Source organism: Kogia breviceps, chromosome 1, assembly GCF_026419965.1.
Source record: "Kogia breviceps isolate mKogBre1 chromosome 1, mKogBre1 haplotype 1, whole genome shotgun sequence".
NCBI classification, from domain to species: domain Eukaryota; kingdom Metazoa; phylum Chordata; class Mammalia; order Artiodactyla; family Physeteridae; genus Kogia; species Kogia breviceps.
Genome location: NC_081310.1, coordinates 124,218,432 through 124,290,520, shown reverse-complemented (window position 1 = coordinate 124,290,520; position 72,089 = coordinate 124,218,432).

Here is a 72,089-nt window from a genome sequence, read left to right as displayed (position 1 = left end):
ATTCTCAGCCTGTTCATATTGAAAAAAAACTGAGAAATTGTGTTCAGAAAAGAACACCAAAGGTGTAGCTGGACTATCACTTGATAGAGAGTTTATGGTATTATAAGAGCAGAAGCACTACCAATTTGAACTGAAGGGGATGGAGACAGGATGAAAGGAAGAGAGATGTTGGACTTCTTAGATCCTGCAGGACAGGGCCATAGACCTATTCATCTGCATGCGTGCACTATCCTTCAAGTAAAGAGAAGTACTTCAAAAGCAATTTAGAAATTATTAGAGCCACTACCTCAGTTTCAATAGGCCAGACAGCCTCTGACCACAGCCTTGGAGTTGAGACCATCCTGTGGAGCCAGGGACTGGGACTCTCACCTAGAGCCAGAGGAGTGGTGTTTCTGCTCCAGTGGGTAGAGCTTTGAAAGCAGAACATCAAAGCAAAGAGGATTATTCTCAAGCCTTAATATCTGATGGAATTTGCCTTGCTAGGCTTTGAACTTGCTCTAGATCCATCACCTGTTCCTTCTTTCCTATAACTCCTTTTTAGAATGGGAATGTCTATCTTTTTTATTTTTAATAGATCTTTATTGGAGTATAATTGTTTCACAGTACTGTGTTAGTTTCTGTTGTACAACAAAGTGAATCAGCCATATGCATACATATGTCCCCATATCCCCTCCCTCTTGAGCCTCCCTCCCACCGTTCCTATCCTACCCCTCTAGGTCATGACAAAGCACCAAGCTGATCTCCCTGTGTTATGCTGCCGCTTCCCACTAGGTAAATATTTTACATTCAGTAGTGTGTATATGTTGATGCTACTCTCAATTCGCCCCAGCTTCCTCCTCCCATCCCATGTCCTCAAGTCCATTCCATTGTCTACATCTTTATTCCTGCCCTGCAAAAAAAAAAAAAAAAAAGAAACGGGAATGTCTATCTTATGACTGCCCATCATTGTATTTTGGAAGCACATAACTTGTATAGTTTCACAGGTTCAGAGCTGGAGGGGAATTTTGCCTCCAGATGAATTGTACCTCATGGCTCACTCATAGCCGATTTAGACGATATTGAGATGAAACTTTTGGACTTTAGAGTTAATGCTAAAACAAGTTAAGACTTTGGCGTTGTTGGTATGGAATGCATATATTTTTCACTCAATAAGAACATTAATTTTAGACGCCCAGGGGTGGAATATTATGGACTGAATGCTTGTCGCCTAAATTCATATGTTGAAGCTCTCACCCAAACATGATGGTATTTGGAGATGGGGCCTTTGAAAGGTAATTAGGGTCAATTAGGTCATAAGGGTGGGGCCCTCATGATAGTATTAGTGCTCTTATAAGGCATCAGAGAGAATTATGGTTTGCACTCTCTCAGCATGCATGTCCTCAGGAAAGGCCATCTGAGAACATAGTTAGAAAGAAGCCATCTGCAAGCCATGAGGAGAGCCCCCAACAAACCTGATTATGCTGGCACCCTGATCTGGGATTTCTAGTCCCCAGAACTGTAAGAAAATTAATTTCTGTTGTTTAAGTCACCCAGTCTAAAACTTTGTTATGGAAGCCCAAGTAGACGAAGACATATTTTTTAAGGTAAAAGTTGAATTTTCCAGTTGCTGAGTATGTCTATTTCAATTATTCATTTCAGAACTGAGGAAATAACCACAAAATGGGTTTGTGTCTTAGCCCATTCAGGATGCTATAACAAAAATACCACAACCTGAATTGATTATAAACAATAAAAATGTATTTCTCACAGTTCTGGAGGTTGGGAAGTCCAAGATCAAGGCTCTGACAGATCCAGTGACTGGTGAGAACCCACTTTCTGGCTCACAGATGGCACCTGCTCACTGTGTCCTCACATGGTAGAAGGGGCTAAGGAGCTCTGGAGGAACTCTTTTATAAGGGCACTAATCTTCTTAACGAGGGCTCCATCCTCATCTAAGGCCCCCTCCTAATACCAACACATTGGACATTAGGTTTCAATATATAAATTTTGGGAAGACAGTCCATAGCCATTCAAGAATCCACTAAATCGACTGTGAGATAGAGTTGGGGTAAAATTTCATCAATCACCTGAATTCCTTAAGCTTAAACTCTGACTGGTAGACCACAGTGACACTTTTGGTCTCCTGGAATTAATTTCATTTCAGAGGCAATGCCTAAAAATGAAAATGTGATTCTCTCTTTTTTTTCAGTGCATAGTAAGCTTGTTAAAAGGTCATAGATGCCTTTGAGGAGGCTGGGAGAAAGGTTAGCAGTATAAATTTTGGCATTGTAGGAAGGTTTGTCCTTAAGGAGACCTGACCTCCCTTTCATTCATGGGGTTCTTGGTCTGTAAACTGGCTCAAGTCTGGGAATTTATTAAGGGGTCATGACTGTTTTAATGATTCCAGTTAGACTTCTATTCACTTGACCGAGAACTCTCCCACTTATACAGATTAAGTAAGAATTTAGTAGACTTCCCATCTATGTCACTGCTAGGGACACCATGATCAATTAGCCAAGGCCATAGGTCTGCTCAGGTCAAGATTATTCTGAATACTGTTTTGACTCTGTTGTCCATTATGGTAAACACACCCACCTTGTGACATGACCCAGTCACTGTGAGATTCAGTTATCCACGTTGCATTTAGTTGTCCAATTCAGCGGCAGCACTTCCCACTATAATTTCTGACCCACAAAGAAAAGTGATCACAGACTCTTCAAGGATTCTGGGGCTCTCCTCACCAATTTATTCCTTACAGTGGTGGTGAAAGGTGTGTCCTCTGGCCCATCCTGGGGTAGATGACAAGGGCTTACATGATAAATCCATTTTAACATGCCAGAGTTGAATGCATGGGTGTGTGAGAGCATATGACCCAGAGGGGAGGGAGCAGGGGACAGTATTTAGAAATTAAAATAAAACAGAACTCTTAGGCAGAGATTTAATAACAAAGTGTTTATTCCTTGCAGTGCTAATTCTATCAAACCACAATCTCTGAAGCAAGGACTTGGCTTTTCCTTTTGGTTGAATATAGTCTTCCAAAGTTCAGGACAATTCACTACCCTTCACACTAATTTCCCTTATCTTCCAAAGATAGTGACATAACTTTTTTGTCTGCTTCCAAGCAAGAGTAAGTACCTACAAATATAAATGAGCCACAGCTTGCAGATGAAGGGCTTGACTGTCATTTTAGACACTGACATGAATTAAAGCCAAAAGGGGAGGAAAGCATTGCCAGTCCAGCATGATTCTATCAACAAAACTTGAAGAAAATTTAATTCTGTTTTTAAAATGCTATTAACTATGAAAATAATCTGTCATGAAAAAAACCAAAAAAACAAATTCTAAAAGTTTTACCCAATACCCATTTTAATAGTTTAGCCTTGCTACTTCAGTATACAGAGCAATACGGAGCTGAAGCTGTTTTTTTTAAATTAAACCTACATACCTTCAAATAAAAAATCATCTACGAAAGTGATTTGCATATTATACAGTTTAAGTGCAAAGACTACAAAGGGTTAGTTCCTAGGCTAGTGCATTTGAGATGTAAACATTTTATATTTATTTTAGTGAATACTGTTTATATCTGCATTCTGATCATGTATAAGGCTATTTTTTTTAGAACATCTCAGAAACATTGGTTTTACATAATAAAAAAAAGAAATCAAAGATTTTTTTTCTGTTCTTTCACCTGTGTGTACCTTTTAGGTTCATGAATATGGGTATCAGTGAGACACTGTTTCATTCAAGGAATGAAACAACCAAAAACACCTGGAAAGTTTGAATTGTAACTATCAAACATTGTTTATTAATTCCAACTGATATCTATGATTACATATACCATATTATTTTAATTATTTATATATTTATGTTTCTGTCTGCCCTAGTAGACTGTGAGCTTTTTGAAGACAGATTCTGTCTTACTCCATTTTTCACATCCAGTAGCTAGCACCATTTCTGGCATGAATCTCTATTGGCAGAGTGTTTTCAACCTAAGCACCCCACCCCATGAGAAGGTTTCTTCAGCCCTAATGATTGGATAGAATGCAGCAATTCAGTAGAGTATAATTCACGTGAAAAACTGGCTGTGACACAATCTATCTAGCAGGTTGGTGGCTCCCTTGTCTACAACTACTGCAACCACTATTAGCATTATGAAATAATACCTTGTAACAAATTGAATCCGAAAAAATCTCTATTTCCATTCAATAGAGAGCTCAATGTAGCAGTCTGGGAGCAGAACTTCTGGGAACCCTCCTACTGCCTCCGAGACCTAAGCTGTCATCCCCATCCCCATATTCTTACTATTTTTAATGTGTGTAGAATTTAGTTACCACACACACCAGTTTATGACACACTGCTGTCATCTGTATTAAAAAACCACATATTTTATCTTATTTTCACCCACTATATTTGATATATTTTTCCTTAAACATACAATTTTCCTTGAAAAGTAGAGTGTTTTATAGTTTATATGAACTGAGAGTGTAAGTTTATTGTATATATATATTAATATGTAATTACTAATCACTAATAATCACATGCTGTTTCCTATATGTTCACTAAACATTATGTTTTTGAGTTCTGTTCATTTTGCCAGACATAAATAAAATTCATGACTTCTGACTTCTGCATCCCATCATATCCATGTACCACAGTTTACTTATCCACCTTGTTAATACCTCTTAATCCTTGCTACCACAAATAATCCTGTAGTAGATATCCTCACACATTTCCACTTGTGGACCTTATCTCCATGCTCCATTTCACTGAGCACTGCCAGATTTCCCTCCAAGGTAGCTGTACTAGTTTATATTTCTATCCACAGTTCTTAGAAATTCTCACTTGCCCACATCCCTGCCAACACTTGGTATTATGTATTTTCTAACCTTTGCCAATTTAATGGGTATAAAATTATATCTCATAGTTATAATATAGGTTGAACATCATTTCGTATACTTGTTGGTCATTTTTTATTTCTCCTTCTTTGAATTGTTGTTTATACTCTATTTTTCCTTTTGGGTGTGATGTTTGTGATATTCATTTGCAGGAGTTTCTTATATATTCCAGATTTCTTTGTTGGTTTTAGGTATTCAAAAACTCCTCCCAATCTGTGACTGTCTCCTTATTCAATAAGTATTGATACTTACTGTGTAAGAGTCACTGTCCTAGAATCTGCAGATAGAACAGTGAACAAAACAGAAAAAATCTCTGCACTTAAAGATCTTATAGTAGGAAAATAAAACCCAGAAAATAAGCAATATAAGTAAGTTACACAGTAATATGCTCTAGACCAAGATGCTGAACTACTACAACTTCTGGATCCCTCCCCAAGACCACCCCCACTTAAAAAATATCAAGATATTGAGAAAACTTTGAGAAAACTCCTGGAGCATTGCTGAAAAAGGTTTGAACTAACTGGCGTATGTGGAGTAGTAGCATTGGCTTGAGTCCAAAAGGGAGAGGATACCACCTTTGGGGATCTGCTCTTGTATCCCCTTCCCCTTGGCTCCTCCCATCCCCACCACTCCTATACCTGCATAACTCACATTTCTGGTCCAGGTGTTCTCAAAGGTTAAATCAAAACAAGACAAAGTCCTCTGCTTGGGAGCTGCTGAGAGAAACAGGGGAGAAGTAACTAACCTCAGATGAGAAGCATCTCACCCTTATCCTTCCAAGCACCCAGGGCTGGTGAATTATAATCTATGTATGTCTCATCCTACAGCTGTTTCTCCTTGGGCCTTGGGGTGCAAAGTATGAGGATCTGATCTAAGGAATTATTTAGTAGGCTATGGTTTTCTGGTACCTGGTCTCTTCACATGAGGTGTCTCTCTCTTACACACACACACACACACGCACACACAAACTCCAAAACATACACACTAAAATCTTTGGAGCTGACCCTAACAAGGGTCTGGCCTTCCTCTATTTGTATTACCTAACAGCATCGGTGAGACTCCCAGAGGAAAATGAACTCACAGGCCCGGATGGCAAGACAGTTAAGGAACACAGCTATTTCAATATAGATATCATTAGGAGAAATATTAGAACAGACACACCAAGATTTCAAAATTGAAAAACATGTTGAAAGAAAGATATTAGCATATGGAGCAAAAACATTAAAAAGAAGGCAAGTAATGAAGGGCTGAAAATTTCAAATAAGGTATTCAGGGATGACTTCACTAGAAAGGTAACATTTAAATAAAGACCAAAAGAAAAGGAGGGAGTTTGTCACATGAATACCTGGGAGAACAGCAAAGCAATCCAGGATGATGAAAGTCAAGTGTTGAGCTGGAGCCAAGAGAGAGGAGGAAGAGTGGCAGGAAATGAAGCCAAGAGGAAATAAGGCAGACTATAGGTGTTGTATACACCATTGTTTGGGGGGTGTTTTTGTTTTGTTTTGTTTTTTTGGCCATGCAGCATGCAGGATCGTAGCAACCAGGGATTGAACCCATGTCCCCAGCAGTGAAAGCACGGAGTCTTAACCACTGGACCACCAGGGAAGTCCCTGGATACCCTTGTTAAATCTTGCTTTTACCCAGATGGAGTCAGGAAAGCCACTGGAGGGTTTTGAGCTAAGGAATGACACGACCTATCTTATGCTTTAACAGAATTACTCTGTTAAAATAGACTACAGGAGTGCAAAAAAAAACAAAAAAATTGACAACAGGAATACCAGCCAGTAGGCTATTCCAGGTGAAATGATGGCAACTAGGACTCGGGTGGTACATGCTGAGAAATGGTCAGCTTCTGGATGGAATGAAGGGAAGAAGTGTCCATTTACTGAGTTGGGGAAAACAGAGAGGAGCAGGTTTTGGAAGAAATATCAACACAGTTTTGTCTGTGTTCATTTTGAGAATGCTTAAAGAACATTCAAATGAAATGTTAATTATGCAAGCAGATATAGAAAGTCTCTATGTCAGAGGAAACATCTGAGCTAGACATAAAAGTCCTGGAAGTCATATAATATTAAAGAACTAAAAGTTCTTCATTGTGATGAATTAAGTGCGTGGAAGTTCTGATTTTTGAACAATCATATCATTCCTGGGATAAAAAGTACTCAATCATGACATATTAGTTTTAATACAATCTAGGATTCAAGTAGCCAATATTTTATATGCATAGATTTTTGTACCTGTGTCCATGAGTGATATTGGCCTATAAGTCTTTTTCCTTGACGATAATTTTCCAACACTTATACCTCAAGTGTTGGTAACAGGTTTTACCTACTTCATAAAATGACTTTGGCAACTTTTCCTCTTTTGATATTTTCTAGAACAGCTTGTATAAGATAGAGTATATGCTTTATAGGCAAGGAAAAAGATTTGGGGGTTTATTCCAAGTGTGATAGGAAAGCATTGGAGGATTTTGACCAAGAGGATTACAAAATTTAATTAATATTTTAAAGAGATTAATTTAACTGCGAGGTAGAGAGGAATTATAGGGGGCTATTGCAGTAATCCAGGTGAGAGATCCTTATACCAGGATCATAGCAGTGGAGATGGAAGAAAATGAACAGATTCACAATATATTTTGGAGAATCTGGTCAGTGACTATGTGTATATTTGAGTTTCTGAAAGAGGAAGTGGTGACCATTGTGATGATGATGATTTCTTAAAGGTCAAAAAAATCATATGTAAGCAGGACAATAGTCATAACATACACATGACATCTTTATCCCTAACCCAAATGCAAGTTAAATGTACAAATTATATTAAAATTGGTATTAAAATAGGTCAGGTTAATCTCAAATCTCTCAATAATATGCTTCACATTTTTGAGGAGACACTTTTAAGTGCATTTTGCATTGCTGCCAGGTGTTCATAACTATTTCAAAAAACCCTAGACTGGGATTTTTTAAATCAAAAACTAGGTTTCATTTTTGTGGAACAGGAAGATCCAGCTACCAGTCTCTGGTGAAGATTCTTACTGTGTAGAGGATGCCAAAGAGTGTAACAATGCCAACCACCAGAAGTAGGATCCCACACAGCTTGGCCCATTGCATCTTCTATGGGTTCAGAGTTGTTGAGAAGAACTCAACACACAAGACCCTGGTTGGAACAACGCTTAACTCACAAAAAGGAGAAGAGATGCAGCAATATCATCATCTCTAGTGTGCTCCAGTCTCCCATGGCCAACGGGTCTCTCCAGAGAGCTGTCTCGGGGCAATGAACTGCACATACCCCTCTCAGGATGCAGAAGAGAGGAAGAGAGTGGGACTGGCCAGGTGCCATATGACACACATGCTTAAGCAATATAAGAAGTTCTCTGCACACCCAGGACAAGGAAAGATTTCTCCTAATAAGTAAGAAGAATCTAGGGTCAAGCAATAGCTTGGAACCTGGCCTCCACATAAGGGAAAGCTTCAGACCCAGAGCACTAATTGGGCAGTCCCAGGACAGGCAACAGGTCATGTGATGACTGCTTTCCCAACAATTTTTATAGGCAACTGCTATTTATTCTAAATTTTCCATTCTCAAGTACATTTTTACATCCACAGGGGAAGGGATACTGATAGGAAATCATAAAACACTATTCATAGAAAGCTACCCAAGTGTTGTATGATGACTTCAAATTTTCTAATCCATCCTTCTTCTCCTATACATGTTGTTTATTAAGAAAAATTGTTGACTTAGGAAATAGTAAAATATAACTAAATTATACTGATTTGTAGTGCCTCAAAAATAAGTATACCACAGAGTCAAGGAGGAAATGCTCACAACAAAAATTTCATTGAAAACAAAAGTATCTGCAAAAAAAAAAAAAAAAAAAAAAAAATATATATATATATATATATATATATATTTTCAACCTTTCAAAAGCAGCAGGTGGGTTATGGAATTCTACCAGCTCAAGTAATTTTAGTTCCTGTTTGGAGATGAAATTGCTTAAATCTTTACTGCCATAGTGCTTTCTTGCAAGACATATTTGAATCAGAGCAGCCTTGATATCTGCTAAAAATCTTCTCTCAAACTTAAGAGCTTATTGTCACTGGTTCCCCAGAGGACTGTTCATTTACATGCGATTATGCCTTATTTAATAGACTCTATCTATTTAAGAGCATCAACAAAACTTGTATCAAACTGCAGACTGGCAAAAAACTTAATATGCTACCAGTGAGAGGATCCATGGAAATAGAAGGAAAAGGTCAAAAATAATTTATTACAGGCTTTTTAAAATTGTTGAGTGGAAAGCTGTCTATCTGTTCCTGAGAAAGAAGATGGGGACTAATTCCCAAGTATATAGAGCTAACATACTATGGTTTCTGAAAATGTATGAAAAAGAACACTACCCAGACTTCAAAAAGGAAAAATATACTGATCCTAAAATATAAAAGCCACACTATCTGAACTTGTCACCCAATTTGGAAATGTAATCTTGTGTTTACTGGTAAAATATTTTGGTAAACCATGCTACTATGATGTTTTATTTTTCAACTACACTCTTGCCACATTTGTGGCTATATATATATTTCTCTCACTTTAAAGTGAAAGGTTGCTTAGGGCAGGGAATCTGGTGTAATGGAAATAAGATGGATGCCAAAGTTGGAAGACTTGAGTTTGAATCTCATGTATGACACCTTTTATGTACTGAAACTTAGGCAAGTCACTGGGCCTCAATTTTCTCTTTAAAAAAAAAAAATTTTTTTTTATTTTTATTTATTTATTTTTGTTTGTGTTGGGTCTTCGTTTCTGTGTGAGGGCTTTCTCTAGTTGCGGAGAGCAGGGGCCACTCTTCATCGCTGTGCGCAGGCCTCTCACTGTCGCGGCCTTTCTTGTTGCAGAGCACAGGCTCCAGACGCGCAGGCTCAGTAGTTGTGGCTCACGGGCCTAGTTGCTCCGCAGCATGTGGGATCTTCCCAGACCAGGGCTCAAACCCATGTCCCCTGTGTTGGCAGGCAGATTCTCAACCACTGTGCCACCAGGGAAGCCCAATTTTCTCTTTTTTAAATGGGGATAGCCATAATAGATTCTTCTCAAGGTTTTTAATGATAAGATGTCTGATAAATGTGTAAATTATAGAGCACTATACAAATATTGATGACTATTACTGTATATCTGTGTATGCTGCAGGGTGCAGCACAGTGTTTTGAACATTCAGAGCACTCAATACCTTCTTGCTGAATGGAACACACTCAATTTGAAATAGTGAATTAATCTTATGTTATAAGAATTGGGAGGTTTCTTCTTCATGAGACACATTACAAATTTGTGAAGTAAGTCTAGTTTTCCCTAAAACCCAAAGCCTGTTCAATGATCTCAAGCTGTCCCTGTGGCATCCAAGAGCTTATTACCTGATTTAACCCAAAGCCCTCTCCTGTCTTTAGTTGTCTCTTTCTCAAGAATATTATTTCTGTAAAACTCAAAAGTGTCAGCTGGCCAAGTGGGTAAACAAAGCTTTGCAAATAAGGAAAAGAGAAGTAGAGGAAGAAGAATTATCTCAGTGTTTCCCATTCTGTGTGTATCAAATTTTCATAAATTTTTCATAAACACTGGTCCCACTCTGAGCAATATTAAAAGTCTGCTTTTAAACATTTAAAAAATATATTCAGATTTTTTATTTAACTAATGTTGCTGTAGTCTTGCAAATTCCTGTAATTTTTGTGTGAACCCTAGGTTCTACCTGGGGAAGCTCAAGCTTCCACCAGTAGTATACTGACCACCAGTTGAGAACCACTGACCTAACAAATGAACATTAATGCCTGATAAACACTTAGGCTAAAGGAGGATATATTCTTCAGATTTATTTTCTGCAGGTAGATCTTCAGAGGTTTTGTGTCAGAGGAATTTTCAAAAGTCTCACAAATACAGTAAAATTATATTATATGATATTCCTGATATTCAGAGTGCTCCATGTCAAATCAACAAACCATAATTAAGAATAGGGATTATGGACTCAACCAATGAAAATTTGAATATATATTACCATTAGTTATGTGATCCTGGACAAGTTGCTTTTAGTTACCTCTAGCCCCACTACAAACTCATTGTGACATTTAGAAAAAGCTACTCCTTCCTCAAAGTACTTTATTGTCTGCCAGAAATTTTTCATTTTATATATATATATATATATATAAAATAACTGTATGCATACAGTTGACCCTTGAGCAACACAGGGATTTAGGGGTGCTGACCCTCTACACAGTGGAAAAATCCATGTATAATCATGTATAAATTATAGCTGGCTCTCCACATCTGCAGATTCAACCAACTACAGCTCATATAGTGCTGTAGTATTTACTATTGAAAAATATTTGGATATAAGTGGACCCATGCAGTTGAAATCCATGTTGTTCAAGGGTCAACTGTACATGTATATATACAAATCTACAGTGACCACCAATATGAATGATAATTCTTACAGTTTATGCAGTGCACAACCATGAGGTGATGATCCCTTCCTCCTAAGTAAATGAGATTTTACTTTGCCGTTTAAAGCATTTAGGACAATTTCAGTAAATGTCTATTATTAATATTACATATAATAATGCCCAACCTATATGTCTATTGATACAAAAAGCCTAGAATATTGATATTGTCGTTCCCAAACAATAACACAGCATCACTGTAACAAAGTACCACTCACTGTACAAGTGTTTTATACTTCAAAATGAGAAGGACAAACAGTAAAAGCATTAAAACCATTTTCAAAACACTTTTCAATATTTTGGAGTCAGTAAAGTTTCTAGTCAGTCCAAAATGTTTGCATTGACTAACGTATACTTTCCAATGCCACTCAAGTTTTTCTTTTTTCTGTTCATCTCTTCTCATATATCTTACATTAACAGAAAATAAGCACATAACAACAAAATTATGTTTGTAGTTCAAATCTGGACTCAGATCCCCAGGAAAAGCAAGCACAGAAGAAATATCAAGGGGAAACAAAACATATTTAAATTACATTAGGTTCCCCCTGTTGAAATAAAATTAGAATTTATTTGGAAAGTTAAAATTTGCTTGTTTGTTCTCTTTGGTTTGGTTTTGTTGATTTTATTTGGTTTTAGAGTAGAGGAGGGTAGTTAAGGATTTGGAACAGGAGACAAGAACTTTCATTTTTAAACAGATTAAATTTATAGATTGATATTTATATACAGAAATGTTAAAGAAATCTTAGCTCAGCCTTTAAGCTGAACTCCAATCTCACAGCCACACTCTAGTCTAGAAGCAGCTATTCATTCACATTAAATGCAAAGGAAAAGAACATGTTTATACATGGAAAAAAATAGTTTATAATTAAGCAGAGCTGAATGCTCTAACAGACAATATGCAAGGAATAAAAATGAAAAACATTTCAGTCCTTCTTTTGCTTTCTTGGTCTAACACATCTCTCCTTGATGAGCTGGTCTGACCACAGCTGGGCTTTACATTTCTGTAATTAGCACAGCAGAAGCCCAAGCGAGGGCGAGGGCGCAGTTTTTCCTCTTCTATTGTTTGCAAATTGGGGGGCAGGATTCTAAATGTCAGATGCTTCTTCCTATTACAAAGTGGGCCTACTAGCTCCTCAAAACCAGTTTGAAAACCTCTCAAGAATTATTGAATCGGGCCCCATATCTCACATTAGATAGGGATTCTAGCAGCAGGGACTTCCAGAGGGCTTGGCAGTTTTCTTAGGAAAAAATAAGAATAGAAATAAATGAGCTTTTATGTTGCCTTGTGGAAAGCTCTGGTGTAAATTCTGAGGTACAGGACCCTGCCCCTTGATTTCATTTTCACTTCATTCCATTGAAGGAGAGATGCTTTCTTTTAAGTCAGAGGAAAAAGCTGGAGGAAAAGCCAAATCGTGACTTCTGTTTGAAAGTTTTATAATTCCTAGGCAATCATTTTCATACCTACTTACTGACAGCTAGATCTCCTAAGTCAGTAAATAACCTAAGAAAAAAGAGTTTGGATCTCGTTTCCCTGACAGTTACATAATATGTAGGCCCTGTAAAACACTAGGCACTGCTTTTATATCACGAGAAAACTGCCGGCTATCCAGACACCTAAAAGTTTTATATAGTCCTAATTACTGCAGTGTAGGGTGGCAAGGAACTAAATCAACCATCCCATTTTTCCCCCTGTGAGTTTCCAATTCCTGGAAATAAAACTGAGGATTAACTTAAATGGGGATGAAACCCTATGTTGCTTAGGTTATTTGAAAAGTCCATGTAACTTGGACACACACAATTTCATCTACTTGGCTATTTTTCTAAATTAGATGAAACCCTAAAGACCATTATGCAAAACAGAAAAGTAATCATTATTCTGGGCGTTGTACAGGTCAGCCTTGTCTAAGAATCTGTGGCCCATTAGCAAGTAACACAGTATAAAATTCCACTCAGCAAAGCTGTGTATATCACCACAAAACCAAAGAGCAAGATCAGATTCGTAAATGAAGGGCAAGAATCAGGGTGATGGTGGCAAGGAAGATGGAGAATATGAGAATCATGTAGGCTAATTTTTCCCACCTGGTAGGTCAATGCTCCCACTCCAGACTTGAAAACCACTACACTCAACAAAATTTTCTACACCTTCCTCTCTTCTTCTACCTGAAAAGGGAGGAATTTGGTGCCACCACTGCCAGGACAGCCCTGATGGAAAGGAGGAATCATATCCAGAAGATAGAAATCACTCGACTGATGAAGGACAATTTCATTCTCATATATCAGTAGGCTCATTAAGCAGCCAAGTGCTTAATGGGTTCGTTTTTAGTTTTTAGAAAACAAAATGAGTTAGATGGTTTAAGGAGAGAAAAAGAATAATTAGAAAGAAGCGGTGCACCTGTAGTTACTTAGGTCTGGTTCATCCTTAACTTTACTTTCTACTGATAATTCTCACGACTCTCCCATGAACTTCCATAATTTCTCTTCAAACCAACACATCATTTAGCCAATAGTAGAATAAATATTGTGGAGAGTCACAACACAAGTCATTTATTTGGATCCATTACATTTCCCTCCCTTTACATATGTGTATATATGTATTCATCTATATATACGTGTGAGCATTAATGCATGTACTCAGGTGGGTGTATGTGCCTCTACAAGCATTAGTTCTCAACAGCACAGCTCAGAGCTGTCCATTAGAACTTTCTGTTATGGTGGAAATAGTCTATATCTGCACTGTCCAATATGATAGCCACTAGCCACATGTGGCTATTGAGTACTTGAAATGTGGCTAATGTGACTGAGAAATCAAAATTTTAGTAAAGTTAAATAGCCACATGTGGCTAGCGGTTACCATACTGGACAGAGCAGGTATAGAGTATTAATGTCTTTATTAGATATAATATTGGCACATGTTGGCACAAATAAATATTCTAGTTGTTCACAGATCGATCTCAAATACACAGAACAGTAGACTGTATATACTATATATAATATGCATATATTATCATATGAATGGATGAGTCTTAATTAGCTAATCTGTCAAGAACAAGCTATGCAGTTGTTCAGAAATTCAGGATTCCAGTGGCTTCCAAGGTTGTCCTAGGGATTGCCATTCCATTTGACTAGAATCAAAACTACTCCAGTAGTTTTTTGACTAGAGCATAGAGGAGGATATGTCAGAGGTTTTAATATCCCAGGCCTGGAAATAAGATACTTCCAGTTATGTTCCATTGACTAGAATTCAGTCACATGTGCATCTATCAGCAAAGAAGGACAGAAATACAGCTGTGTAAATTCAAGAAGAAGGGAAACATACTTTGGTAACCAACTAATAGTATATGCCACTACCAATCATCTTACTTTTCTTTCTACATTTCTCTATTTTGAACATTTTCTATAAAAGTACACGCTTTCCCAAAACCAGAGAAAGCCAAAGTACTTATTTTTTGAAAGAGTACCACATCTTTCCTTATGAACATAGGATAACTAATATTTAAGGTTGAAATATACATTTCAGGCCCTTGAAAAGAATTAATCTGGAAACAAAAGCTTTATTTATAGAACATATAGGAAATTAGAGCTGAAACAAACATTTGACAACATCTAGTCATTTGTCAGATGTCAGTGTTTCTCAATCTTTTTTTCATCGTCTCCCTCAAAAACTTTTATAAACATTTTATTTCTAATAACCTCCACTGCAAAATTTGAATACCACAGATATGCTATATGCCTGTTTATGTTATATAGTTGACCCTGAACAATGCGGGGATTAATCCATGTATAATCTAGAGTCAGCCTTCCATATCTGTGATTCCTCCAGATCTACAGTTCAACCAACTATGGACTGTGTAGTACTGCAGTATTTATTATTGAAAAATATCCATGAACCCCTGCAATTGAAACCCTCATTGTTCAAGAGTTTTTTACATATATATATATATATATACATATATATACACATATATATATACATATATATATACATATATATATAATATGAAGAGAGAGAGAGTAAGATTTTTCACCTTGGAGGGTCACAAAACTAATTAGTTAATCAACCAGAAATGATACTCAAGTGTCTTGACCACCAATCCAGTGCTGTGTCACTATACTGTAGTGAATCCTCACATTAGTTAACCCACATATTAGCATCACAATTGTCCAGTGTATAGAGAAAGAGAACAAAATGAATAATATCTTATAAGATAAGATACAGTTGCTGGTTGGGTTGGTTTTGTTTGCTTCTTATTTGGCTTGTTTATTTTATGTTTGTTTAGGGTGGTTTTTTTTTTCTGTGTGGTAAATAACTCAGACAGAGGTATACCTAGAGTTTCAATAACCATAATTTGTAAAAATGATGTGCAAGAGGAAATGACAATCAAATCAAAGTAAAACTGATACCTAGTCATCTATCTACTGACCAGATGATATATTCAGGTCACAATATGTTTCCTCTCTTAACACTTTTTTCAGTGATAAAGAATGGTGAGTGTCAGGACGGGTGGTCTATGCCTTCCAAGTATTAATCCAAAACTTGTTAAAAAAAAGGGGGGGGTCTCACTGTTGCCAGTACCAAAGGGATCAGGATGGCTGAATTTTCTAAGGAAGTAGCATTGCCACTGTTTCCAACCAAGCACTAGCTAATGGAAAAAAATAATAAAAAACAACTACCACATCTCCCAAACACCTATCTGGAACATGCTCTATGATCAGAGCAAAAAACAAGGAACAGATGTGTGTTACACCAGAAATGGCTTTCCAAATCTATGAAAGTAATTTTTAGAGCTACTTTAAAATATTTTTAATATAGGACAGATGATGGCACTGCTATAGACATCAGAATAATTTGACAAGAACAAAGTTGGTGGTCCTGATGTTGCATCAGATCGATAATGATGACAATTTTATCAGATTTTATTATAGAATACTGTGCCTTTATTTGAGAGTAAGAAGAAACTGAAAAGTTACAGAATTATTTTAAATTCTTTTAAAGTACCTGCAAAATAAGCATAATCCAAGTTTTCTTTCTAGTAACTGCTTAATCTTATATGGTAAGGAAAGTTATATTCTTTCCTTTTAGTATGACAGGTAAAATTGTTACTTTAGAACATCAAGCCATTAAATTTGTTTTTTAAAAAGATCATCTTTTAGATTCCATAACTCTAGCATTCCAGATAATTTTCTACTATCTTTAAAATTTAAAAAAAATTCTGGCTAAAATTGCAGTATCTGACCTTTGCATTAATAGTCTTGCCTCTTGCTTGTCAAGCTAATAAAGAGTTTGGGGAATCATAAGGACTCATCTGGAAAAGATAGAATTTCTGCCTTTGTCTTTCTTCCCTGGACACTAATGGCTTTTTGTCAGTCGTCTTCACTCCGTGTATGACACATGAAGCCATTTCATTTTAGTTGTCCATTAACTTCAAGCATTATGACAAGAACAAAGAAACCCCCCAAAGAAACTGAACTCTCTCATATTAAATTTCTCCAATTCCTCAGCTTATAAGGTGCTGTTTTCAATTGTCAATAATGTTCATAAGAGTAAGCTATATCCATTACTAATTAAAACAAGCTGTTTAAACAAACACAAAAGGTCACCAAGCCTGTAGATCAACATATTCATGCTATTGTTTGGTTTCCTGGTACATTACCATCTGATGATTTGTTTCTATCTTCTAGTCACCTATTTTTCTAAGTAACAAATATAGAGAATAAACACGCAGAAAGCAACCTTCCCCAATAGGTGCCATGAGGCCCAGAGCTCCAATGTGACATTGGATATTGTTTCCTTAAGATCAGTAATGTGCATCATATCACTGCAAATGAAAGCAAAGAAATTTTCATTTATTTTTCCTGATTTCTACGGATCAAAGTCATAAACTACACAGAAAATGCAGTTTTTATTAGGAAAAGTGACACCTGTAGTTTTCTGCACGATTTTTAAACAAGCTTTTATCTATATGGATGTGCTAGTAAGGCACAAATAAAATGTAATACCATGTCTGACATGCTGAACAATGGGTTATTTTAAAAGTTTTCCTTATTTTCGTGGCACTAAATTCCCTATAAAATGTTTTGAAACTGTACACAATCTTGGCTTGAGCTCTGACATTTGATACTGACTTTTCTTTTAAAACTGTATTACTTAACAGTTTATTAATTACACAGAGGATATGATCTCTGAATTAATATCAAATCAACTGAGTAAGCTGGTATAAGGAGACAGAAAGACTTTTTAAGCTATGTAATATTAAGTTGTATGATTCAATAATTATAATTAATTTAAATTATCAACAGAAATAGAAGGGAGGAATAACTTAAATTAACAAAACTCAAAGATAATTCCCAAACCTCAATTTAGCCAATAGTATCAACATTCTCCTCCAAAACGTTTCCCCAAAAGTTTTATGCAGATTAATTTACAGGTTTTTAATTCATTTTATTTAATTTTTTAACTTAAAGATTTGTAATTCATCTTGATTTTTTCTGCCCTAAACTATTCAGATATATAAATGAAGCTTGAAGGAAGGAAGAATGGAAAATAATCTTTGTTGCTCATCTACTACATTCCTGTCTTAGCAATAAACCCTTTACATACATCATCTCATACCACTTTTTTGCCATTCTGTGAGGCTGGTAGTATTATCCACAATTTGCAAATAAGGATACTAAAGCTCAAAGAGTTTACATAACTTATCCAAAGTCATCCAACCAGCAATGAGTAGAATCCATGCTAAGACTTCAATTATATAATCAAGTCCAGCAGCCTGAGGAGTTGACTAAAGTCAATGTGATTCTTTGACATTAGCTAACCACAAGGCATACTGAGTTTGAAAATTTTAAATGGTGTTTATTTGCAGTAAATAATGGAGTTGCCTTTTCATTCTGACCTTGTGTTTATACATATTGTGACTTTGCTTCCAGCTTTTACAGCATTGTAGTTCTGTGGTGCAGGGAAGTACTTCATTAGTTACTATACAGTGAAAACAATGCAAGTTGGATAGTAATGTTGACTTTGCCAGTCAATGCAAAAAACAAAAACAAAAACAAAAAAAAAAAAAAAAAAACTTCAGACATTTGTATATAGAAAGCTACAATGTTTAGACATTTGAAAATTGTGATTCTTGTCATATTCTGAGTTTCTGCCAACTTATAAACACCATTTGAACTCCACTTAAGCATATTCTCATTTCAATGCCTGTAAAATTTAAAAGCAAGCACATTTTGGGGTAGGTATAACACTGTGAAAAATAAGCAACCTTCAAAGCAGAATCTATAGAATAGTGCATTGAAAGCTAAATCTGGTACTTTTCCAGGTCATCTAAGCAGTTTCTAGTTAAAAAGCTATCGTACCAAGTCTAAACTAAGCCAAAATGAACATGTTTTGCCAACTTCAGAACCCACTTAGAAATCATTATTTTGTTTTGGCAAATTCAGTTTAAAACATTTTGAATGACTAACTAAAAGCATAAGAAATTGTGACTTGTTTCTTAGAAAAAATTAAGCTTCACAGATATTCAAAATAATATAAAAATAGAATGTTTGATTCAAGAGTGAATAAATCAGAATACTGCATTAAATGTTCTTTAATAACCTCTGTTTCTAAAGTATAAGCGATGTTCCCATTTTCTTTTTAACTTTCTGAAACACTAAACATCGTAAAAGAAACATGAGGATACTTTTGATGACAAGCAAACAGAAGGTTATCCAACTTACTACTTCCATGAAGACCCTCCATTGTCCTTCATTTTTTTCTCTTCCTTCCCACTTTCCTGGGCATCAACATATTCACCAGAGCCTTATTAGGAAAAATCAAAGGACTTGAAATTCAAATCCATTGATTCTTGCTATCTCTTAACTACTCTCATAAAAGGTTTGGTGGAGAAAATGGTTTAAACTGCAAAGTAAAGTGTACCATTTGGTGACATGTAAGATTAAATTTCTCCAGGCAATTGAGATCTGTCTATAGACTGTTTTACCCCAAGTGATATTAGGAAGAAAGTAACTCCATTGTGACATAGAACATATTTTGTATAATATACAGTTAGTTGTTCATTAAACCTTAGAAAAAATAAAGACTTCATTAAAATAAAGACTGAATGTCAGTCCTTATAACATACTAGAAAATACATAGAACTTAAAAGAAGGCCTCTAGATTCAAATCCCAACTCTCCTACTTTTTAGTTATATGATCCTAGGATAGTCCTTTAGGATTTCCAAAACTCAGTTTCTTCACCCATAAAGTTAATAATACATTAATTTGTTGCAAGAATTAAATGAGATAACACACAAAGTACTCAGCACATTATCTGGAACCTAAAAGATATTCAGTAAGTGTCAAAGAGAATTCCAATAATGCAATTATACCAGTAAAGTGACATGTTAGTGAAAATGATCAATGACTTCATTTTTATCCATCTTCACGTCCCATAATAAATAATTTTTTAATCCCACCACACGCAATTGCAGAGTACAGGAGACCAAAGGAAATGAAGAGGAATCAGATAGGCTACAGTAAAAACTCTTAACGTTTCTGCCATATGTCATGTGCACATTCAGGGACTCATGATCAAGGCAAGGGGAAAGTAGGGTAAGAATATTTGACTCAATTTTTAATGAAAACTCAAATGGCCACTTTATTTTGCAAAAGATCTTCAGTGGCAAGGCTTACAGACTTGGTGGTTAGTTATAAATTTAACAGTGCATCGTAGATTAGAGACCTCTAAGCCATAAAATAATGTAACATAGGAGCACATATTATGGGGGAAGGGGTAATAGTGAGTGACTCTTGTGATTGGGGGATGGATTGAAAAATACAAGATCAACTAAATATTGAATATAGGTTATTTAAATGGTATTAAGGAGAAGTTCAAATATAACATTGGAAATCTGCATTTCATAGCAGAGGAGGGTGCAGTGAGAAAAAGAAAACAGAAGGAAAGCTTTTATGACTAGTGATTTCAAGGCAGTAAAAATGTATAAGTATGTTATGCACTGTCATTTTATTTGTCAGCAAGATGTAATATGGAACTTTAATAAGACATTGCATTAGAGATCAAAATTAAGTTCAGCTGATAACTAGACATTAGCAGGTACAGTTAATATGGAATGTCACAGCACAAATATTGTAAATATGATAATATATTATATATACTCACAAAAATCACTCTCAAGATGACCCTCAATGATCTCTGCAACAAAATTTTCTCACTCTGCAGTAGTTAGGGAGTCCAAAGGCCTTTTTTGTTTTGAATTCTCCCTGTCCTTTTTAGACCAAGCTGGCAGTGGTTCCAACAGTATAATTCTCTTAAAAATTTTGTGGATCTTCTACAAATCTTATTAAGGTTTACTCATTAGATAAAAGCCACACCTACAAAATTTGTTTCAATAAGTCCTTGTTTAAGTTTCCTATAATGCTGCTATAGAAAAACATCCTAAAGATTCTTAGAAGCTCTGTTGTAAAAATGAAAAGTTTTGTGGAAAATGCTCTTAAAAGCTGTATAGGGACTTTTTTCTGTTAGATGCACTACCTTAAATCTTTCTGAGTTTTTCCACAAAGGGTTCCACCTTCATACTCAGACTAGGTCTCGCTAACAGTGCCTGGATTTGATATTTACTCAGATGCCTTTTCTGATTTTCAGCATTGTTTGCTGTCTGGAGAGCCTGGGCTTGAGAAACAATGTTTTTTAAACTCAGCTCCTTAGTACTTAATGAAACTTTTTTGAACTTATCTTGCTCCTCTTGCATTTTATTCTAAACAAAAGAAATGATGAGGTGGCAATTTCAACACTCTGCCTGGAAATATCCTTAGCCAGATCATGCAATTTATTAAGTACATTTTCCACTTTTAATGTAACCACAAATGATGGTGTTGAATTTTCCATAGATATATAACAATAATGCCCCTTTCTCCAGCTTACTATATAACGTGTTTCTCAATCTCTTTAAGCCCTGAGGAAAAACCTCCTCAAGGGCTTCCACTAACAGTCTCTTCAAAGCCTAACTTACACTCACCACCCAGTCCCAAATCAACTGACACATATATTGTTTTCTGTTTCAACAACACCCCACTTCCGGTACCAAAATCTGTATCGGCTATTATGGTTGCATGACAAATTTTCCCAAAACACAGTGGCTTAGCACCACAATAATCATTTATTATCTCTTGTGATTTCTGTGGATCATGAATTTCAGAAAAGTCTCAGCTAGGAAGTTTTCACTTGGGGTCTCTCATGTGATTTCAGTCAGTTGTTTGCTAGAGATTCAGTCATCTGGAGACCACATTTTTTAATTGAAAAGGAAAGATAATTCAAGAGGTGGAACCCAGAGTGCAAGAGGCCAAAGGGAGTCATTCGCAGGCAGTAAAACTGAGCCTTAGTCAAAGGACTGTCAACATGTACCTGCCTGGGCTCCAGAATACTCTGGAGCAGTGACTTTTGTGTGCCTCTCATTTTTCCCAGTTTGGAATAGGAGAGTCTACAATGGTTATTCTTGCCTGAACACCATTGCATGTTGGTTGGATGGGGAATCAGATAATATATTGCTTCAGTTCAAAGGCCTTTAAATCGAGAACTATACTCAAAGTGTGTTAGTTGGCAAAGCTTACTCACAGCTAGACCTGAGTTAGATGACAAGATCCTGAACCTAGAGCTTGAGCCAATACTGTAATAGATGAGAACTTTTGGAGCCTTGAGAGGGAGAGGTATATTTTACACTTGGGAGGAATGTGAATTATGAGGGACTGGACAGAGCACTGTGATAGTCAGCCTCTAAGATCCTTGCCTCCTAGGGTTTATGTCCTGTGTATTACTCTCACATTGAATTAAAGTTGGCCTAGATGATCAATAGAATATGACAGAAGTGATGGAATTTGACTTCCAAGCCTAAGCCGTAAAATGTATTTTGGTTTCTGCCTTAGCCTCTTGAATCTCTCACTCTGGATAAAGCCAGTCGCCATTTTATGAGGACACACAAGCAGCACTGTGGAGAGTCCCAGATGCAGACAACTAAGGCTTGTGGCCAACTGTCAGCACCAGTGAATGAGCCACCTTGACAGTGGATCCCCTGGATTCAGTCAAGCTTTCAGATGACTACAGCCCTAGCCAACATCTGACTACAATTTCATAGAAGATCCCAAGTGAGAACTACCCAGATGAGCCCTGACCAAATTTTAAACCCACAGAAAACAAGAGCTATAATAAGTGATTGTTATTGTTTTGAGCAACTAAGTTTTGGAATAATTTTTTACACAGCCATAGTAGCTTATACATAAATACAAGATTAATTAAGTGTTGAAAATAGGCAATAATAGAAAAGTTAAATTATAATAAAGAAAACATTATATTTTGTAGCAGAGAAGGTACATCAAGAAAAAAAAGAAAATATGGTGGAGGAAAGATATTGTGACTCAAGAGGAAAACTTATGTGTGGTTTGCAATGCATTTTATTTCAGTAACAAGATATAATATGGAACATTAGTAAGACTATATATAAGATCACTCAAGAAGCTCATATGATAATTACAAAATAGACATTAACTGGTACAATTAACCCAGAATTTCATGGTACAAACATTATAAATATGTCAATGTCATACATACTAACAAACTGCACAGAATAAATTTTAAAAAATTACAAGTATCTAAAAATGCACACTTCACAAATGGAGACCATGTTGTATGATTTCAGAATGTAAACCAAGTTACTCTTTATCATTTTAACAAAAATTTAAAATATTGTCAGAATTTCTTTTAAATGAACTTGTATGTACTATAAACATGGCACCAAAAGTTTGTTTACTTTTATTTTGCCTGCAATAGGCAATATGTATTAACCTATCCAACTTTACATATAAACTTATTGTAATTATTACAATCCATATAATTTAGCAGACTTTTTTTTAAGAAATTACACCCAAGCAACACCTTTCCATATGGCCAATTAGTAGAGTCGTAAAATGCAGCAAATATATGATGCTGTATTGAACATCTGTGTTGGTTATCCTATGGGAATTTTTAATAAAGGACCAAGCAGCATATTGATGTTAATTCTATGTTACCGGGACTTTAAATAAAAAACTAAAATAAATAGCATCCATTAAACTGATCATACTGTTGTAACTCAAATTGTGTTTATTATGCTAATGGAACATGAAATTAAGAAAAAGACCTTTATGCCAGTGGAATTAATTAATGAGCTTTATGAAGGCATTGGGATGTAATTTATTTCTAGATAAGTAAGTCTAATTTGCAGTTCCATGGGTCTCTGCAATACTGATTGTAATAGTTATTCCTGCAGATGTGCTGCTCACAGCATGTCTTTCCATTAGAACTGAACACCTCATTATATAAACTGTACCTAATTAAACATAACACAGTGGTGACTTGTTAAACTGGCCTTTTTAAGTCAGTAGCTGCCTAAGCTAATAATACTGTACACAAGATTTATATCATCTTCACTGTAATACTGATATTAAAATATACTGCCCAAAGGATTGATAACTAATTTACCAGTATGTAACAGGTACATTTCTGACTCTGTGATAAGAGGTTAAAGACCAGCAGCCCATAAAAATAAAATGAATTCAAGTCCATTTGAAACTCAAGAGTACTTGGGAAACTTTATTAAAGCTACATAACCATTTTTAAAAATCAGTAAAATAGTCATGAAAAGAAAGTGAACACTGAAAGTAAAAAATATAAATAAATAAATGTGAAAGATCTAGGAAACTTCAGGTATTTTTCTAAGTGCATACGAAATTTTTTCAGACTCAACATACTGCAGTTACATTTGTCACTTATAGTCACATCTGGATATAAAATATGGTTTTTGCCACTACAGATAAGGAAAATACTTATAATAGCAGACCTTGTTCTGCTTAAACTGGGGTCTTAATAGACATACTTAACAGATACTATAATACTCTTCCTTCTTTTAATTGTTGACTAGTAAGGTAAAAATATAGTCATGAGGCTTAATCTCAGTAACACAAAGTACACACAGAGAAATACTCATGCTAATTCATGTTCTTCTCCAACTCCACATTCATCTGGTTACACTATTCACACTTCAACACTCAACTAGGGCCTAAAATGCTCTGAAAAGCTATTCTTGACCCACCCGGTCTTAGATATCTCTTGTTACATCTCCTGAACACCACTACTTCTCTCTAATTATTTCAGGTATAATTCTGTACCATTATAGATGTCCAGAATGTATGTCTATCTCTTCACTCCTGCCCACTAATAAATTATAAGACAAGGGCTATCTATAATTTATCACTGCAACCCAACTCCTAACTGGAACATAGTGTTGCTTAATAAATATTAGTTGATTGAATGATTTAAATAATCCTCATCATGTGACTTTGCTGTTAATCCATTCTGCACCTAACTCTAACCACTTTACAAGGATATATCAGATAACTTGGTAAATATTTGTCAACCCATTGATGGACACTGTTAAAACCAAAGTTCATTTAATTGTAAACCATGTATTAAACATCAAACTTAGCAATTCCACACTTGACCCAACTTGGTACTTCCAAATTGTCTCTTTCTGGTCACCAACAGCCAGCTCCATTTAAAGTATATACTATTTGGGTCATGAAAGAGTCTTCTTTCAGCAGTTCCAAACATCATCTACTAGAAATATCGCAAAGCATCCATATGGCCATTTTAAAACATTTAAACATAAGGCATACTAAGTGTTTTTTTTAATTTTATTTTATTTATTTTTTTACACAGCAGGTTCTTATTAGTTATCAATTTTATACACATCAGGGTATACATGTCAATCCCAATCTCCCAATTCATCACACCACCACCAACACCACCCCGCCACTTTCCCCCCTTGGTGTCTATACGTTTGTTCTCTACATCTGTGTCTCAATTTCTGCCCTGCAAACTGGTTCATCTGCACCATTTTTCTAGGTTCACCATATATGCGTTAATATACGATATTTTTCTCTTTCTGACCTACTTCATTCTGTATGACAGTCTCTAGATCCATCCACATCTCTACAAATGACCCAATTTTGTTCCTTTTTATGGCTGAGTAATATTCCATTGTATAAATGTACCACATCTTCTTTATCCATTCGTCTGTCGGTGGGCATTTAGGTTGCTTCCATGTCCTGGCTATTGTAAATAGTGCTACAATGAACATTGGGGTGCATGTGTCTTTTTGAATTATGGTTTTCTCTGGGTATATGCCCAGTAATGGGATTGCTGGGTCATATGGTAATTCTATTTTTACTTTTTAAGGAACCTCTATACTGTTCTCCATAATGACTATATCAATTTATATTCCCACCAACAGTACAAGAGGGTTCCCTTTTCTCCACACCCTCTCCAGCATTTGTTGTTTGTAGATTTTCTGATGATACCCATTCTAACTGGTGTGAGGTGATACCTCATTGTAGTTTTGATTTGCATTTCTCTAATAATTAGTGATGTTGAGCAGCTTTTCATGTGCTTCTTGGCCATCTGTATGTCTTCTTTGGAGAAATGTCTACTTAGGTCTTCTGCCCATTTTTGGATTGGGTTGTTTGTTTTTTTAATATTTAGCTGCATGGGCTGTTTACATATTTGGGAGATTAATCCTTTGTCTGTTGATTCGTTTGCAAATATTTCTCCCATTCTGAGGGTTGTCTTTTCATCTTGTTTATGGTGTCCTTTGCTGTGCAAAAGCTTTTAAGTTCTATTAGGTCCCATTTGTTTATTTTTGTTTTTATTTCCATTACTCTAGGAGGTGGATCAAAAAAGATCTTGCTATGATTTATGTCAAAGAGTGTTCTTCCTATGTTTTCCTCTAAGAGTTTTATAGTGTCCAGTCTTACATTTAGGTCTCTAATCCACCTTGAGTTTATTTTTGTGTATGGTGTTCGGGAGTGTTATAAGTTCATTCTTTCACATGTAGCTGCCCAGTTATCTCAGTACCACTTATTGAAGAGACTGTCTTTTCTCCATTGTATATCATTGCCTCCTTTGTCATAGATTAGTTGAGCATAGGTGCATGGTTTTATCTCTGGACTTTCTATCCTGTTCCATTGATCTATATTTCTGTTTTTGTGCCAGTACCATATTTTCTTGATTACTGCAGTTTTGCAGTATTGTGTGAAGTCAGGAAGTCTGATTCCTCCAGCTCTGTTTTTTTCCCTCAGACTACTTTGGCTATTTGGGATCTTTTGTGTCCCCATACAAATTTTAAGTTTTTTGCTCTAGTTCCGTAAAAATGCCATTGGTAATTTGATAGGGATTGCACTGACTCTGTAGATTGCTTTGAGTAGTAGAGTCATTTTCACAATATTGATTCTTCCAATCCAAGAACATTGTATATCTCTCCATCTGTTTGTATCATCTTTAATTTCTTTCATCAGTGTCTTATAGTTTTCTGCATACAGGTCTTTGGTCTCCTTAGGTATGTTTATTCCTAGGTATTTCATTCTTTTTGTTGCAGTGGTAACAGGGAGTGTTTCCTTAATTTCTCTTTCAGATTTTTCATCTTTAGTGTCTAGGAATGCAAGAGATTTCTGTGCATTAATTTTGTATCCTTCAACTTTACCAAATTCATTGATTAGCTCTAGTAGTTTTCTGGTGGCATTTTTAGGATCCTCTATGCATAGCATTATGTCATTTGCAAACAGTAACAGTTTTACCTCTTCTTTTCCAATTTGAATTCCTATAGTTTCTTTTTCTTCTCTGATTACCATGGCTAGGGCTTATAAAACTATTTTGAACAATAGTGGTGAGAGTGGACATCCTTGTCCTGTTCCTGATCTTAGAAGTAATGGTTTCAGTTTTTTACCATTGAGAATGATGTTTGCTGTGGCTTTGTTGTATATGGCCTTTATTATGTTGAGGTAGGTTCCTTCTATGCCCACTTTCTGGAGAGTTTTTATCATAACTAGGTGTTGAATTTTGTCAAAAGTGTTTTCTGAATCTATTGAGATCATTATATGTTTTTTATTCTCCAATTTGTTAATATGGTGTATCACACTGATTGATTTGCATATATTGAAGAATCCTTGCATCCCTGGAATAAATCCCACTTGATCATGATGCATGATTCTTTCAATGTGTTTTTGGATTCTGAATGCTAGTATTTTGTTGAGGATTTTTGCATCTATATTCATCAGTGATAGTGGTCTGTAATTTTCTTTTTTTGTGTGTGATATCTTTGTCTGGTTTTGGTATCAGGGTGATGGTGGCCTCATAGAATGAGTTTGGGAGTGTTCCTTCCTCTGTAATTTTTTGGAAGAGTCTGAGAAGGATGGGTGTTAGCTCTTCTCTAAATGTTTGATAGAAATCACCTGTGAAGGCATCCAGTCCCAGACTTTTGTTTGTTGGAAGATTTTTAATCACAGTTTCAATTTCAGTGCTTGTGATTGGTCTGCTTATATTTTCTATGTCTTCTTATTTCAGTCTTGGAAGGTTACACCTTTCTAAGAATTTGTCCATTTCTTCCAGGTTGTTCATTTTATTGGCATAGAGTTGCTTGTAGTAGTCTCTTAAGATGCTTTGAATTTCTGTGGCGTCTGTTGTAATTTCTCATTTTCCATTTTTAATTTTATTGATTTGAGTCCTCTCCCTCTTTTTCTTGATGAGTCTGGCTATTGGTTTATCAATTTTGTTTATCTTCTCAAAGAACCAGCTTTTAGTTTTATTGATGTTTGCTATTGTTTTCTTTGTTTCTGTTTCATTTATTTCTGCTCTGAACTTTATGATTTCTTTCCTTCTACTAACTTTAGGTTTTGTTTATTCTGCTTTCTCTAGTTCCTTAGGTGTAAGGTTAGATTCTTTTGAGACTTTTCTTGTTTTTTTGAGGTAGGCTTGTATTGCTATAAACTTTCCTCTTAGAACTGCTTTTGCTGCATCCCATAGGTTTTGGATCATTGTGTTTTCATTGTCATTTGTCTCCAGGTATATTTTTATTTCCTCTGTGATTTCTTCAGTGATCTCTTGGTTATTTAGTAACATATTATTTAGTCTCCATGTGTTTGTGTTTTTTAAATTTTTTTCCCTGTAATTGATTTCTAATGTCATAGTGTTGTGGTCAGGAAAGATGCTTGATATGATTTCAATTTTCTTAAATTTACCAAGGCTTGATTAGTGACCCAAGATGTGATCTATCCTGGAGAATGTTCCACTTGAGAAGTGTAATCTGCTGTTTTTGGATGGAATGTCCTATAAATATCTATTAAATCTATCTGGTCTATTGTGTCATTTAAAGCTTGTGTTTCCTTATTAATTTTCTGTTTGGATAATCTGTCCATTGGTGTAAGTAAGGTGTTAAAGTCCCCCACTATTATTGTGTTATTTTCGATTTCCTCTTTTATAGCTCTTAGCAGTTGCCTTAAGTATTAAGGTGCTCCTATGTTAAGTGCATATATATTTTTAATTGTTATATCTTCTTCTTGGATTGATCCCTTGATCAGTATGTAGTGGCCTTCCTTTTCTCTTGTAACATTCTTTATTTTAAAGTCTATTTTATCGGATATGAGTATTTTGTTAAAAAATTTTGCATCTATATTCATCAGCTTTCTTTTGATTTCCATTTGTATAGAATATGTTTTTCCATCCCATCACTTTCAGATTGTATGTGTCCCTAGGTCTGAAAGGGAATTACCTACTACCAAGATTACTCTACCTGGCAAGGATCTCATTCAGATTCGACAGAGAAATGAAAAGCTTTACAGACAAGCAAAAGCTAAGAGAATTCAGCACCACCAAACCATCCCTACAACAAATGCTAAAGGAACTTCTCTAAGTGGGAAACACAAGAGAAGAATATGACCTACAAAAACAAACACAAAACAATTAAGAAAATGGTAATAGGAACATAAATATTGATAATTACCTTAAACGTGAAAGGATTAAATGCTCCAACCAAAAGACACATGCTTGCTGAATGGATACAAAAACAAGACCCATGTATATGCTGGGCTATTGTAAATAGTGCTGCAATGAACATTGGGGTGCATGTGCCTTTTTGAATTATGGTTTTCTCTGGGTATATGCCCAGTAATGGGATTGCTGGGTCATATGGTATCTATACTCTGATATCCTGAACCAATCAATAAGTTTTTATAGTTGTAAATTGGTATTTATTTGCAGTATATAGTAGAGCCACCATAATCCCTGTTGTTAGCTCCTCCTAAAATGTTTATGAGCCCTGCTATACTCATTTTAGGTTAGCAAAGGGCATTAACCAAGGGTTAAAAAAAAAAGCCCATAGGCTAGCCAAGGACCAATGGCCAATACGAACCGACTGAAAAAAATAAACTAGGCAAATGAAATTTCATTTTGGACAAAACTGGAAAAACAAACATGATTAGTTAGTTAGAAATGAAGCTGAATGTGAAAATATTCACCAGACTGAGTAAGATCCATAGCAGACCAAAGCTGTTTAGAAGCTGAAGATATGAGAGAACAGAAAAGGCATACAGTATAAAGGTGAGGAGAACTGTTGGTCAAACAAGAACAGTACAGTTGCTCATTTGGATTAGAGATGTCACAAGAGAGACCACTGAGCTTTCCTTTATGATTTCAATCCACACAAGAAAAAGTCTTCTTTCTCTTCAGGCAAACTAAGTAGGCATCCATTTATTGTAGCCAAAAGAATCAAAATCAAATGCATTATTAAAGGGAAGGCATATAAATTAGTATAATGTTGGCTGCTGTAACAAACGAAGCCCAAAACTTCAGTAGCTGTTCTATTAAAAAGTATGTAGTCTTATAGATGCATTCAAAGGTCAAAGAACCACTTCTTCCAAACCATTAGCAATGATTGGACTAAAAGTGTTCATTTCAATATGAAATGAAGATATTGACTCCACCAATGGAAGTAATAACTCTGACAAAGACAAGAGGGGGAGCGGGATTTTTAAGTTCTATTTTTTAAAAATACAATTCTTACAATGCATGCATAATACCATATAATACCAGAACCAGACATGGGAGGGTAGATTGTGAAACTTGATAAATGTGAAAACTTGATTGAACATAACTGAAATTAAGAGAAAATAAACTTCATATTGCCAAACATGGAAGGAATGCTGTTTAATTTTAGATAATCTTGCTAGCAGTTCCCTTTCTTCATTGTTCTGTCACTACTGGTCTACCTTAAAGACCAGCAGCAGGACTCATGGAAGGAATCAGAGACCTGATTGAATTCTGTCTTAATAGTTATATAGCTTATAGCAAGCTCTTGGATATTTCAGAGCTTAAGTTTCCACATCTAGAAATGAGATAATAATAGCAATCAAAACAGTATAGAACTGGCATAAAAACAGACGCAGGGATCAGTGGAACAGAACAGAAAGCCCAGAAATAAACTACACATATATGGTCAATTAATTTATGACAAAGGAGCCAAGAATATACAATGAGGAAAAGACAGTCTCTTTAATAAATGGTGTGGGGAAACCGAACAAGCACATGCAAAAGAAGGAACATAGGCTATTATCTTACACCATACACAAAAATTAACTCAAAATGGATTAAAGACGAGAATCTCAGACTGGAACCAAAACCATAAAACCCCAAGAAGAAACCATACGTGGTAAATTCCTTGACATCAGTCTTTGCAATGATTTTTCTGAATCTGATTCCAAAAGCAAAAAAAAAAAAAAAAAAAAGCAAGTGGGATTACATCAAACTGAAAAGCTTCTGCACAGCAAAGGAAATTATCAACAAAATGAAAAAGTCAACCTACTGAATGGGAGAAAATATACATGATAAGGGGCTATATCCAAAATATATAAAGAATTCATATAATTCAATAACAAAAAGACCATACAATTAAAAAATAGCCAGAGGATCTGAATAGACATTTTTCTAAGAAATACACACAGATGGCAAACAGACATGTGAAAACATGCTCAACATTCCTAATCATCAGGGAACTTCAAATCAAAACCACAATGAGATATCACTTCACACCTGTTAGAATGGCTATTATCAAAAAGACAAGTGTTGGCAAGGATGTGGAGAAAAGGGAACCCTTGTACACTGTTGGTGGGAATGTAAATTGGTACATCCACTATGGAAAACAGTGTGAAAGTTCCTCAGAAACTTAAAAATAGAACTACCATATGATACAGCAACTCCGATTCCAGGTATTTATCCAAAGAAAACAAAAACATTGATTTGAAAAGATACATGCACCCCCATGATGTTCACTGCAGCATTATTTACAATAGCCAAGGTATGGAAACAACATAAGTGTTCATTGATGGATGAATGGGCAAAGAAGTTGTGGTGTGTATATACATACAATGAAATACCAACCAGCCATAAAAAATAATGAAATCTTGGGGCTTCCCTGGTGGCGCAGTGGTTGAGAGTCCACCTGCCGATGCAGGGGACGTGGGTTCGTGCCCCAGTCCGGGAGGATCCCACATGCCACGGAGCGGCTGGGCCCGTGAGCCATGGCCGCTGAGCCTGCGCGTCCGGAGCCTGTGCTCCGCAACGGGAGAGGCCACAACAGTGAGAGGCCCGCATACCACAAAAAAAAAAAAAAAAAAAGAAATCTTGTCATGTGGACGGATCTTGAGGGCATTATGCTAAGTGGAAAAAGTCAGATAGAGAAAGACAAATGCCGTATGATCTCACTTACGTTTGGAATTTTTTAAAAAGCTTATATATACAAAGAACACATTGGTGGTTGTCAGAGGCAGGGTTTGGGAATGAGCAAAATAGATGAAGAAAGTCACAAGGTACAAACTTCTAGCTATAAAATAAAAAAGTCATGGGGATGTAATGTACAGCATGACAGCAATAATTAATAATAATGAATTACATATTTGAAAGTTGCTAAGAGAATGGATCTTAAAATTTCTCATCACAGGAAAAAATTACTTGTAATTATGAATAAATAAATAAATGTTATTATTCTTAAAATAAATAGTACATTTTAGAAAATGAGAATGCCTACTCTGCACTCATGTGTAAATTAAAAGGATAATATATAGAAAGCTCCTATTAGCTTCTAGACTACAGATCTTAGCTTAATGTGGCATGGCTAGTTCAACTTTGAAATGTAACCTGAGTAGGGCACTATTATTTTGATAACATGTTTCATCTAGATTCCTTAGAGGATCAGAATTGCTCCCCTTCTGCTTTCCAAAATAACTGAGGTCTCAAGCTGTGGCTATACCAACAACCTCTGAATTTAAGAACAAAACTCCTCAAACATGTGAGTGATCTTAGCTGTGTTAGCCATCAAACAAACAGTGCAAATTATTCTCCAAACCTGTCTCCAGCCATGACTCATTCAGTAGAATATTAGATCTTTTGTTCTGAATGAGAAGAGACAGCACATAGCAATTGTAATTCAAAGTCTCCCCAATCCTCTCCAAAATGCTGATCACATGAGGTTACCCAAAGAGTAACAACCCAAATTTCAGTCACCTTTGCATAATGCTGGAACTCAGCCTCCAATCAGTTCCCTCAAGCTATTTCATGAAGTGCTGGGGGTTTTATCACATGTTCTCAGAAATACAATGTCTCAGACTTACTGTATGCCTATTCCCCCCACCCCAGCCCCTGCTTCTAGATTTCTATGGCTCAGAAACTCACTTGAGGGCAGTTTTTCACTGGCATTGCTATCAGTGCCATCCTTGAAAACAAAGGTCCCCTGCCTAGGATGCTGTCTCCAGAGTACCCAAAACTACAGGTGCCAAAGTGTTAAAGTAAGGTTGTGTTCTTCGCTACACTGAAGCCTCTCGAGGCTTTCATAGAAATGAACAGGATGTACCCCTCCATTACTCTATCATATGGACCCCCAAAGAGCACTACCTCTGCCTTCAGAGATAGATTCCCTCCAAGAAATTGATCTACTCCTTTCTCCTAAGAAAGAACTGTTTGCAATCCTCCCCAGGCCCCCCATTCCCTTTGCCTTACTTTGTTTCCAACAGAAGTTATCTCGTATGTCTCTTTCCTTCATACAAATAAACACTAAGTGCAACAGGCCTGACCAATGTTTCACACAAGCCTGAGACGTGGGAGAAAGTCAATGATGATATGACGTGGGAGAAAGTCAATGATGATACAACCAGTGCCTTGAATATAATAAAATATATAGAAATTTACATACTAAGAAAGACCCAATCAAAATACCAATGGATTAGAAGCCTGTTTCATTCTATAAGTCCCCAGTGTTCATTTTTAAACCATTTAAGACTCAAGATGTACCAGCTGGCCAAAAAGCTGATAACTGGGCCCTTTAAAGATGTTTCATATAGAGATCATCACAGATTTGACCAAAGAAAACCAAAACCACTAGACGGAGAGATGTAGCATTCAACTCACAGAGCCAAACCTTCCTAAGTTCTTTAGCATCAGAAGTTAAGCCACAGATACCTCAAGCAAAATTTTATTTTTTTAAATTTGTATCCTTACCTACATCTAGAAGCATCTGCAGTAAATGTTTTGGAGAAGCTCCTATTTCATTCTTCTGCAGTCAGCTTTCAGAGTCTATAAAAGAAGAACACTTTATAGATATTCTTAGGAAATAAGGTCAGAAAATTGAATGTTGTGACAACATCAAGACAAAAACACAACTGAACATAATGAGGTCTCATTTCAGTACTTGAAAATGAACTATCTTGAATCTATCTATTTCTCTCCAATTCTACTACCACCATTTTTTATCTACGCCAGGCTTATTGACCATCTGAATTATTGCAACAGCCTTGAATAGGCTGTCCTGCACCCTCGCCTATATCCCTGTTTTCTCTTTTTACCTGGCTTACCTATTCTTCAGGCTTCAATGTAAATGTCAATCCGTATACAAACAAAAGCCTTCTCTGACACTCTTTTTCTAGATAGATTAAGACCATGTGGTAGGCAGAATAATGGCCCCTCAATAATGTCCTAATCCCTAGAAATTGCTGATACTGGGAATTTGTTACATTACATGGTAAAGGGAGAATTGAGATTGCAGATGATATTAATGTTGCTAATCAGCTGACCTTAAGATAGGGAAAGTATCCTGGATTATTCAGATGGGTCCATTGCAATCACAGCATCCTTAACAGACAAGAAGGATCAGAAGAGGTGATCAGAGTAAATGGGAAAAGTACTCATCCCACCACTGCTAGCATTGAAGGTGGAGAATGGGATACACAAGCCAAAGAATGCAGGTGGCCTCTAGAAACTGGAATGATCAAGGAAACAGATTCTCCCATAGAACATCTAAACATCTCGATAATAGCCCAGTGAGACCCATTTTAGACTTCTGACTTCCAGAACCGTAGGTAAAAAATCTGTGTTCTTTTAAGCCATGAAGCTTCTGGTAGTTTGTTACAGCAGCAATATAAAACTAATCCATCCCTTTATTATAAATTTTCATGGGACAAGTTTGGCTGAACTTGTCAAAATTGTAATTACACTAATTATTTGGTCAATGTCTGTCTCTATCCTTAGAAAGAATGTATTTCCAGTCTTTCCTGCTCATAACTGGTTTAGCTTATTGCCTGGAATTTAGGGTTCTTTGTAAGTATTTGTCAAATTAGTGAACTGTGTACATGGCAAAATATTCCCATCCAAGTAATGCCCAATCCAGACCACAAGCTGAGTTTTTTGTGACTAAATGATATACGTGAGGCCTTACATTTTTTAAAAAAAATACACTTTAAAAAGAGAAATACTTTAATTTATAAATATTAAAATGATGTAAGAGTGAGTGAGAAATATTAAGGATAGTCAAAGAAGATCCAGGGGCTTCTCTGGTGGCGCAGTGGTTGAAAGTCCTCCTGCTGATGCAGGGGACATGGGTTCGTGTCCTGGTCCGCAAAGATCCCACATGCTGCGGAGCGGCTAGGCCCGAGCCATGGCTGCTCAGTTTGCACGTCCAGAGCCTGTGCTCCGCAACGGGAGAGGCCACAGCAGTGAGAGGCCCGAATACCAAAAAAAAAAAAAAAGAAGAAGAAGAAGAAGATCCAATATACATTTAAGTCCCTGAAGAAGAAAACCAAAACAAAGAAATAGAACAAATATTAAAAACTATGGGGGGGGGGGAGCGAGAAGATGGCGGAAGAGTAAGACGCGGGGATCACCTTCCTCCTCACAGATACATCAGAAATACATCTACACGTGGAATTTCTCCTATAGAACACCAACCGATCACTGGCAGAAGACCTCAGACCTCCCAAAAGGCAAGAAACTCCCCACGTACCTGGGTAGGGCAAAAGTTAAAAGAATAAACAGAGACAAAGAATAGGGACGGGACCTGCACCAGTGGGAGGGAGCCGTGAAGGAGGAAAGGTTCCCACACACTAGAAGCCCCTTCGTGGGCGGAGACTGCGGGTGGCAGAGGGGGGAAGCTTCGGAGTCGGGGAGGACAGCACAGCAACAGAGTGCAGAGGGCAAAGCGGAGAGATTCCCGCAGAGGATCGGTGCCGACCAGCACTCACCAGCCCGAGAGGCTTGTCTGCTCACCTGCCGGGGCGGGCGGGGCCAGGAGCTGAGCCTCCGGCTTCAGTCGGATCCCAGAGAAAGGTCTGGAGTTGGCAGTGAAAACAGCCTGAAGGTTAGTGCACCACGGGTAGCCAGGAGGGAGTCCGGATGAAGTCTGGAGCTGCCGAAGAGGCAAGAGACCTTTTCTTCCCTCTTTGCCTCCTGGTGCGTGAGGAGAGGGGATTAAGCCCGCCGCTTAAAGGAGCTCCAGAAATGGGCGTGAGCCGCGGCTGTCGGCACGGACAGTAGAGACGGGTGTGGGACTCTAGGGTTGCTGCTGCCGCCACCAAGAGGCCTGTGTGCGAGCACAGGTCACTCTCCACACTGCCCCTCCCGGGAGCCTGTGCAGCCCGCCACTGTCGGGGTCCCGGGATCCAGGGACAGCTTCCCCGGGAAAACGCACGGTGCGCCTCGGGCCGGTGCAGCGTCACGCCGGCCTCTGACGTCGCAGGCTCGCCCAGCATCTGTGCCCCTCCCTCCCCCCCACCCCGGCCTGTGCCAGAGCGCCCGAATCAGCTGCTCCTTTAACCCCGTCCTGTCTGAGCGAAGGGCAGACGCCCTCGGACGACCTACATGCAGAGGCGGGGCCAAGTCCAAAGCTGAATCCCAGGAGCTGTGCGAACAAAGAGGAGAGGGGGAGGTCTCTCCCAGCAACCTCAAAACCAGCGGATTACAACTCCACAGTCAACTTGAAGTGCCCTGCATCTGTGGAAAACCTGAATAGACAGCGAAATATCCCAAGTTGAGGAAGTGGACTTTGGGAGCAAGATATACTATTATTTTCCCCTTTTTTCTTTTTGTGAGTGTGTATGTGTGTGCTGCTGTGTGAGATTTTGTCTGTATAGCTTTGTTTTCACCATTTGTCCTAGGGTTAGACCGACCCGTGTTTTTTTGTTTGTTTGTTTGTTTTCTTTAATAGAAATTTTTCTTCTTAATAATTATTTTTTATTTTAATAACTATATTTTATCCTACTTTATTTTGTTTCTCCCTTTCTTTCTTCCTTTCTTCCCTCCTTTCTTTCCTACTTCCCTCCTTCCTTCCTTCCTCCCTCCCTTCCTCCCTTCCTTCATTCCTTTCTTCCTTGGTTCCTTTCTTCCTTCCTCCCTCCCTTCCTTTCTTCCTTCCTTCCCTCCCTCCCTCCTTCCTTCCTTCCTTCCTTTCTTTCCTTTCTATTTTTTTCTCCCTTTTATTTTGAGCCGTGTGGATTAAAGGCTCTTAGCACTCCAGCCAGGTGTCAAGGCTGTGTCTCTGAGGTGGGAGAACCAACCTCAGGACACTGGTCCACAAGAGACCTCCCAGCTCCACGTAATATCAAACGGCGAAAATCTCCCAGAGATCTCCATCTCAACAACAAGACCCAGCTTCACTCAAAGACCAGCAATGAACAGTGCTGGACACCCTAAGCCCAACAAAGAGCAAGACAGGTCTACAGCCCCATCCATTAGCAGAGAGGCTGCCTAAAATCATAATAAGGCTACCAACATCCCCAAACACACCACCAGACATGGACCTGCCCACCAGAAAGACAAGATCCAGCCTCATCCACCAGAACAGAGGCACTAGTCCCCCCAACCAGGAAACCTGCTCAACCCACTGAACCAACCTCAGCCACTGGGGACAGCCACCAAAAACAGAGGGAACTAAGAACCTGCAGCCTTCAAAAAGGAGACCCCAAACACAGTAAGATAAGCAAAATGAGAAGACAGAAAAACACACAGCAGATGAAGGAGCAAGATAAAATCACACCAGACCTAACAAATGAAGAGGTAATAGGCAGTCTACCTGAAAAAGAATTCAGAATAATAATAGTAAAGATGATCCAAAATCTTGGAAATAGAATAGACAAATTGCAAGAAACAGCTAACAAGGACCTAGAAGAAATAAAGAGGAAGCAAGCAACAATGAGCAACACAATAAATGAAATGGAAAAGACTCTAGATGGGATCAATAGCAGAATAACTGAGGCAGAAGGACAGATAAGTGACCTGGAAGATAAAATAGTGGAAATAACTACTACAGAGCAGAAGAAAGAAAAAAGAATGAAAAGAACTGAGGACAGTCTCAGAGACCTCTGGAACAACATTAAACACACCAACATTCGAATTATAGGGGTCCCAGAGAAGAAGAGAAAAAGAAAGGGACTGAGAAAATATTTGAAGAGATTATAGTTGAAAACTTCCCTAATATAGGAAAGGAAATAGTCAATCAAGTCCAGGAAGCACAGAGAGTCCCATACAGGATAAACCCAAGGATAAACATGCCAAGACACATAATAATCAAACTGTCAAAAATTAAATACAAAGAAAACATATTAAAAGCAGCAAGGGAAAAACAACAAATAACACACAAGGGAGTGGGAGAGAGGATGATGCAAGAGGAAAGAGATATGGGAACATATGTATATGTATAACTGATTCACTTTGTTGTAAAGGAAAAACTAACACACTATTGTAAAACAGTTATACTCCAATAAAGATGTAAAACACACACACACACACACACACACACACACAAGGGAATGCCCATAAGGTTAACATCTGATCTTTCAGCAGAAACTCTACAAGCCAGAAGGGAGTGGCCGGACATATTTAAAGTGATGAAGGAAAAAAACCTACAACCAAGATTACTCTACCCAGAAAGGATCTAATTCAGATTTGATGGAGAAATTAAAACCTTTACAGACAAGCAAAAGCTGAGAGAGTTCAGCACCACCAAACCAGCTTTACAACAAATGCTAAAGGAACTTCTCTAAGCAAGAAACACAAGAGAAGGAAAAGACCTACAAGAACAACCCGAAACAATTAAGTAAATTGTACTAGGAACACACATATCAATAATTACCTTAAGTGTAAATGGATTAAATGCTCCCACCAAAAGACACAGACTGGCTGAATGGATACAAAAACAGGACCCATATATATGCTGTCTACAAGAGACCCACTTCAGACCTAGGGACACATACAGACTGAAAGTGAGGGGATGGAAAAAGATATTCCATGCAAATGGAAATCAGAAGAAAGCTGGAGTAGCAATTCTCATATCAGACAAAATAGACTTTAAAATAAAAACCATTACAAGAGACAAAGAAGGACACTACATAATGATCAAGGGATTGATCATTGAAGAAGATATAACAATTGTAAATATTTATGCACCCAACATAGGAGCACCTCAATACATAAGGCAAATACTAACAGCCTTAAAAGGGGAAATCGATAGTAACACAATAATAGTAGGGTACTTTAACACCCCACTTTCACCAATGGACAGATCATCCAAAATGAAAATAAATAAGGAAACACAAGCTTTAAATGATACATTACACAAGATGGATTTACTTGATATTTATAGGACATTCCATCCAAAAACAACAGAATACACATTTTTCTCAGTGCTCATGGAACATTCTCCAGGATAGATCATATACTGGGTCACAAATCTAGCCTCGGCAAATTTAAGAAAATTGAAATCGTATCAAGTATCTTTTCTGACCACAACGCTATGAGACTAGATATCAATTACAGGAAAAGATCTGTAAAAACTACAAACACATGGAGGCTAAACAATACACTACTTAATAACGAAGTGATCACTGAATAAATCAAAGAGGAAATCAGAAAGTACTTAGAAACAAATGACAATGGAGACACGATGACCCAAAACCTATGGGATAGAGCAAAAGCAATTCTAAGAGGGAAGTTTATAGAAATACAATCATACCTTAAGAAACAGGAAACATCTCGAATAAACAACCTAACTTTGCACTTAAAGCAATTAGAGAAAGAAGAATAAAAAAATCCCAAATTTAGCAGAAGGAAAGAAATCATAAAGACCAGATCAGAAACAAATGAAAAAGAAATGAAGGAAACAATAGCAAAGATCAATAAAAGTAAGAGCTGGTTCTTTGAGAAGATAAATAAAATTGATAAACCACTAGCCAGACTCATCAAGAAAAAAAGGGAGAAGACTCAAATCAATAGAATTAGAAATGAAAAAGGAGATGTAACAACTGACACTGCAAAATACAAAAGATTCTTAGAGATTACTACAAGCAACTCTATGCCAATAAAATGGACAACCTGGAAGAAATGGACAAATTCTTAGAAATGCACAAGCTGCTGAGACTGAACCAGGAAGAAGTAGAAAATATGAACAGACCAATCACAAGCACTGAAATTGAAAATGTGATTAAAAATCTTCCAACAAACAAAAGCCCAGGACCAGATGGCTTCACAGGCAAATTCTATCAAACATTTAGAGAAGAGCTAACACCTATCCTTCTCAAACTCTTCCAAAAGATAGCAGAGATAGGAACACTCCCAAACTCATTCTATGAGGCCACCATCACCCTGATACCAAAACCAGACAAAGACGTCACGAAGAAAGAAAACTACAGGCCAATATCACTGATGAACATAGATGCAAAAATCCTCAACAAAATACTAGCAAACAGAATCCAAAAGCATATTAAAAGGATCATACACCATGATCAAGTGGGGTTTATTCCAGGAATGCAAGGATTCTTCAATATACGCAAATCAATCAACGTGATACACCATATCAACAAAGTGATGGAGAAAAACCATATGATCATCTCATCAGATGCAGAGAAAGCTTTTGACAAAATTCAACACCCATTTATGATAAAAACCCTGCAGAAAGTAGGCATAGAGGGAACTTTCCTCAACATAATAAAGGCCATATATGACAAACCCACAGCCAGCATTGTTCTCAATGGTGAAAAACTGAAACCATTTCCACTAAGATCAGGAACAAGACAAGGTTGCCCACTCTCACCACTCTTATTCAACATAGTTTTGGAAGTTCTAGCCACAGCAATCAGAGAAAAAAAAGAAATAAAAGGAATCCAAACAGGAAAAGAAGAAGTAAAGCTGTCACTGTTTGCAGATGACAAGATACTATACATAGAGAATCATAAGGATGCTACCGGAACATACTAGAGCTAATCAATGAATTTGGTAAAGTAGCAGGATACAAAATTAATGCACAGAAATCTCTGGCATTCTTATACACAAATGATGAAAAATTTGAGAGTGAAATTAAGAAAGCACTCCCATTTACCATCACAACAAAAAGAATAAAATATCTAGGAATAAACATACCTAAGGAGACAAAGACTTGTATGCAGAAAACTATAAGACACTGATGAAAGAAATTAAAGATGATACAAATAGATGGAGACATATACCATGTTCTTGGATTGGAAGAATCAACATTGTGAAAATGACTCTATTACCCAAAGCAATCTACAGATTTAATGCTATCCCTATCAAATTACCACTGGCATTTTTTACAGAACTAGAACAAAAAATTTCACAATTTGTATGGAAACACAAAAGACCCCGAATAGCCAAAGCAATATTGAGAACGAAAGATGGAGCTGGAGGAATCAGGCTCCCTGACTTCAGACTATACTACAAGGCTACAGTAATCAAGACAGTATGGTACTGGCACAAAAACAGAAATATAGATCAATGGAACAGGATAGAAAGCCCAGAGGTAAACCCACACACATATGGTCACCTTATCTTTGATAAAGGAGGGAAGGATATAGAGTGGAGAAAAGACAGCCTCTTCAATAAGTGGTGCTGGGAAAACTGGACAGCTACCTGTAAAAGTATGAAATTAGAACACTCCCTAACACCACACACAAAAATAAACTCAAAATGGGTTAAAGACCTAAATGTAAGGCCTGACACTATCAAACTCTTAGAGGAAAACATAGGGAGAACACTCTATGACATAAATCACAGCAAGATCCTTTTTGACCCAGCTCCTAGAGAAATGGAAATAAAAACAAAAATAAACAAATGGGATCTAATGAAACTTAAAAGCTTTTGCACAGCAAAGGATACCATAAACAAGACCAAAAGACAACTCTCAGAATGGGAGAAAATATTTGCAAATGAAGCAACTGACAAAGGATTAATATCCAACATTTATAAGCAACTCAGGCAGCTCAATAACAAAAATCAAACAACCCAATCCAAAAATGGGCAGAAGACCTAAATAGACATTTCTCCAAAGAAGATATACAGATTGCCAACAAACACATGAAAGAATGCTCAACATCATTAATCATTAGAGAAATGCAAATCAAAACTACAATGAGATATCATCTCACACCAGTCAGATTGGCCATCATCAAAAACTCTAGAAACAATAAATGCTGGAGAGGGTGTGGAGAAAAGGGAACACTCTTGCACTGCTGGTGGGAATGTAAATTGATATAGCCATTATGGAGAACAGTATGGAGGTTCCTTAAAAAACCACAAATAGAACTACCATACAACCCCGCAATCCCACTACTAGGCATATACCCTGAGAAAACCATAATTTAAAAAGAGTCATGTATCAAAATGTTTATTGCAGCTCTATTTACGATAGCCAGGACATGGAAACAACCTAAGTGTCCATCAACAGATGAATGGATAAAGAAGATGTGGCACATATATACAATGGAATATTACTCAGCCATAAAAAGAAATGAAACGGAGTTATTTGTAATGAGGTGGATAGACCTGGAGTCTGTCATACAGAGTGAAGTAAGTCAGAAGGAGAAAAACAAATACCGTATGCTAACACATATATATGGAATCTAAGAAAGAAAATGTCATGAAGAGATTAGTGGTAGGATGAGAATAAAACACAGACCTACTAGAGCATGGACTTGAGGATATGGGGAGGGGGAATGGTAAACTGTTGACGAAGTGAGAGAGTGGCAGGGACATATACACACTACCAAATGTAAATTAGATGGCTAGTGGGAAGCTGCCGCATAGCACAGAGAGTTCACCTCTGTGCTTTGTGACCACCTAGGGGGTGGGATAGGGAGGGTGAGAGGGAGGGTGACGCAAGAGGGAAGAGATATGGGAACATATGTATATGTATAACTGATTCACTTTGTTGTAAAGGAGAAACTAACACACTATTGTAAAACAGTTATACTCAAGTAAAGATGTTAAAAAAAAAAAAAAAAACTATAACTCAAAAAACTTTTCTAAAATTAAAAAAAAAAAGATTTGAAAGAGCATTCTTGTATCTGAGGATATCAACTTAGAACAATCAACATTAGGCATATTTTAGTATTTATGGAATATTCTAATTCTATAATTCCCTATGTTCTTAAGAACCAGATTCTCAGGGCAGAAGAAATACAAATGTAAGAAAAAGAGTGTAAGTAAAAATCTTTTCGTTGTAAATTCAAGTGGGAAGTATCAATGTAAATTCAAGAGGTATTTAAACTTTAAGGACACACACACACATATTTCCTAGACCTGTCTACTTAAAAGGTCTTGAAACAATGATCAAGCCAGAATAAGTGAACACCACTAAAGCCCAGACTCTATCAACAACATACCCTTTCCCTATAAGAGGAACCATGACTGTTTAGAGAAATGGCTAATTTCAGGTCAGGAATAGTAAATGTGCAAGGTTGGCCTAGAACATCTTGATATACCAGATAGCAAGAAAATTATCAAAGACTACAAGGGTGAGATATATAGAGAGGAATAGATATATAGATATATATCAGTAGATACAAATATATACATATATATATTAAAAACTTAGAAGACAGCTTGAAAGGAGAATAAAATGGTCCAAAGACAGGAAAATTTGAGCTTTAAAAAGGATAAGTTTGCAATGGATTGAAATCCATAAATTATGTTTAAATCCATGAGTTTATAATATTTATGAATTAAAAAAAATTTTGATCATCTTCTGAGAATGACAAAGAATCAATTCAGTATCTTGAAAATTGAACAAAATAAAAGGACAATACCAAGAATTAATCCTGTCTTCCTATGTGATCTGTATTAATAATAGATTATCGATAATAATAGGTGAGAGGAAGTATCTCCTTATTAAATTATTACAACTGGTAAATGAAAACAACTTGGTAAAATTAGAACACCACCACTTTACAACCCCCAGGAAATTAATTTTTCCAGGTATTGATAATCAATGGCAGTAAAAAAACAACTATAAAAAGAGCAGGGCTTCCCTGGTGGCGCAGTGGTTGGGAGTCCGCCTGCCGATGCAGGGGATGCGGGTTCGTGCCCCGGTCCGGGAAGATCCCGCATGCCGCGGAGCGGCTGGGCCCGTGAGCCGTGGCCGCTGGGCCTGCGCGTCCGGAGCCTGTGCCCCGCAACGGGAGAGGCCACAGCAGTGAGAGGCCCACATACCACACACACACCAAAAAAAAAAAAAAAAAAAAAAAAAAAAAAAAAAAAAAAAAAGAGCAAAAACTAGATATCATGTGCCTCCTGATGAAAAAACATAATACTACCTATAATGTTGCCAAAGGAACAAATCTAAATCACATGCTGCCTCTAGATCCAGCTGCCAATTTTCAGGAAATATAGAAGAAAGGGGAACATGCAGAACTTCTTGAGTATATAGTTAGGAAAATCCAAACTGTGGAAAACTTTACAAGTCAAATGCCAGGTTTGCAGATATATATGCTGTAAATGAAAGAATGACAAATTATCAAATGTTAATTGTAGTTTAAAATATACTTAAAAGAGTTTCACAGTTTTTAACATGCAAGACTCAACTAGAGTGTCTTAGGGAAGTGATGAAACTAGGAAGAAGTTCAAAGAAGTGACAACTACAGCAGTCAGAATAATGGTTACTTTTGGAAGGAGGGAGAGACTGTGATGAGGCACTGGGGTAGCTGAAAAGTTCTATTTCTTGTCCCAGATGGTGAAACAATGGTTTCTACCTTATAATAACTTACTAGCTTTATGTTTTGGTGTGATTTCTTGTATTTGCATTTTATTCTACAACAAAAAGTTTTAAAAATATAAATGCAGTTCCTAAAAATACAGACAACTGAGAAATAGAGAAGCAACTTCTTTCTCTCTGAGTTGGTCACAGGTATAAATAGAAATAAATGCTGAGGAGATTTAGAGTAATAGAATTTATAAAAAAAATTGTTTAATTCTTATGAAAATATGTTTAAAGAATGAAAGTAAGGTCAGATTCACCTAGATAGTAAAATCCTTGAACGCCTAATCATATTTTCCCCCATAACTTTAGCATGATTACAGGGATGGGGTCTTGGGGTCTGGGAGGGAGGGCAGGGATGATAATTTGTGATTGACTGACAAAACCACAAACAGCTACAAATTTCCATTAACATTTTAATCTACACTATGGAAAATTTGAGAATTTGGATGGGCTTTTTTTTCCTCCTTAATAATGTTATTTCCTAGATTCAGCTGAGAATAGGAGTAAAAATAACAAATCAACTATTTGAACTGAACACCATCTTATTTAATTAAATAAAGAAATAATACAGTTAACCCTTTTCAACATAATTAGTAACAATTTTATACACTTATTTGAAATTATTTTAGTTCCAAAACATCAGAAAGTTGGGATTCTTCTCAAAACTAAATTTCTAAAATACATACAAGATCAATGCAATCACTAAATACAATCCATAAACAATTTAGACCCAATTGCTCTGAAGTGAAATAAAATTAAATATTGCCCTGAAAATTAATAGAGACAGAAAATAGATTAATGGTTGCCAAAATCTGAGAGGAGGAGGGAATGGGGAGGGACTGCTAATGGGTATGAGACAAAAATGCTCTAAAACTGGAATGGTCACACAAGTCTGTGAATAGACTAAAAGCCATTACATTGTAGACTTTAAAAGGGTGAATTTTATGATGTGTGAATTATATCTCAATAAAGCTGTTACACACACACACACACAGACACACACACACACACAAATGAATCAGCATCCCTTTGCTTTCTCTCTCTCTTCCTCACTCTTGCTTACCTATTCTTTTCCTATTTTTATTCCCTTGCCCCTTGACCTGGAAGGTAATCAAATTAATTCTTTAAAAATCTGTTATGTGTTCTTTCTCTAGATATCAGGGCATGAATAGTTACAAGAGGTTGCATCCTTTTCTTTTACTTACTTCAAATTAGAGCTTTGGAAATTTGTCATGCAGATGTATGCAAAATAAGAATATGAGTGTGTTACTATTTCGATTCAGAGAAAAGAGCACTGTCATTTTAAAAACTAGAACAAACCACCTCACTGTTATGCTGATCTTTCTGATTTCAAGAAATAGCAACTATTTCTGATTAAAGTGCCTTCTCACTGTTATATGTATTTCTAATAGACATTAATAGCACATTACACATATTACATCCATTAAGTGAAACACATATCAGCAAATTTGTGTGCTGCATGCATCGAATGGAGCAGAGATGATAGCATACTTGATTAAAATACTGGGTAAAAGTGTTTCTATCCAAGAAGTCTCTAGTACAGATAAAATTTCGTTTATGTATATATAAATTATACTAACTGCTTTGGTTTTAAATGTTTAATTGTAATGCTACAATGATATTCAGCAACATGTACCTCTACTACATTTCTCATGCCACTGTAGATTAGATAATGTCTTCAAAACATAAATGTAACACCAGAATTTTATCTTATCTTTCCATGACTGCTGTGTATAAACCAAACACTTCAAGAATGTTTTCTAAATTCAAACAAGACCACTACAGTTTTTGCATTGGAAATTTTAAAGACATAACTGGGCTTTAATTGAATTCTACCTCCATACTCTCCCTTATTATTTGAAAGGCACATCCAGTTTTCCTTATAGCAAATGCTTCAAGCTTAAACATTATATTTGCATTTGTTTCAAGGCCAGAGATTTATTGAAACAATATCAAAAAAAACATTTTTTAAACTTTAGTAAATACAGTGTCTCATTTTATAAAGCAAAATACTCAAAATTTGTGCCAGTTTTCCTGTGGTTTGTAAAATCTGGTGTACAGTATGTTTGGTGAGTGAAGCCAAATCATTGGGATAGAAAACACAGTCCCAAGTTAATACAACACTTTACCATCTAGCATTTATCAAACATGTAGAGGAAAGAAGAAAAACAGTGCTAAAAATATTTTACATTTTAAGGTAGCAGATACATCAGGACATTTTCTTAAAGTTAGATATCTTTGTTTAAAATAAACTAATGCCCATTCCTTAAAAAAAAAGAGCAAATTTCTTGAAAATGACAAAACAAATTACAAAAGAGATCTGTCTGTCTGAGATAATTTCCTTTTTCTTTACTAGGAAAAAATGGAACATATTTACCCTATTGCTGTCACTTTTGGCTTTGTGATTTTAGTCACAAAGATATTTAAAAAGCAGAATTTGAAATATTTCTTTAAGCCAGACAACATTAGCCTAACACCGTGGCATTCTTATGCCCTGATTTCTTCTCATGCCAGGGTACTATTTATAAAAAATGGTTTGACCCACTTACAGACATTCTGATGGGTAGCACTAGGGGATCATAAAGTTCATGAATCCTTTCTTTTTCCCTAGAACACTTTGTGTTTATTTCCTTTTCATTCTCAAAAGTTGTTTTTTTACCAGAGCCTGAAGTTTCCTTTTAATTCCATACATTTTTAACTGACCTTGCATACTTAATGAACCAGACAACTTGTAACACTGAACCTCATGTTATGAAGCCACTAAACATATATGAAACCTGTTTCTAATATGAGCTGTCATTTCATAATAATATTAACCTCAAAGCATAATCTAATTATCACACTAGTTTTATGCATTCATATATATTTGATGTTGGCTATGACTCTCTCTGCTTATCAAGACACCGACTAAAGCAAAACCAGTATTTTATGTGGCAAGGGTTATGTCAAAATATAAAATATTCACTGTTTTATATTACAAGTGATGATTCTTCATCAAAATCAGCAAATCCTGCTAGAATGTACTCCCCATAAGGCAGAACATTTGTCTCATTCACCACTCTATCCCCAGCACCTAAAACGGGGTCTGGCATATATCATGGGGTCATTAAAATGCACTAAATAAATAACTTGCTAGTGAATTAATAAATTAATGAAATTGATGAATGATTAATAACTGTATCTAAGATGCTTCATGTAAACACCTGAAATTGAATGCGTAGAGAGGCAACATAGAATGACTGTGAGTTAAAAAAAAAAATTTAATACCCCTTGTTCACTCCTCTTTCAGTTGTCTACATTTTTACTGTCATCTACCACTGATGCAAATGTAAACTGATACATTTTTGGATAGCAGTTTACAATATACATTATAAGCTTTATATCCAAAAACTGTATTTTACAAATTTATCTAAAGATAATGATCAGAGATGGGAACAAATATTTATTGACAAAGATAACAGGGTTATTTATAATAATAAAAATTTGAAATGATTTATACATCTAAAAGTAACAGAGTAGTAAAGCAATCTACAGATTTAATGCAACCCCTATCAAAACATCCATGACATTCTTCATAGAATGAGGACAAATAATCCTAAAATTCATATGGAACTACAAAAAACCCAAACTGCCAAAGAAATCTTAAGAAAAAAGATAAAAGTTAGAGGTATCACCCTCCCTGACTTCAGACTATACTACAGAGCTACAGGAATCAAAACAGTATGGTACTGGCACAAAAACAGACAGACAGATCAATGGAACAGAATAGAGATCCCAGAAATAAACCCACGCACCTGATCAATTCATCTATGACAAAGGAGGCAAGAATATACAATGGGGAAAAGACAATCTCTAAAAGAAGTGGTACTGGGAAAACTGTACAGCTACATGTAAAACAATGAGATTAGAGCATTTCCTCACACCATATACAAAAATACACTCAAAATTGATTAAAGACTTAAATGTAAGACCTGAAGGCATAAAACTCCTAGAAGAGAACATAGGCAACACTCTGACAGAAATCATAGCAATATTTTTTTTTGTATCTGTCTCCTAAAGCAAAATAAATAAGCAAAATAAACAAATGGGACCTAATTAAACATAAAAAACTTTTTCACAGCAAAGGAAACCATTGACAAAATGAAAAGACAAGCTATTGAATGGGAGAAAATACTTGCAAATGATATGACCAATAAGGGGTTAATATCCAAAATACATAAACAGCTCATACAACTCAATATCAAAAAATAAAAATAAAAAATGGGCAGAAGACCTAAATAGGTATTTTACCAAAAAAGATATATAGATGGCTAAAAAGTATATAGAAAGATGCTCAACATCACCAATTATTAGAGAAATGCAAATTAAGACAATGAGATATCACCTCACACCTGTCAGAATGGCTATCATCAAAGAGTCTACAAATAACAAATGTTGGTGAGATGTGGAGAGAAGGGAACCCTTATGCACTGTTGGTGAGAATGTAAACTGGTGCGGTCACTATAGAAAAACAGTATGGAAGTTTCTCAAAAACTAAAATAAGAACAGCCATATAACCTAGCAATTCCACTCCTGGGTATATATTCAGAAAAAATGAAAACACTAATTTGAAAAGATACATGCACTCCAATGTTCATAGCAACACTAGTTATTATAACCAAGATATGGAAGCAACCCAAGCATCCATCAATAGACAAATGAAATAAATGTTTTATATATACACAATGGAATATTACTCAGCCATAAAAAATATAAAATTCTGCCATTTGCAGCAATGTACATGGATCCAGAGAATATTATACTTAGTAAAATAAGTCAGATAGAGAAGACAAATACTGTATGATATCACTTATACATGGAATCTAAAAAATAAAAAAATAAATGTATATAGAAAAACAGAAACAGACTCACAGATATAGAGAACAAACTAGGAGTTGCCAGTGTGGAGAGGAAGGGAGAAGGGGCAAGATAGGGATATGAGATTAAGAGATACAAACTACTATATATAAAATAGATAAGCAACAAGGATATACTGTACAGCACAGGGAATTATAACCATTATTTTGTAATAACTTTTAATGGAGTATAATCTATAAAGATATTGAATCACTATGCTGTACACCTGATATTAATATACTATTGTAAATCAACAATACTTCAATAAAAAGTCACAAAAATAAATTAAATAAAATTAAAAAACAAAAGTAATGGGGTTATTAAATTATGGAATACCCATAGAATGGAATAATCTGCAGCTATTAAAAATTGTCAGAGTATTCAATAACATGAAAAAATGTTCTAGAAATACTGTTAACTTAAAAAGTCACAAAATAGCATGATCCCTTTTTAAAAAAAGTTTAATACGCATATTCTTTAAAAAAGAATGGAAAACACTTCAAAATATTCAAGGTGGTTATTTCTTGATGTTGGGACTACAGGTGATATGTATTTTTAATATTTTGTTATCACTGTTTTTTTTCAATATTTTCCAAATTTTCTACTATGAAAAGACATTCTTTTTTGAGGTCAGATGATTTTAATGATATTAATTTAAAAGCAAAATACAAAACAAAAGTTTGAAACCAGACAAATCCAGGTTTAAAATTAGGCTTAGGCAAAATGTTCTTATCCTGTCCCTTTATGTATATAATACCATCTACATTGCAGGGCTTATTGCACAGAGTAACTGCTTCATAAATGATAGCTAATATGAACTACATCTAGTTAATACTACACACAGGTATCTGCAGATGAAAATTAAGAAATGTATTTTTGTAAAATTTTCCCTTTTTAAATTTTCCCATCAAAAATGTATTTCATTGCCTGTTACACAGGTCAGTACAAAGAACAATTAATTACATATGGAAAGACCATGTGAAATTACAGCCAAAGCAATTGCTAATGCAGTTCATGAATGTACTTTTGAGCATATTGCTCAAATGCTTAAAATGTCATTTAAAAAAATCTATCTAAAACATTTTATAACTGGCCAGCTTTTATGACAATTTAAATTTTTCCATATGGCTAACAGCTGACAGTATTATGCCAGCTTTAGTGTTCCTCTCCTTTTTTATATAAATATGAACTTTCAAAAACAAATTTAAATTATTGAAAAAAGAACTATAAATTTTTATAGAGTTCATGTTGACCTAGAGTTTCATATTACTTAAACTAAACCTTTATATCTTTTATATCATTTTTCTCCATAGAACACATGGAGTTATATCTCTATGAAAATCTTGAAGAGGTGAGTGTCCAATTTCTTTAATACTATTGATTCTTCCATAACAAATTTTGTGCTGATAGCCTAGCTCAATGTGAGCTTTTGACTACTGAAGGAGATCCAGATTTAGAGTCTCCCAAATATTTACAATCTACTGGCCTCAGCTCCATGAAAATAGGATTCTGGGCTCACAGGAGCTCATGAAACTTATTTTTACATTGGAGAATCACTGGCACATTAACACACTAAACCCGTGATTCTCGAGATTGGTGAGGAGGTTGGTGGAGAGGGGTAACAACATCTGGAGGACATTATCAGAATCAACATACAGTCTCATCCTCTTACCCCACATACCCAGCAACCCAGCAGTCTTGAGGTGAGGATACACTTTTGGGTGAAGAAAATAAATCTGTTTTTATTAATTGAAGAATAGTTTATTTACAGTATTATATCAGTTTCAGATATACAACATAGTGATTCAATATTTTTATAGATTATATTCCATTTATAATTATTACAAAATAATGGCTCTAATTCCCTGTGCTGTACAATCTGTTCTTGCTGCTTATCTATTTCATACACAGTAGTTTGTGTCTTTTAATCCCATACCCCTATCTCGCTCCTCTCCCCTTCGCTCTCCCCACAGGAAACCACTAGTTTGTTCTCTACATCTGTGAGTCTGTTTCTGTTTTGTTATATACATTCGTTTATTTTTAAATCTGTTTTTTAAAGGTATCTCAGAGATTCTGAAATATCGGCATGTCAGAGTGTTTAAAACTTCTCTATTAAAGGTGAGAATGTCTACATTAATATATGAGCTTACATTTTTAATCTGTCATTGCACATATTGTTACGAGTAACATCTATTAATATCCCAGACAGCTAGCGTTCTTCAGAACAGGCCTTAGAAAACACTGCACTCTGCAATGTAAGTTAACATCATTGCAATTATTATTCACCACGCTGGCTTGAGAAAACCACCTTGGTCGAAGAGGATGTGGTCACTCAAAGATGCAGACCCTGCATGAGACTCTGAAAGGTCTATATGAGGTTTTCAAAGGTTGCCAATTAAGATTTATTCTGAAACTGAGCACGTATGCAATCAAAATACTCAACTAAAGGAAAATATAGAAGAAGATATCTATGACTTTGGGATAGAAAAATCTTTCTTAAAACACACACATAGCCTTAAACATAATACACAAGATTTTAAGTACTCTTAGCACTAGGCAAGTCTGTTTTTCACAACTGTGTTGTCAAAAAGAAAATTAAACCCTTAGGTCTAAGTGTGCTATTTATTCTTTCCTTTATATATTCATTCACCAAATATTTATTGCGTATCTACTACGGAACAGTTTAGTGGTGATTTTTTTCAGAGACTTGTGTACTAATTATTTTTTCACATAGAATTTCCTGCAGCGATCATATTCAGCACTAGGAGTTTTTAGTCACGACAGCTGGGCAAAATTTGAAATTGCTATCTCTCTCTCAATACTCTTCTTTCTACCAGTTCCTTCTTCCTCACAACATGAGGCTTCTAGTACAAAACTCCACCAGTATTTACGTTTGACCTGGAGATTACATATTCCCCTAAAATGACAAATTGAACATTCAGGTGACAGCAATCACAATGCCTTGCACATAACAATACTATATAATAATTTAATATGATTTGTTTTTTGTTTTTGTTCTTCAACAAGAACAGGTATTTTTAAATTAAAATATAAGTAAATTTCTTACTTATTGTAAATGTAGGTCTTTTTCATTTAAAAAGTCATTAAAATACATTGATTTGTGTAAATGTGATCAACGTAGATTATGCACCATTTTACAGAATTAACGACTGGGGGTAAAAACGATAAGACAACTTAGAAACCTGCCTATGAAGTAGCTCATATTTCCAGTTTATGAAGCCTCTGAAGGATATTCTGCAAGTGTTCCTGTAATATTATGAGAACAAAAGCAACCTTCTTATTGAGGCTGCCTCAGATGATGTGTCTTGGCATGGATGTCTTTGGACTTACACTGTTTGAATTAACTCAGCTTCTTACACTATTTGAGATTAGCTCAGCTTCTTAAATCTGTAGGTTTGTCTTTTGATTAACTTGAGAAATTTCTAGCCACTATTTATTTGAATACTTTTTTCAGCCCCACCCTTTTCCTCCACTCTTTCTGGGACTTGGTTGATACGATTGTCAGATCTTTTGTTATAGTTCCATAGGTTCCGAAAGCTCTATTCATTATTTTTTAATCTATTTTCTCTCTGTTTCTCAGATTGGGTAATTGTTATTACTCTATTTTCAAGTTCATATTCTTTCCTCTGTTCTGTGTTAATACGCCATTGAGACTATCCAATAAGTTTTTAGTTTTGGTTACTGTATTTTTCCATTCTAACATTTCCATTTGTTTCTTCTTCATATCTTCTATTGGGTAGGCCAAAAGGTTTGTTCGGTTTTTTCCATAAGATGGCTCTAGTAGCACTTAGTTGTCTTTAACTTCATTCCAAACAATTTTGTTACACTGTATGTGACAGCTGTCATATCATCATGCATTTTAAAAAAAGACTTATCAAAAGTGGTGAATTTTTGTGTAGCCATTTTAGTATTAAAGATGGAAGAAAGAAAGCAACATTAGGCTTTATTATTTCAAGAAAGGTAAAAGCAGAACTAAAATGCAAAAAAAGATTTGTGCAGTGTGTGAAGGTACTGTGACTGATCAAACGTGTCCAAAGTGGTGTGCGAAGTTTCGTGCTGGAAACGGTTGGGTAGACCAGTTGAAGTTGACAGCGATCAAATCGAGACATTAATTGAGAACAATCAACATTATACCACACGGGAGATAGCTGACATACTCAAAATATCCAAATCAAACATTGAAAATCATTTGCACCAGCTTAGTTAGGTGAATCACTTTGATGTTTGGGTTCCATAAGTTAAACGAAAAAAACCTTCTTGACTATATTTCTGAATGTGATTCTCTACTAAAACGTAATAAAAAACCATTGTTTTTTACATAAATTGTGATGGGCGATGAAAAGTAGATAATGTACAACAATGTGGAACAGAAGAGATCGTGGAGCAAGCGAAATGAACCACCACCAACCACACCAAAAGCCAGTCATCATCCAAAGAAGGTGATGCTGTGTATATGGGGATTGGAAGGGAGTCCTCTATTATGAGCTCCTTCCAGAAAACTAAACGATTAATTCCAACAAGTATGGCTCCCAATTAGACCAACTGAAAGCAGCACACTACGAAAAGTGTCCAGAATTAGTCAACAGAAAACACATAATCTTCCGTCAGGATAATGAAAGACCGCATGTTTCTTTGATGACCAGGCAAAAACAGTTACAACTTGGCTGGGAAGTTCTGATTCATCCGGCGTATTCACCAGACATTGCACCTTCAGATTTCCATTTATTTAGGTCTTTACAAAATTCTCTTAATGGAAAAAATTTCAATTCCCTGGAAGACTGTAAAAGGCATCTGGAACAGTTCTTTGCTCAAAAAGATAAAAAGTTTTGGGGAGATGGAATTATGAAGTTGCCTGAAAAATGGTAGAAGGTAGTGGAACAAAAGGGTGACTACGTTGTTCAATAAAGTTCTTGGTGAAAATGAAAAATGTGTCTTTTATTTTTACTTAAAAAATCCAAAGGCACTTTTTGGCCCACCCAATATTTCTTTGTTGATATTTTATACTTTTTCATTTGTTTCAAGTGTGTTCATAATTGTTTACTGAGACATTTTTATGATGGGCTGCTTTAAAAACTCTTGTCAGATAATTCCAATATCTATGCCATTTTGGAGCTGTCTGCTGTTCATTGTATTTTCTCATTCAAGCTGAGATTTTCATGACTCTTGATATGATGCATGATTTTTTATTGAATTCTGGACATTGTGGGTATTCTGCTCTGAGAATTTGGGATCTAGTTTAAGTCTTCTGTTTCAGCAGGCTTCCTCTGACACAGCACCAGCCGAGAGAGGGAGAGCTGCCTCATTTCTTCCAGGTGGGAATGGAAATTCAGTCTCCCTACTAGGCCTCCTCTGATATCATCCCAGCTGGGAAAAGACAAGGTGCTTTATCAGTGCTCCACACATGGCATCCACTAACACCTCAGTTCAGGGACAGTGGCTCGTGACCTCTGGGGGGAGGAGCAAACCCCATATCCTCACTCAACTTCTCTGGCACAACCCTAGTGAGGAGTGAGAGAGGTGCCTCATTACCTCCATGGGGGAGTGGAGGTACTGGCTCCCCACTCAGCCTTTGCTGGCAAGGGTGGGAGGAAGACCACCATTTTTTCCCATGATGTTTGGCTAGTTTTCTAAAAGTTTTCTGTCTTACTAGGTGGACTCTTCTGGGACTTTTGCTAGAGAGAGCAGACTTTTGGGGGGACACTTTCGGTTTGTAATGTTGGCATTTCTAGGTTTCTGGCTTCTCCAGCACCAGTCTGGGATATTTGTGGCAAATATAAAACCCACAAAACTCCTCACCATGCTATTCCTCAGGCCCCAGAGTTCCTAATTGGGGTGCCTTCTTCTGCCCATCTTTCAGAATTTTCTTACATTTGTTTCATTTGAAATTTCCAGAGTTTTAACAGTATTTAGCAGGAGGAATAGGGAAGAGTACAGGCATCCTATCTTTTCCAGAACCAGAAATCAATATATTTAATTCTAATATTCTGTATGCTGTATGTATGTTATTTCTCCAAATTTTTTTGTGGCCTGATACTATTGTGATTTCATTCATTTGGAGGCTCACTTAGAAATGTTTTTCATAACTACTATATCTTTGCATATTTCTCAGAGAAATTTCCATTGCACCGTTAAAATTTTCTTAATCTGCAGTGCACAACCAGTTGCATTTCTTATGCAAACCTATGTTTCTTGGAAGGTATAACATCCACAGCCACAAAACCCAATTTTAATGAAAGTACAAAGATAGTGTATGATCATTCCACATGGATGAAGAATGAGATTCTACTCATCATATCTTTCATAGACTTTTTCCAAATGCACACAACCAAAGCCTAATTATTCTCTTAATTTCAGCCTCACCTGAACAGATGCTCCTAGTTGATACTCTTCTACTTGTGCACTGATAGTCTCATTTATTCTGATTATCATTTTGTGTTTTTATTGAGCATGATCTTCTATTTGCTCATTTTCATTCCCCATTCTTGTTTGAGCACCTCCATCATCTTTCACACAGTTTGCTTTTGATGTCTGAAAAAGCCAATAATACCCACAAATCTACTGTGGCTCAGATGCTCACTACAAAAGTCTTTTCCTTTTCAGTCCATCTCCTGAAGAGATTTTCCTGGCAAGCAATAAAACAACTTGGGAGAAATAATGTCTCATTTACTTCTCTCCACTTAATTTGCTTTTTAAATTTTTTTCTCACCTTGGGAATTTGTATGAGAGAAAAACCTTGTTTGGGGCTTGTCTCATGAACTAAACATAACCTTTGACAACATTTCAGTGATAGAATGCTCATTTGGATATTTTACTAAAAATGTAAAACCTGTTTGGTGTAGATGCTAAACCATTGTTATTTTCACATCTGCACTATTTTGAAACAAAGGATTGTAAAATCCAAGTAATCTTGCCCCCGATTGTTGTTTTGGTTAGTACTGGGGTTTCATGAAACTAAATACACAGGTAAAATAAGTTCACACAAGTAAAACTAATTCTTATCCTGATTTGAACTCTCTGTACCACCATGCCTTTTATTTTCTGCAATCACCTAAGAAAGGATTTTTTTTAAGTAAAGAAAACAGGGGTTTGAAAAATCATAGAAATACTAGGCCTGCAACTTTGTTTTTTCCTCCTCTTGGCATGTGTAGAATTGCTACTGAAATCCTTTTGGCTCTTAGGATGTCATTATAGAAATGCCATCTTGCAAATCCTTCCCATTTATCTCCTTCACTGCCTGCTCTGTAGTTGAAACAATTCTTTTCAAAACAATTTATAATTTGTTTTGTATGACACCAGTGACATTTATTACAGGTGTCAAGTTCAGCAAAATATACCCAATTATTTCTATTTATTTATCAAATGCTAAGGCTATAGCAAGAATTTAGAGGTCATGTCACTTAGTATCTCACAGTAAAGAGGATGGTTTTGTTCTCAGTCAGATGAAATAATATGGAAGGCCTTGATCAATAGGAAATCTTCCAGAGAAGAAGGAATGGTGGCATTGAACAGAGAGGCTTTGGACAAAGGCCAAAGAGTAACCATAGTACAAATAGTTGATTTGATTTGCTGTCGTTTTTTTCTTTTAATTTTATTAAGTGGCCATTTGTCATGATTTCTTTAAAACTGTTTTACTTTTTTTTCAAATTGTTATATTACATGAATAAAAGAGATTCTTTGGAGAAATCTGACTCTTCAACCTCAATTATTATCCAATTGGTATACTACTATACACGAGGTGGGATTAAATTTGAAATGTAGGTAGAAACCATGTTCAATTTTCCTCCCTTTACTGCATACCATAAAGTTTTAATGCAATGCAAGTATTTCCCCTAAATTATGTCTCTCCATTGAAATTTTACTTGAAGAATTTATCATCACAAAATGGAGCTTATAGGACTCTGTATCTGTCTGTTGGACAATAGAATTCCTTGTCCTTCATCTTTGCCTCTACTCATATGAGAGTATACTCAAAACCATAGGGATCGGGCTTCCCTGGTGTCGCAGTGGTTGGGAGTCCACCTGCCAATGCAGGGGACACGGGTTCGTGCTCCAGTCTGGGACGATCCCACATGCCGCGGAGCCTCTAGACGCGTGAGCCATGGCCGCTGAGCCTGCGCGTCCGGAGCCTGTGCTCCGCAACGGGAGAGGCCACAATAGTGAGAGGCCCGCGTACCGCAAAAAAAAAACAAACCACACAGGGATCAGTCTCTGCTTTGGTTTCAATCACTCTATCCAGTATAGGAAAACAACAGTTTGGGGATAAAACTGTAGTATCACTCTTTTATTAACTTCCATTCTTACTGTGTTTATAACTCTAGCTGAAAAAACTGGCCATACTGGTGTTTTAGATGTAGTAATGCTCAAACTCAAAGAAGAAAGTATTCCAAATTTGTGTTGAATGACATCTTAAATTGAACTTTTAAAAAATTGAACTATTATTAACTCATGTTTCAACACTGATTATTATTAATGTATTATGGGTGTTACAAATCTACTCCAAAAAGGAAAAAAAAAACATTATTTGGGCAGAAATGAAGCTCTTCACTGGTCGTTACAAATAAAAGATTCTCAAATTGATAACCAGAAAACTTCTAAATTCTGGGAACTTGGGGAATGTGTAAAATACATGTCATTTAGAATTGTAACAAAGACCACTAATGAGGGAAGGCCCTTACTAAAGTCAGCTGAAGCACGTTATTCAAGCAGATCTCTGACTGGCTAGAGAGGGCTGGCAATCACACACATCATCATGTAAGCTGATCTTCAACTATTACTAAGAATCCTCCACTGTATGAACCTTACACTGACACCTGCACTCTAGAGTCTTCCCTTCTTGTGGGATAGGAAAGTAGAAATTATTCATTTTGAGATGCTTAATGCATTCATGTTTAATTCTTCATATACTATTCAAACATTTGCAAATTGATAGCACCTTGCGGTCTTTGAAAATTTACTTTTGTGCATTTTCTTGTCTCTTGGCCCACATATTCCCTTTTCTTCATCCATCTGACTCTATTTCTCCCACAATATCTATCTATATCTTGCAAAGAAATGGGACTTTAACATTTTCCCTTGCAGTACTCCTTCCCTAGAGTCAGTCCCAACAGATTGCAACCATTGACGGGCCCTGGTGTGCTCATATGCTTCTGTGCCTCACCACTAGAAACAGTAAGAAACAACAAGCAACCGTAGATCGAGCCTCTAGTGTGGATATAGAGCTAACATCCACCACTTGGCAAGCCCTGTTTAGGGAGGCTTACTTAGCTCTCATCCCAGGATTATTATAAAAATAAATCTTTTAACATTTGTTTGGGATTAAAAGTGAGGGAATCTAGACTCACATTTTAAAATGCACATCCTGATGAATAATAAATACACTTAGTAAATATACATTAAGGGAGAATTATATTTTCTGCAGCTTGTTGTGTTTTACTGAAAGCATTCTCCACATAACAATGAATTAACAGAACCCAAATATCAGATGAAGATTGGAGTCGTGAGTATAATTTGTATCATCTAGTAGAAATGAAAGGCTAAAACAAGAGCAAATCAAAATGAAAGGGCTCTGTATGAGAGGAAAAAGGAGTGGCCTGCAGGGCAATCCGGGGCAACAACTGGGAGGCTTCCCAGGGTGTGCTGGAGAGAGCCCTGGGCTCAGAGCAAACAGCCATGAGTTCTAACCTTGGCTTGGTCACCAATCCTCTGCCTCTCGGGTTCCTCAGCTGCAAAAGGGAATTAAAATGTCTGTGAGGATCACAAGACTTCATGGCTCCAGAATTACATGTAAACCATGTAATGACAAGCATGGAGGAAGGGCAGAAGTCCTGCAATTTCAGGATCAAGGAGACATCTGAGAAGATGATTCCATCAGGTCAGCCACAAGCAAATCTGTGAAATTAATGTTCTGCTTCCTTCATTCCTCTCCTTTTCCATGATCGTTTCCACTAGCCCTTCCCTTCCAAGCCGCCAGTGGTGATCAGGAGCACACCACCTTCTCTTTACTTTGTCTTCCCTTCATGCATACTCCCTCATCTGTTGGACACCTTCCCCAACTCACCACATCAAAGTTTAATTGTCCTGTACCCTCTTTTTTCTGGACCCCATTCTCTGTTGATACCGTGTAGGAAGAACACACGAGCTCAGGAATCAAAGAATCGAAGTTCAAACCTAGCTCTTCTGCTTGTGAACTCTGAGACCTGGCAAATAACTTAACCCCGTGTGCCTTAGCCTCATCATAGCCTGAAGATCATAACAGTATCAGTTTTGCAGCACTCTTGTGAAGGTAAATAAGGATAAAATCTCTGGCACAGTGCCTGGCTCATAAATAAATATGTAATAAATGTAAGTATTATTTGATCTAAAATGGTAAGAAGAGACATCAGCTTAATGTTACTCCTCCAAAGCAAATCCTGATTTTACCAGCGGCCTTAACTTACAGGAGAACATGGTCATGTGATTTTTAAACACTGTGACAAGGTGCTGGGGGAGATCCTTTAGGGAGGGGGCAAAGGGTCCCTTAGGACAGGCTATTCCAACCTTTAGTACCAGATAATCCAACACCCCAGAGCAGTCCACTAGCTGCTCTTCCCATCGTGTGTCCACACATCCCCTGCCTCCTTTTCAGAATAACAGAAAATGCAAAGGCCTGGACCAGAAGACAGAAGGGAAGATCTATCAGGACACTGTTTACCCTGGGGCCTTGTCAAATTATCTGTTTTTATCCAGAACTGGGTAAACAGAAATGCTTTTGCAGAAACAAGTAAACATTGAACTATGCAGTGATTTCACAAACCATTATTTAATAGTCCATCACCAGCTTTTCCAGACAAGCGATCACTGAACCTCCTTTTTTGTGGAAAGGGCAGTCATTGCTTTGTTTATGGCTTGGAAGGTGGGGTGGGGGGAGGCAGGAGGGACAAGGGAGGTGACACTTAAATTACACCTGTCCCTCTTTAAAGCTTTCCAGGTAAGCTGTGCCTAGACTCAAGGACAATGTGTTAAGACTGACTCCTGTGTCACCCCTGAAAAGCCCTGGGAATTTTAATTGAAATTACTTCTCTGCACTGGCACGCTGCCTTATTTGCAATTTGTATTATGAAGGACAGTGCTAAATAGGAAGGGTGACTTTTTTTAAATACAGACTCCCAAACTGTATGTTGCCTGCCCTCCCTTACCCACCTAAGAAATAAACACAAGATTTTTTTTTTTTTTTCACTAAAGGACAGTAAACATCTTTGGTTATCGATATTCAAAAGCCAAACTAAAACAGCACAGCAAGCTGTAGTGGGAGACGGTCCCCAAAGCAGACAGCTATTCATGGAAATGGAAACAAGCAGAAGAACAAACAGAAAAAAAATCTCCCTGTTTTCATCCTACATTTCAAAGCTGCAGTAAAGTCACAGCTCCTCTCATTGCAAGACGTTTCCTAAAAATTCATGAAACCACCATAAAACAGGAAGTTCAGACTATTACTGTCTCAGTATTATTTTCCCTTCTCAATTCAACTTTAGTTTATTCACTAATTTAACAGAATAATATTTTTTGAAAATGAAAGCTGATAACTTCGCATGAATACCTTTCCTGCCAAGGCCCCCGCCCCGGCTCTCATTTATAGTGTTCTAAGCTGGTGGCTGTGCTGTCTTCCTGTGACTTAAGAACAGTTTTTTTTCCAGTAGGAAATAGAACACTAAACAAGATTTATCTTTTAAAAAGTGCAACTAAGTTAGAGAAAATGATGTTTACCTAATTATGAGATATAACGGTATCTTAGGGGGAAAAAAATCAAATCCTGCCCTTGAGAGGAGACAACATCGAAAAATGTTCCAACTTCTCAATGTAGGAACATGGAAATCCTTTCTCAGGGCCCAGATATGTGCCAGAGATAATATGCCAAGAGAAACATTATTTTCCTGGGATGGTCTACTGTGATTATCTATCTCATCACAAGTCAAGACCTTGAACATCCAAAGGTAAGCAGCAGTTAAACAGCTATAAACAGTGGCTTATGAGAATTTTGAGGAAATATGATGAGGTGAAAACACTCTGAAACCCACTGCAGAAATGAATCCCTCAGTATGAAAAAAATGTGTCCTAAATGGCACATACTAAGCTCTCTCTCCTTTTTCTCTCATGATCCTTCTTCTCTCTTCTTACCATCTCTCCCTTTCTTTTTCCTTCTTTCTCCCATTCTGTGTTCATTTTTCCAGTTTATTTTTCACTCTCCCTACTTCCTCTGCCTCTCTTTCTCTCCCCATCTTTCTCTCTTCCATTTTCCCCTTTTCTCTCATTTCCACACGTTTTATTATTTCACTCCCCCAGTGACGTGTCACAGTACTGCATAGAAGTTCATCATAGCACATTTGGGTTCCCTGTTATGTTTTTAATCAGTCAAAGTTAACTCTTTTATATCACTCTTTCTATGTCCAAAAGGAAACCAAGTTAAGATGCTTTTGATTTTCATATGATATGTCTCTTTACATGAAAACCACTTACCAATGGTGGGGAGAGGAAGGAGGTAAGGAATAGAATATATGATCCTTATCCTCAAAAAAAAAAAAAAAAAATGCCAAAGCTCTAAGGAACTTTTCAAAATAGATTCCTTTTATTCCACCTGCCTTTTTTTCCAGCTTTTCTTTTTTTTAACGTTGGCTTATCATAACTCTATTGGGTACTTAATGTTTGCCAGGAAGTTTAAGCATAGAAACAATAGGTTGGTGGAAGGATTACAAGGAAAGAAGAAAGGTCTTTCTACTTTCCCTCTCAAATGTATCCCTTTTCTTTGTGAGAAAACCAGGGCAGAAAGAAACAAAAGGTCAGAAACAACCCCCTACACACACACAGACACACACACAGACACACACACACACACACACACACACACACACACACACACACACACACACACACACACACACACACACACACACACCCTCTCAAGTACAGGAACTTCTGCTTTCCTCCTTTCCCCAGCCCCTGCCTCATTGTAGACCTCACCCTGAGATGTGACCTTTCTTCCAGGCACACTGAAGGAAAAAACTGAGAGGCGAGCAGTATACAGAGGTCAAATTCTTCCCTTCCCAAATCTAAAGAACTTTGGGCAAAAAGTGCAGATGTGTATTTAGTTGGTGGCACTCTACAGGTATATACGGGCACCTGCCCTGCAAGGTAGATACTATCATTCTTGAACGTTAAGTTTCTGAGAGGTGAAACACTTGGCTCAGCAAGTAAGTGGCAGATTCTCAATCGGTTATCTGGCTACAAGGCCCACACTCTTTTCACTCTAGTCCACCGCCGCCTTCGCTGCCTTGACAAACTCCAACTGGTTCTTTAACACTCAGTTAAGTTTCCTTCCTACTTAACTGATCATTTACCCGCTTTCCTCAGAGCCCTGACCCTACCTCCATTAGGTATTACTATGTTAAAGACGATTATTTACTTCTCGGTTACCTTAACCACTCACATCTGAGCTGCTTCACAGCCAAGTAACCATCCTGTTCATCCTTGGAGTTCCCAGACCCTCCATGTAGCACCTTATACCGAGGGGTTCAATAAATGTTGGTCACATCAAATTAAGTGGAACACCAAAATATGGTAAAGCCTGTGGGGTTTAGAAAAACTACCTTCTCAAAGAACAAATGGCAAAGCAGTTTGAAAGAAAAGAGACACTAAATCCAAAATAGCACTATGCTGCTTCACATTGCAGGGCAGGTCAAGAGAAACAATTTTTCAAGCAGAACCCATGAGAGACACAAGGACAAGGACCAGAGAACCCAATGGGTGGATTCGGGATTGAGAAGAGGATAAATGAAGCAGAAAATGTGTATTAGTCAAGCCTAACAAGGCAAGGGCTAACTTACCCAGGAGAAAGGTAGAGAAGACATGTTCTTTCATCAGTGATTCCAGAATAACCTCTACCAGTCGGGGCTCTGAAACCATGGGTTAAATCCATGTCACCTGCCTTCACTAATTAAGGTCATTTTGAGACTTACTTGTCCTCCAAGCTGCACGTGGCCTAAACAATAATGCCAGACAGAGTTATTTTCCAGGACCCTGGAGTCAGCTGTGTCTAGACGAGCTGAGCTGGTTAAGACTGGATAGGACCACCGACCCTTCAACTGGGCATGCGCGAGTGTCCACTAGGTGACCTTTTGACGTCAGAGGGTGGAGTTTGCTGAAACTCCATCTTCAGAACGTGCCTTAGGCTAGTCACACCTGTGCAGAATGACAATTACCACACCTTTTCCCAATCATTTTTCCCCTCCCTCTCACACGCCCCACACCTTGGACCACTCTGCTTCTTTATTCCTTATCCTATTAATACCCCAGCCCCTTGCCTTGGGGAGGCAGATTTGAGATTTGTTCTCCTGTCTCCTTGCTTGGCTGCCTTGAGAATAACCCCTTTCTGCTCAAAATTTTGTCATCTCAGCGTTTTGGCTTGTTGGGTGTCGGGCAAAACGAACCTGGTTCGGTTGCATTTCTAACATTATACCCAATTAATGGGTCATCTAAAATGTTTATAATCTTAGACTCAGACCCTCCTTAGACATAGAATGTTTCTTAGCAGCTATTTTTGTTCAGCTTTATTGAGGTATAACTGACAAATAATATTGTAAGATATTTAAAGTATACATCTTGGTGATTTGATATATACTCTTACACTGTGAAAGGATCCATCACTTCACACTTATGTTATACTTGGAGGAGTTGAGAACATTTGTCTCTCAGCAAATCTCAATTATATATATAATAGCGTTAACTACTATGGTCATTTCAGGTACCTCCTTCCCACCGTCCTCAATGTCTCCATTCTTCTTTTCTGCTTTCCTTCTCCCATTTCCTGCCCCCGTTCCATCCCCCAAATTCCTCTAACTTGCTTTATGTTACAGCTAATAACTAAGATATTAGTTAGTAAGGGATGAGAATGAGATTACCATGATCCAGGAATATTTGTCCTCTCATGGAAGCTGCTTAATTAGGTGTCCCCAGCCTTCCCCCAACCCCCTTCCCCCCAGACAAAATGGAGAAATGACTTAGGCTTAATTTAATACAAAAATCATTTAACTGGTCTGATACCTGGCTTTGTAGTTCAATCTCCCTGCACTCCCTGGAACAAACCTACTGCCAGCTTTCATTCCATGCCATGCCTCCTCAACATCCTACATGCTTTTCCTTCTACCTGATAAAACCTCACTTGAATCCACTACACCCCACCCCATACCGCCATCACTTTCACCTCAATGACTGCCCTTGGAGGTAAGGCTCAAGTAAATACTGCATGGACAAGCTTTCCCAGGCCTTCCGGTCCACTTTAGATGCCCCTTCTCCATGCACCCCCAGCGGTTTAGGTGCTTTAGAACACATTATTTCAGAGGGTAATTATTGGTTCCTTTCTGGTTTTCCCACTAGCTAGACTGTAATCTCCTTACAGCCTTATCAGTCTTCATATTTTCAAGGTTTAGCAAATTGCTCAGGACTCACAGCTCATTAAGGTTGAACAAATGAAAGACTGCAAGGAAATGAAGGAGGCTTAGGATACAGCGTTTCACGGAGGGTGGAATTTTTTAAAGCTGGAAATACTCATTTAAAATGTTGTCAACCTCCACTGTAGAATACAGGACTAAATATGCACAGAGCCAACAGCACTATAAAGTTTCCTGGGTTTTTTGTTTAAAAAATCCCTGATACTAGCTTATTAACTTTTCACTTGTTCCCTTCTCACTAAAGAAGAGCACAAAGCAATCCCGTTGTTTAGGCTTCCCAACTGTCTAAGTTCCAGATAAATAGGCTTACCGGGTCTGTGTGTGCTTTTATGCACTTTAATCAATATATTTCCCAGTTTGAACAAGACAATAAATTAATTCCTGTCTTTTTTAAACTAGTTTCCACTTACTCAAAGATGTCACTACACAACTTGGAAGCAGCCTTGAAGAGTGAAAAAACAGATTTCTTGGAGAAGTTAGTACTCCTGCAAGTGTTAGTCCTGGCTCTGACTCTGTGGCCTTGGGAAAATTACATAACATTTATGGGCCTCAGTTTCCTCACTTATAAAACATAGGAGTTGGATCAGTTGATTTTTAAGCACCCTATCAGTTTTAAAATTCTATTATTACATAAATCTTTAATTCTAACATACAGCAGGTAGACCCTGAAAAGTACTAGAAATAATGCTGTACTGTCACACAAAGTAGATAATCTCCATCACATGCAATTCATTTTAAAATTCATGACAAAGTCAAATTTGTGCACACTACATCTGAGAAGCTAAGAGTAATAAACGCATCTATGGAAGGAGCAGGAAGCAGGGGGGAGGGGACACATGCACTGTGTGAGACAGTATACAGCCTAAATGTATTTTCTCACACTGATGCATTTTAAATTTGTGACTATGAATATACCACAGTGAACAGCTTGAAGTTCTTTGGAACAAACATCATCTCTTCTAAGGTCACTCCTGAAGGAACTGCAATAATAACGTTTGGCATATGTAGATAGAGTGCTTTGCAGACTGGAGCATGGAGAATTATGCTCTGCATGTTCCAGAAAAGATGATCCATGATTCAGGTGGAAAAAAAATGTCAGGTACATTTTTGACAGTGGCAGCAAACCCAGGCAGTATAACCATACAATCAATATGGACGCCCTCATTAAAATCCCCAAGTAGCTGTGAGTTTGATTTTCAGCAGGTCTGGACAGGAATAATGGATTTGGTGGCCTGGAGGAACATTAGAGGTTTTAATAAAAGGAACTTAAAATTACCAGTGTTGGCCCTGGTTCCAAGGAAGTCCTGGCTCCGTCTCTGCAACAACACAGGATGAACCTAATTCCTTGCCTCGGATTCTCGCTGTTCAGCTTAAAATGCCATTTTATATACAGCCTGATAATTTCTCCTCAAAAATACACTCATAAAAATTGCTTTAAAATTCCTGATCAATGTTTTCAGTTCACATAGATATTAAACCGAATTTCCTAAAGCCTGAAAAGCTAATTATGCATTCAATTAGAGTTTCTTAATAAAGATTAAAACTCTGAAGTCTATTATAAGCCCATATTTAATTCAACTGCCATTTTATCCATGCCATGGAAGTGTAAGTGGTAACAATGAATATAAATTATAATACATGCCATAGAAAGAATGCTATTTTGTCCAAGTACGTTGCTATAAAGAATTAAATTTTGCTATCAGTTCCACGATCTAGTTAAAATTGGTATTCTTTATTTGGTCTTTCAATGTAGTCCAATTTCCTACTTTGAAAAACAAATTCTAGGGAATAAAGAAAAGAGATTAATTTATCATTAAGACTCTGCTTAATTGAAGTCAATTCCGAACAAACTTGAATTCAATTTCTGCTCATTAAATTGAATGTGCTCTGCGTTCCTCTCTGCATTGCTTTGAGCAAGCAGCTGAGAACAAGGGACTAACATCAAAATTATTAAATTGAGGAGATTTTATTTGGTCTTCACATGCCAGAGCCGCTTTGATGAGGAGCTGTTTTGGCACTAAAAGGAAGGAAGAGCAGCTGGAGGAAAAATCAAATGAAACTAAGCCTTGGAAAATTGAAGAAAACGCAAGCTTAATAATATTTAATAATTAAATTTCCACAAACAATAGCGGCAAATGAAGTAATCTGCAAAGTCTATGAACTCATTTGCATAATTGATGCCGGTCCCCTGTAAATGAATAATGAAGATAATAAAAGATGTTGCTAAAAATGGGCACAATAACAGCAAATTTCATCAAGCCGCGCTCTCTGATTAATCTGCTCTTGCAAATCAGCAGCGAGAGGGGAGCGCGTGATTAACCGCGCTGAGGCCGGCAGCAGGCGGCGGCGCTGCCCTTTCTACGCGTGTCTCTGGGCGCGTCCCGCCCGCTCCCCGCGCAGCCAGCGCGCCTCTCGCCGCAGCTGCCACTGGGGCCGCCCCGGGCGTCGCTCACCGGAGCGCGGCTTCGCCGCCCGCCGGCCCGCAGCCCGGGGTTCGCGCCGTGGCCGCGTGCGGAGCGATGGCCGCCCGGCGCCCCGGTCCTTTGGCATCTCCGCCCCGGGGGCTTCCCGCCTACGCCTCCGTTGGGGGGAGGCCCGGGAGGCACCCAAGCCCAGGCTCACTTTCCCGAAGCTGAATAAACTAGGAATCAATTAGCAAGCCGGGTGGGAAGGTGGTGGGCGACTCCACCAAAGCCAGTGGGCCTGCGTGCCCCCCCGCGCTCGAATGCGTCCGGGAGTCTGGGCAGTTGGGAATTTCTAATTAGGAAAGAAGGCGAGAGGTGCCGGGTGGGCAGGCGAGGGCAGCCGCTCTCGGAGAAACCAGCAATGGCGCTGTTAAACGCGCGGGCCCTCTTCCTCCCTGCTCCCCGTCACGCACAAAAAGGATGGGCCTTGAAAGGGATGAGTCATTATCCATTTTTAAATGACTATTGAGAAAAGATCAGGAGGCACAATTTAAAAAAAAAAAAAAAGCTTCCCACCCCATCAATTCCCTTGCCTTGAAGAAAAAAAAAAAAGAGAGAGAGAGAGAAAGCAACCCACAAAGGTAAAGCTGAGCATTTAAAGATTTTGTGGTTTTTACTTTAGTTGTTTTTTGAAGAATCAAAATAACATTTTCCAGTTTGCGACTTATATTTTCGTGTTTTTTTCTCAGGGCCAACCCAAGGGGCTAATAAAATCTCTGAGAGCTGTGTGCTCAAATACATGTTGTGTGGGGAGTTTGTGAAAGCAACTTTGCTGAGTGCAAGACCTAGACGATGAAACTGAAAATACTTCGAAAATCACGCGATCCTCTTCCAATCATGGCGCCGCACTTTTCCAGCACTCTAGGATAAAGTTGTCTCAGAAAAATAAAAACTGTTGATAAACCATGATTCCAGACTGTTACTTATTTTACAGCCCTCGGTTTGCAGTCGATCATAGCTCGGGCCTAACAGAACCGACTCGAGCTCTTAATTTGTTTATAGGGTGTGCAGTGTTTTATGCCTCAAACGTACCATGTCAGCAATGTTAAATAGTGCATTATTTTCGTTCGCATCCTGGATCCACCTCCGCAATGGTTTTTGTTTAAAATAAAAGCCGTGATTATTTTCCATTATTACAGAATGGAAACTTCGATCCTAGACATCTAACATGTCTTAAAAATCCAGTACTGAGTTGGGAAAAGTAGAGAGGAGCTCATGTTTACTCCATTTGTAAAGTGCAGTTGACTTTGTTTAACTTGACCAGTTTTAATCCAATCTAATAAACCACTAGCTTGCTTCTGCTTCAAAAAAGCTAGAGCCATCCTGAGCCCCAAATCCCATCTTTCACAGGGCCAGTGACATCAGGTAGACCTTTGATTCCCTTGTTTTTGCTAAGTTAATAGCTCATGCAATGGCAGTTAATTTTTCTGGTGCAACAATCACATTGTAATTTTCCCTAATTCCTTTAAGTACAAAGAAGTCCTAAAATCTTGTGAGCCAGAGGCAACCTCCTCACTTTACATGGGAAGAAATGGAGACTGGGAGAAGTTGAGTACTGCCCACTCTCCCAGGGGCTCTCCTACGACATTCCAGGTCTCCCTACTCCAGGCAGGTGGTCTCTCCCCACCCCCAGCCTCTTGTAGAGATCAAGGGAAGGAAACTGGGAAAGGACTCAACAGCAACATTTCAGGAAACACAGAAAAATCAAGGGAATGCAGTAACCGAATTAATGGGACGTGGGAAAGTTTAGAATGATAAATCCAAGTGATAAAATGAGTTTCAAAGACTCAGGAGCCAGATGGTAATAGTGAAGCCATGGGAAGGGCAGAGGTTGTATAAAAAATAACCTGGCAAAATATGGACTGTGGAGAGAAAATAAGTGGTTTTTAAGATGTGTCAAACATGGGATCAAAGTTAGATCAAGAAAGGAAAAGTCCATGGAATGTTTGTAGACAGGCAGAAGGAAAGTATAAGTGAACTGGTGTCCAGAAGATTTGTTCTGTGTGATGCTTCTGAGGAAGAAAGGGTGATAACACCGCCCTCGTGAGAATGAAAAAGGGACCATGAGACACAGGAATGGCCGCGGTCAAGGTGAATTGTAGGCAGTTGTAAGAGTTTCATCCCAGGAGCATGATGAGAATGCCAGGGGCTGACCCACATCAAGGGTACTTTATCTGCTGGGACATGGAGCATGTCCTAAAACCCGTCAACCCTTAGATGAAAAAGCACACTGTCCAATGTCACCCAGCAGCTCCATGCCAGGCATAGAAAGTTCAGGCTTTCTGACCCCCATCAGTGCATGCCCCTGGTGATGCCACTTTCCTTTCTTAGGATTTGGATTTGTTCAGTTGTATAGGGCTCTGAAAAGATGCCCTCAAAGTTCTCTGCTTTTTCCTGTTTCAAATCACCCTGATGTATAAAGTAAAAATGTATCCTACAGTGTACCTCAATTTATTAGCTCTTGTGTAAGAAATGAATGAGTCTTGTTATCACTTGAAAACATCCACATTTTGGAAATGTCCAGGCTACACAGAAGTAATAAAAATAGAATTTATTTCTGTTGGTCAGTTTTGAATGTACACTGACCAGTCATACTTTAATTATTCCTGGATGACATTGAGAGATGGAAAAGTGGGCAAGGTTTTATAGCCAAAATTCTTAGGTTTTTATCCTCACTGTTTTGTTGTTGTTTCTTTTTAAAAAGATTAACCAGCTTGAGCAAGGGCCTAAAGCTCTAAGCAGGTAAACTTTGCAGCTGTGTTTCTGAAACCCTGGGTTCTGGAATACTTTATGGCCCTTCATCTCCTTTGAGAGCGGCCCTTACGAGGCCAGGAATCTAGCTGAGTTCCATGTGGGTAGAAAATGTAATGCTCTGTTTCCCTTGTTACTCTGGTTAACCGATGGTGACCACATACAATATAAACCAGTTTCTGATTCTTAGAAACTTCAAAGGTTGTTGAAGGAGATGCCAGCTCTCCTTACATAGAGCAACAGGCAGAAATTGTTGGTAATCTGACAAATGAAAGTATTCATACCTTGTGATGTTTACTGTCTGTTCATAGACTGCATCTGCACACAATCTAGAGTTATCACTTCCTCACAAATAATTTATCTCTAATGAATAATGATGTCTTTCTTGTGAGCCCGTGGTCCAAACAGCAAGTTTTCCATAATCATAATTATCTACAACTCATGTTTTCCCATTCAGTTAAACTTTTCTTACAGAAACAGAACATTTTATTAAAATAGTCAGAAATCATTTAAAATTAGCATATAAGCTAAAAAGCAGTGTTTAAGTAGGAGACCCATAAGGCATTTAAAGCATTGTTTATGACTATATAGACATTTTAAACAGCTAGGCTTTTTCCCCCACTGGTTATTAATTATTTTTAATGATAGTTTTGCTCTTTATGTTCCTCCCAAGGTAAAAAGCACAAGTTATTTATCTTTCCTGGTTTGTCCAAGATTTTCCAGGATTTACAGCCCCCTAAAAACAAGTGTCAAAACCACTAGGTATGCCCTATTTCGATTCACTCTATACTTCTCTCTAGCTGGAAAGCCATAAGGAATAGGAATTAAAAGAAAAAAGCATGCAATTCAAAATTCCTTATTGGCACTCTTTTTTTATTCAATCAGTATGTGCTGAGCACCCACCATGCGACAGACACTGAGGAAGCAGGCAAATAAATATGGTCCCAGTCATCCAGCTCACAGCCACCAGGGAGATACTACATGTACACAGATAATGTACATGTAGTGTAGTAAGTACTGTAAGCACTTAGCCCAGCTTCAAAACTCTGGGATATTTTCATAAGAGGTAAAAATGGGGAAAATTGATAGCTTAATTCACGATCTCCCTGTTAACTTCATGATGCTCTCTTTCTACCTACAGACACCATCTTATAATATTCCCCATCTCCAATAGATATTAGAAAGGTTCACTTATTCCTAATGCCAGTGGGCTATTGGTGGCAATCACAATTTAATTCTACATGAGCCCATAGAACACATTTTTTCCTAGGGTTTAAGTTTTAAAAACATCCCAGGAATACTTTGTTCAGTATTGAGCTGTATGATATTATTTGTTAGAGTGCTGTAGAAGAGATGTTTTAAATATGTGTATGTGTACACCTGAATATATACATGTTTCACTCTGGATATTAAAGTAAAAAGTTTTATGGTGACTTGAGATGCCATTAAGAGACTCGTCTAAGGAACCAAGTACAAAAATTATCAATTAGGAACTGGTGGAAGTTCTTGGCCTTTATGAATGGCATTACAAACATCACTGTAGCCTGTGAGGATTAGCCAACAAACGTATGACCAACAGCCAGAAAAAACTTTGACTGAAATGTGTCATGACTTCAGGGGATGTGAAGAGAATGTAAGAGTGACTGCCAAAGCAGAGTACAAGGAATCTGAATTCTCAGAAACTATAACAAACCTATTGTATCACACTCTATTGTTTTCACCTGTTTGGAACAGGAACCCTGCTCAACTAGCTTAACCAAATAGGAATTTGCTTTTCACTTAGTGGGAGGCAGGCCAAGACTAGTTCAGCGGCCCTACAATTGCACAAGAGATTCAGTTTCGTCTCTTTCCTATCGTCCTTGATATGCTTTCTATTTTTTATTTTTTTGTTGTGGT